Source organism: Maylandia zebra, linkage group LG6, assembly GCF_041146795.1.
Source record: "Maylandia zebra isolate NMK-2024a linkage group LG6, Mzebra_GT3a, whole genome shotgun sequence".
Taxonomy (NCBI): domain Eukaryota; kingdom Metazoa; phylum Chordata; class Actinopteri; order Cichliformes; family Cichlidae; genus Maylandia; species Maylandia zebra.
Window position 1 is genome coordinate 711,843 of NC_135172.1, and position 72,089 is coordinate 783,931.

Below are 72,089 nucleotides of genomic sequence, written 5' to 3' on the forward strand. Positions count from 1 at the left end.
AAATGAAAACTTTGCATATCAAGAGGATTCACTCTAAAGATTTGCTTTATTTTATTTAATTTACTGATTTTTTTAAATGAATATTTCTTTGAACTGAAAGAAGTTGTACAAAAGGTTTTAATGTGTGTGATATATGGTTTTTACCCATGTAAAAATGTGGTGATAAATATCCTTACATTGAATTTAAAGTTTGTACTACCATTTATCTTGCAGACAATGAGGTTGATGGTGACACAGTTGACTGCGGTCTTACTGAGACTATGGTTGCATACCTTTTCCAAGGATCCTTCAAAATGCAGGTTAAATTCAACCAATTTGTGTCAAGGATGAAGGAATCTTCAGTGACGCTGACTCTACAGACTGTCTCTCCAGAAGACTGGCAACCATCTACTTCGTCAACTTCAATAAGATATTTTCTTATTTATAATGAAGTTAGTATGTCTGAAACATACATGTTGGCCGTTATGCACTTTTAGGATTTAGTTAATATGATCATTGTTTCTACAATATGTATTGTTACTGTAGTGTTTTATACTTCAATTCATGCAATAAAAACAAACGCTTAACTGTTTTCACAGCAATGAAAATACTTTGAGACTACCTGCCTCTTTTGAAATTCCAAGATTTCCCAAAAATCTCCAACTAAAACTGGACAACAAAGAACCGTGCCATAAAAATCCAAGGGACAGACACACAATAATCAGAGTTCTATATGAAGCTGTGGCACAGTATACTATGTAAGTTAATCAGGGTAATGTTAGCTTGTTGCTTTAGAAAAAGCTGAATCTGTCATATTGAAAATAAACGCTACATTACTAAGAAACAATAACTGACACTTGATAAAGTTTGTTTGTCAGCAGTTGCTCTAACACTTATGTTTCTTCTGATATTACAGGTATCCCACAAATTCTGAATATGTGCAAGCTGTGAAGACGCTGGTAATGAAGTATCCTTTCCTCAAGGATCGTGAGGGAAATGGTTATGTAAGTTAAATTTAAAATTTGCATAAGGTTCCTTCAAGATTACAAAGTAAAAGTGAAGCTTTTTTCAATCTTGTTTTGTTAGTAAGACAATCTGTAGCCTCTCAGTAGGTTTGTATGAAGTATGTTTACTGATTCTTTGTTGGGTGTATTTTGTGTAGATTGTTTTTACAGTAACTTATGTTTCTGTTCAACAAGCACACATGGCATATGTCTTTGAGACGTAAATTCAAATCAGAGCGGGCACCACTAGTCGACAGTGAGGCAGTGAGGCGTTGTAAGGAGAAGTTTGGTTCTACGAGGAGAGGGCAGCCTAATAAATGTCAATGAACAAGTCAGAGAAATGTTTGTCAGGTTGGTGTGAGGGACATCTTGAGCTATAAAATGTTCTTGCCTCTGTTATTACATCTAAAACTAAGGATTAGGGATGCAACTGTACCCCTTTTTTTTCAAACCGAAACAATACCAATACTTGGATTAGAGCACTTGCTAATACAAAGTACCAGTGCTAATACTTCTACCTCACAAAATATTATTAATTAGAAGGCGCTAAAAGAGGGTGAACTAGATTTTTTTTAAAAAAACATTTTAAATATGACTCCAAAACTAAAATTTCAAGTTAACAATTAAGATTTTATGTGAAATTATTTCAGAGTTTCCATATTTTAAATATTGGTTCATGGTATCGGTTAACTTTAACCGATACGAGTTCTTTGTGATGCACAGATCGTGTCAGCTCTAATTGTATATTTAGTCTTATGTTGGGTTTCTAACTAGCATCCCCAGGCTTCTACCTTTCTACCTATAAAACCCGAGAGCAGTCAAATGGTGGAAGTGGAAGCTAAATTGGCTAGTCATTCATATGTATATTAGGTCGTTACCTAGGAATTCTGGAGGGAGGGGAGTGGGGGTGAGTGATTGAGGGGGTGGGGGAGTGGAGTGTTTCAGTTTGCCATCTTAGGGAGAAATCAACACATGTCCTTTGTATGTCCTTTGTTGCTGACATTTATTGATGAAAACAGTACAAAAAACCAACCATTTGTACACATATTTACAAATAATGATAAAAAGTGAGTGAGTGAGTACATTTCAACATTTTCAGCAATCACTCACAATCCTGGCACTGCCACGGTATCTGTCGTCTGCATTTACCACATGTGTACCTGTAGCAGTGAACACATCGCACAGTGGCCTGATTTTTTTTGCATCTGTGTACTTGGATTTTAGGTCGCAAGCCACCCAAAACTTGCTCCATGCACCACTCAGCAGGCCATTTGTAAATATGTGTACAAATGGTTGGTTTTTTGTACTGTTTTTATCAATAAATGTCAGCAACAAAGGACATACACCCATGTGTGTTGATTTCTCCCTAAGATGGCAAACTGAAACACTCCAAGTTGGTGACTTTTGGAGATTTGTTTCCCTGGATGATTGAGAATGCATCAAGATGAAACACAAAAGGAAGCTCACCGCTTTTGTTGCTGCCATAAATGCCATTAGTTCAGGGAGGTCCATGAACCAATGAACATGCTCCATGCACCACTCAGCAGGCCATTTGTAAATATGTGTACAAATGGTTGGTTTTTTGTACTGTTTTTATCAATAAATGTCAGCAACAAAGGACATACAAAGGACATGTGTTGATTTCTCCCTAAGATGGCAAACTGAAACACTCCACTCCCCCACCCCCTCAATCACTCACCCCCACTCCCCTCCCTCCAGAATTCCTAGGTAACGACCTAATATACATATGAATGACTCCAGCATTTGACTGACTGCTCTCTGGCTTTTAAAGGTAGAAACGCAAAATGATGACTCCGCAGGGGTCTAAGGTACAAAACCAAAATGACTGCTCTCCGGGGGGTCTAAGTCTGTTTTGACTTTCTCTTCTCACTCTTGCTTTCTTTCAAGGGACCATGCGTCCAAGGAGAGGATTTATTATCCATAGACGCCCACTTAAAGGTCTTACAGTGCCAATATCAGAAGATGCAACCAGATACCATGGTGGTTCATAACCGTGTGCAGTAAACGTTTGCTTGGCGGCAGAAAGAAATTGCAAATGGTATGCCTGTGGAGGATGTGTTGAAGAAGTACCCCTTCTTAGGGATGCCTACTGGTGTAAGTCAGAAAGCTGAATTGAACTTGGAAATAGCTGTCACATTTAACATGTTTATAGTAGTAAATTTTATTTGCCCTTGACCTTGTTTTCTTCATCTGTCCCTCTTTCCTTTTTTTGTATGTTCATGTAACTTCTTACAGTATTGTTGTTAAATTCTATAAAAAAAAAAAAATTATGCAGCACCATACATAATTAATATCAACTTTAGATTATTTCATTTTCATACACTGTTATTTTGTACTGAAAATTAATTTTTTACTTGTAGCTGTGCAACGAACTCGGGTGGATCCAACCAACAACGGGTAATGTAAGCCAGCGATTTCGTGAAGGGCTCTCATGTGTTGCAGCAAAGGTGATTGACCTTACACAAGGGAAAACCCCACTCTACCAGCTCTACCTTGATGCAAGAGAGGAGGCTCTCACTGATGACCTACCGGGTATTTGCTTTTTTTTTTTTTTTTTTAACTTCAAGGCTTCCATTTTATATAATTTTTATAGGTAACTGGAAATGCCAGATAAAATGCATGGGTGATCTTGTGTTTTGTTGTTTTTTTGGCAGATCTTGACACAAGGGCTGCACTTTTATTCCTGCCATACGTCTTCAAGGAGAAACTGGATCTCTTTGTCATACTTGGAGAGGTGTGTGTATTAAAATATTTAGTCTATATAAAAGGAAAACAAATGTATCTTTTGTTAAGAGACTAATATACTGCTTTCCTCTACCTTCTCTTTTGACTTCAAAGGTTCATCCTAAAACCCCCTATCCAACTGTTCAGCTACTTCATGAAGACTGGAAACCAGTGTTCTCCAGAAGCGCTCCAAACATTGTGAAGTTGGATGGCAGTGAAGTGTGCAGAAGCTCGTGTATTTTTGAAGGAATCATCTCTTCTTTCTGCTTGTATTTTGTCTTCAACCTTGCTTATCCAAAACATCTGAAGAACACCCTGATTTTTCTCCAAAAGTACATTGTGAAAATAGATGAGGGTGAGGACCAGCCTCTGCCAATCACAGTCACCAGACAAATAAATCCACCATGTATTGACCACCATGCCTCAGCCATATCAGTGCTCCAAATGTGGCAGAAGAACCTTTAGTTTGACAAAGCTTATGCAGCACATAGGACTTATTCATTCCCATGATGCCAATTTTGATATAACCTGTGGACTCAGTGACTGCTGTTCTTCCTTCAAAAAATATGAATCTTTCAGACGACATGTGTATAGGAAACACAGAGAACAGGTGTTGTGTTAATATTGACACAATGTGGGTCTTTTGTGGAAAAATTCTCATTCCTCTGTTATATGACAACCATTTTCATTCATACAGTGTTAGAGTTGATAGTGAATGGACGTTGCTAAAACCTGGACAGGAAATTGATGTTGCAGCTTATGACACATACTCTGTTGATAACAGTTTGTATGTAACAGTTAAGCAATGTATTTAAGAAGGTAATAAATGTGACAAGTATTTTTGACTTTGTATCTTCAATTTTTCAAATCTTGAGAGGAAAAATATAGGAAATCTGTGTGTAGATACTGAACCTTTAGAAAGACATTTTTGTACTCCTTTTAAGGGTTCTTTTTTGTACTTTATACTAAGGGTACAATTTTGCCCTTTAACGTACAGGTTTGACGTGTAAAAGGTACAAATTACAAGGGTACAAATCAGTACCCACAGTTTAGGGTACAGAACGGTACCTTAGAGGGTACCACCCCAGTGACAAGCCATTGTACCCCTATAGGTACATTTCTGTACTTTAATTTCTGAGTGTGCAGGCAGGAGGCTGAGGAGCATTAAATGCAAAACCACCAGACTGAGAAACAGCTTCACTCCAGAAGCTGTTAGACTTCTTAGTGCATAATGTACAAGAACTCTTATTGTAGCACCTTAATCACTACTGACACTTACTGACACCATCACTTTATCAATGCTGGTCATCATGCCCTTTGCTGCTAAAGTATTTATTTACACCTACAGTGGGGCAAAAAAGTATTTAGTCAGCCACCGATTGTGCAAGTTCCCCCACCTAAAATGATGACAGAGGTCAGTAATTTGCACCAGAGGTACACTTCAACTGTGAGAGACAGAATGTGAAAAAAAAATCCATGAATCCACATGGTAGGATTTGTAAAGAATTTATTCGTAAATTAGGGTGGAAAATAAGTATTTGGTCACCTCAAACAAGGAAAATCTCTGGCTCTCACATACCTGTAACGTCTTCTGTAAGAAGCTTTTCTGTCCCCCACTCGTTACCTGTATGAATGGCACCTGTTTGAACTCATCATCTGTATAAAAGACACCTGTCCACAGCCTCAAACAGTCAGACTCCAAACTCCGCCATGGCCAAGACCAAAGAGCTTTGGAAGGACACCAGGAAAAGTATTGTAGACCTGCACCAGACTGGGAAGAGTGAATCTACAATAGGCAAGCAGCTTGGTGTGAAAAAATCAACTGTGGGAGCAATCATCAGAAAATGGAAGACATACAAGACCACTGATAATCTCCCTCGATCTGGGGCTCCACGCAAGATCTCATCCCGTGGGGTCAAAATGATCATGAGAACGGTGAGCAAAGATCCCAGAACCACACGGGGGAACCTGGTGAATGACCTGCAGAGAGCTGGGACCAAAGTAACAAAGGTCACCATCAGTAACACACTACAACGGCAGGGAATCAAATCCCGCAGTGCCAGACGTGTTCCGCTGCTGAAGCCAGTGCATGTCCAGGCCCGTCTGAAGTTTGCCAGAGAGCACATGGATGATACAGCAGAGGATTGGGAGAATGTCATGTGGTCAGATGAAACCAAAGTAGAACTTTTTGGTATAAACTCAACTCGTCGTGTTTGGAGGAAGAAGAATACTGAGTTGCATCCCAAGAACACCATACCTACTGTGAAGCATGGGGGTGGAAACATCATGCTATGGGGCTGTTTTTCTGCCAAGGGGACAGGACGACTGAGCCGTGTTAAGGACAGAATGAATGGGGCCATGTATGGTGAGATTTTGAGCCAAAACCTCCTTCCATCAGTGAGAACTTTGAAGATGAAACGAGGCTGGGTCTTCCAACATGACAATGATCCAAAACACACCGCCCGGGCAACAAAGGAGTGGCTCCGTAAGAAGCATTTGAAAGTCCTGGAGTGGCCTAGCCAGTCTCCAGACCTCAACCCCATAGAAAATCTGTGGCGGGAGTTGAAAGTCCGTGTTGCTCGGCGACAGCCCCAAAACATCACTGCTCTCGAGAAGATCTGCATGGAGGAATGGGCCAAAATACCAGCTACTGTGTGTGCAAACCTGGTAAAGACCTATAGTAAACGTTTGACCTCTGTTATTGCCAACAAAGGTTATGTTACAAAGTATTGAGTTGTATTTTTGTTATTGACCAAATACTTATTTTCCACCCTGATTTACGAATAAATTCTTTACAAATCCTACCATGTGGATTCATGGATTTTTTTTTTCACATTCTGTCTCTCACAGTTGAAGTGTACCTCTGGTGCAAATTACTGACCTCTGTCATCATTTTAGGTGGGGGAACTTGCACAATCGGTGGCTGACTAAATACTTTTTTGCCCCACTGTACATTTATACCCACACTCTATACTGGTACTCAGGTTGTTGCACTCTAGTTATAGTATTATTTATTGTATTGTCTTATTACTTGTCATTTCTGTTTGTTAAAAAAAACCCAACACAACAACAACAAGAAACCCAATCATTTATTTATTACTTAAAAAAAAATTCTGTTTCTTCATCATTTTTGTTTCTTTTCACTCCGGACCGTGTGTACATAATTTTGTTCCACCTCATGTTAACATGTGATACGAATGACAAATAAAGCTCCTTGAATCCTTGAATGATGTGGTTCTGATGGCTTAATCAGCTGATGGCCTCCAGCTGGCACTGGAATGGTTCGCAGCCGAGTGTGAAGCAGTGTGAACTCGTTCCTCACTCAGGGTGAGGAACGAGTTCCTGCCCCAGGTGGAGGAGTATAAATATCCTGAGTGACGGGAGATCGACAGACTGATTGCAGTGATGTGGACGCCATCGTGGTGAAGAGAGAGCTGAGTGTAAAAGCAAAGTTCTCAATTTACCGGTCAATCCATGTCCCTACCCTCACCTATGGCCACGAGCTGTGGGTAGTGACTGAAAGAACGAGATCGCGAATACAAGCAGCAGAAATGGGCTTCCTCTGAAGGGTGGCTGGCCTCTCCCTTAGAGATTGGGTGGGAAGTTCAGCCATTTGGGAGGGGCTCAGCATACAGCCGCTGCTCCTCCACATCAAAAGGAGCCAGCTGAGGTGGTTCAGGCATCTGACAAGGATGCCTCCTGGGCGCCTCCTGGGTGAGGTGTTCCGGGCATGTCCCACCTGGAGGAGGCACCCGAGCTGGTCCAGTCCAAAAAGGCTAGGCAGCGCCTGTACCACCTCCGACAACTGAGGAAGTTCAGGGTCTCTCCAGTGTTCCTTAGGACTTGCTATACAGGAGCTGTGGAGAGCATCCTCGCACTGAACATCACATCCTGGTATGGAAACAGCTGTGTCAAGGACAAAAAAGCTCTTCAGAGAGTGATCTGTACAGCAGAACACAGCTACAGGCTGCTCTCCACTCCCTTCAGGACATTTACACCAGGAGATGCTGGACTAGAGCAGCTTAGATATTGAAAGACTCGTCCCATCCCAGCAATAAACTGTTCCAACTTCTGCAATCAGGCAGAAGGTCCCCCGTCCTGCCAATCAACCATAACTGACTGAGACAGGACTCATTGTTATCACATTCTTATATCATGCCTGATCCTCTGGCTTCACTGCGGCCCAAGACCCCACTCACACAATGTGCATTCTCAGATTTCAAACTGCAAATTTCCAGATTGCTTTATTTGATTTTATATATTTTTCTTAATGTATATAATTCACTCACTTGCTGCACATAATGTCGTCTTTGTATATATTTACTTACTTACCGTGTAAAATGTTTTCTCTCTTTTGCAACCTCGAGGGGTATATCAGGTCACCTTTCAGTGTGTGTTTTAATTGTATAACTATGCACGTGACAAACAAAAGATCTTGAATCTTGAATCTTGCTTGAGAGATTATATCTCTCGGCTGGCCTGGGAATGCAGGAGGAGGAGGTGGCTGGGGAGAGGGAGGTTCGGGCTTCTCTGTTTGGGCTGCTGACCCCACAACCCGGCTCCAGATAAGTGGAAGAAGGTGGATGGATGGAACTTCACTGCAATGGTCTGAATCATATCTGTCTAACAGAGTTTTCTTCACACTGGGACCATACTTTTACTTTATACATGCTTCCCTCGGGCAGTATTATTGCATACATTTCATTACTACCCACCTTTAGTTATCCACCCTACAAGATGATACAAATCAACTAGACCAGGGGTGTCAAACTTATGGCCCAATGATATCAGACATAACAATTATATTGTTACATAACTGTCAATGGCCTGCGGCTATGTGGAAGCCAAATCTCCAGCCTTGATGAAAATGCAGGCAGGGCCAAACACATACAGAGACAGACTAGGACTGTACCATTATGTGACAGAAAGAAAGGGGGGCAGACGTGGAAAAGACACAAGTGTAGTGGTATAGGTGAGCTACACAGAGAGATGGGAGAGACAGATCTGAACAAAAGCCTGTTGGAAACATGAAGAAATGAGTGAAAAACTTCAATGAGCAGGATCTGCCTGCATTTCAGTGATAGTTAAGACTCACAAGATAAACTGTATGTGCACACGCAAATGTGTGACAAATGACTTCAAGCACATAAACATCTGAACTGCACTGGTATTGTTTCTGCCACGTGAGGACATTTGGGAACTAAGCAGCAGTTCCTTAGCAGTGGACCAAATGACAAAAACAGAGCTGAGGGTTGTGAGAGTGGAAAAAGCCTGAAATCTGAAAAAGTGAAGGTCTGGGGATTTGTGTGCTAGACATCATAAAACTGTTTCCTGTAGGATAGTTGTTTTTTTACGAGCTTGTCTTTCCAAAATGAAACAGACAAGTGTTTGTAATAACATATCCAGACACAGACTAAGTTTCATTGTCTTTTCAAATGTGTAGGTAGAGCAGGCAGGCTACTGCACAGCCTACATGAGCAATCTAAACTACTGTATGTGTATGGGTAGTAATGAACACACCCAGAGAGTATTTAAAGAGGGATGAAAGAAAATGCTTTTGTTTCAGTGCAGTTTGTTCACATACAAATTATATTTGGATGTTAAGTGATAAAAATCCACAGTAGTCGTGACACAGCCCTGACTAGAATCTAAAAGAAGTCAACTGAAGAATGAAGGTTCATTTCCTTGCAAAGCCTGGCAAACTACTGTAGCCTTTAGGTCAACAGGTTGGCATGCTATCTCGCCACCGGCAGGTAGGAGCAGCTCAGCACAATATTCTAGCAAGTCAATGGCTCAGTCACACTAGAGGAAAAACAGGATGGGACCCTTTAGGTAACCAGAAAAATAAAATTGGTTTTCCAGTGATTACACTGACAACCAACCACTTTCAATCTCAAAGCAGATGCACAGTTGTTATATTCCAACAGAAAAGAAAAGTTCCTGAGCCGCTGTGTTACTTAGAAGGTAAATCACAACTATGTCACTATTTGTGGAGGACTTGTGTTGCAGATCTATGAGGTTCTGGCTGGACTGTGAATCTAAGAAGGTAGTGTTAATTTAATGTGTATGCAGTCAGCAATACAAAACAAATTTCACCAAGTTATCACTGTATTACCATAAACAGGTCTGAAGTAATTCTCAATTTGATCCTATTCAATCACACAGTGAAAACAGAAGGACTCTGTCTGACTGCGAGTGGATGCAGACGTAAAACTTGCTGCATAATGAATCTTTGGTAATAAAGCTTTCCAGATCATTTTTAATAGCACGTTAAAGCTAATGTATTTTAATTTAAAATATTTTTGGTGTCTGCATTACATTTTACATCATAAAGAAGTCACTTGGATGAGTAACAAAACGTTTCTCCCACTGAAAACGTCCAGATGAACAGAATTAACCTTTGGGATTTACTTACCTGGATGACTGAGCATGCATCAAGATGACCCAGTGTTTTCTGAGTTAGTTGTGGACTCATGTTCCTTTCTGTTTATTTAGGAGATGGCTTGAGTGTTACTTCTTTATAGTTTACCTTTCTGTAGTGCATCTGAGTTGATTTCTAGCTTCTGGCTTTTGTTATTTGTTCAGTTTATCCCCTGTGTCACGTCTGAGTCTCCGTGTGTTAGTCTCCTGTTTCATGTGTATTAGTTTTGCCTCCCCTGTCTCGTCAGTTAGGTTAGTGTCAGCTGTGTTCCCATCTGTGGCATGTTCCTTTGTTATCCTCTGTGTGTATATGCTTGTTTTGTCTGAGCTCCAACCAGCAGATTCCACGGTGCCTGGATCAGGGAGCGAGCCAAAGGGTTCCTGTCGGCCTGAACTTGAGGAGCAACCATAACCTCCTGTGTGCCCTGCACAGCCCCAGCCTGGCCTTTCCCACGCAGAGGAAAAACTGCAGTCTGCTCTGGTCCTCTTGGTGGCACTGAGAAGAGTCCATTGTTGGGATGGGAGAGGTCCATCATAATCTTCCTGGCTTTGGCCTTGCACCGCTTGGTGTAGATGGACAGCAGTTCAGGAAGCTCTGATCATTTGAAAGTCTGATGCTTAATCTTATCCACCCCAGCTGTGAAACTTTAACAGTGTTTCCTGAAAACCCTCTGCTGTCTGATCATTTCCTGATAAAATTTACATTTACAATAATTGATTGCACAGCAGTGGAGAGTAGACTTTATCACAGTAGATGTCTTTCTGAAATTGCTGTAACTAATTTTAAGAATATAATCCACCCACTGTTATCATCTTCAATGCCCTGTACAGGGGAGCAGCTACCTGAACGCTACCCCAACAGAGGTCGATTATCTTGTTAATAATTTTACCTCCTCACTACGTACGACTCTGGATACTGTAGCTCCTGTGAAAACTAAGGTCTCTAATCAGAAGTACCTGACTCCGTGGTATAATTCTCAAACACGTACCCTAAAGCAGATGACTCGTAAGCTGGAGAGGAAATGGCGTGTCACAAATTTAGAAGATCATCATTTAGCCTGGAGAAATAGTTTGCTGCTTTATAAGAAAGCCCTCCGCAAAGCCAGAACATCTTAATATTCATCACTGATTGAAGAAAATAAGAACAACCCCAGGTTTCTCTTCAGCTCTGTAGCCAGGCTGACAAACAGTCAGAGCTCTGTTGAGCCAACCATCCCTTTAATGCTAACTAGTAATGACTTCATGAACTTCTTCACAAATACAATTTTAACCGTTAGTGAAAAAATGACCAATAATCATCCCACAGACGTAACATTATCTACAGCTACTTTCAGTACCATTGCTATTGATTTAGACTCTTTTTCTCCAATTGATCTTTCTGAGTTAACTTCACGTGTCTTGTAGACCCCATTCCTACAAAACTGCTCAAAGAAGTCCTGCCATTAATTAATGCTTCAATCTTAAATATGATCAACCTATCTCTAATAATCAGCTATGTACCACAGGCCTTCAAGCTGGCTGTAGTTAAACCTTTACTCAAAAAGCATCTCTAGACCCAGCAGTCTTAGCTAATTATCCGATCGTTCAGTCTGACGTCACTAGCCGTGTCAGGGCCTAAACTCCGCTGCAGGTCCATATATCAAACGATCACTGTGGCATTTCTGAGAGTTGAAAAACTGTCTAAAGTATTTCATCTTTAATAAAATGATCAGCGTTCTGCTCTACCAGGTGTAACAACTGAGTTTAACATCCAGGCATCCATGAAAACGGAATTTATGACATTTAACAGAGTTAGAAGTTAGCAGGAAGTTAGCTCGCTAGCTTCCATCTAAATACAATATAGCATGTCCTGACTGCGGGGTTTGGGAAACAAATTAAAACGTACAGCTCTGCTATCACTTCCAACATAAATGAAGACAGAAAACTAAACAGCAGTGACGTTTGTAGGGTTACTGAAGTTTGGCTAGCTGGTATATAATGATGTGCTACGTGACCGCTAGCGACACAGCTATGTTAGCATAATATAAACAAGCTAACTTTTTTTCCACTCGATAAAAGTTAACGTGAGGGTTCTCAGTGGTCAGGAACAAATGTAATCGCATGGTAGGATGCTGTAAAAGGACCAAACTTCAGCCAGGAGAACAACTGAGATAATCCATCCACAATACGAGGTTAGTCATTCATATACTGCTGCATGGGCTGGGCTGTAGTTACAGCCTAAGGTTTTAAAAACTGAGCTTAAATAAATAATTAGCGGTAATAAAAGCCGAGGGAGGTCAGCAGTGATCACTGACTTTTTTTTAGGAGCTTTTTGAGATTAAATAGAAGAAAATACAAAACATTAATTATGTTAACAACACAAAAGCCATATTAAACGCAGACTGCTTTAGACCCGGAAGTAGGATTCGTCACGTCATCACTTAATAATCGGATAGGCCAATCTCCAACCTTCCTTTCATATGAAACATCCTTGAAAGAGTAGTTGTCAAACAGCTAACAGTTCATCTGCAGAGGAATGGCTTATTTGAAGAGTTTCAGTCAGGTTTCAGAGCTCATCACAGCACAGAAACAGCTTTAGTGAAGGTTACAAATGATCTTCTTATGGCCTCTGACAGTGGACTCATCTCTGTGCTTGTCCTGCTAGACCTCAGTGCAGCGTTCGATACTGTCGACCATAATATCCTATTAGAGCGATTAGAACATGCTGTAGGTGTTACAGGTACTGTGCTGCAGTGGTTTGTATCATATCTATCTAATAGACTCCAATTTGTGCATGTAAATGGAGAGTCCTCTTCACACACTGAGGTTAATTATGGAGTTCCACAGGGTTCAGTGCTAGGACCAATTCTGTTTTTATTATACATGCTTCCCCTAGGGAGCATGTATAAACAGCCATACAAACAGCCAAGATGCAAACCGCGTTTTTGGAGATAAAATACGTCCACACATGACTCTGTTTACGCTCAGCCATTGTTGTGAATGTGTACGCCAAGGGGCTGCGACACATTTATACAGCCGTGTTTCGCATATGACTATGAAAGCCGTAAGAGGAAGTATTTCCTTCAAATTTAGAAGATCTGAATGATATAGTTTCTTTCTTAACTGTGTTCCTGTTAATGATAAACTACAAATTTAGCCCAAAGTACTAAAATATCGATATTTTAATATGAGAATCGATTCTAGAACATAAATTACTGGTATCAGAAGAATCGATATTTCAGTATCGATCCGCACACCACTACTGTGAGGAACCTTGGAGTCAATTAAAGTGTGGCCAGAGGGGACAGATGCAGTGCTCCAGGACAGATTTAAAAACACAGACTGGAATATGTTCACCCACACAGACCTGGACCACTACGCCTCATCTGTACTGGATTACATCTCCAAAACCACAGACAGTGTCACCACCCAGAAAAGGATCACCATGTACCCCAACCAGAAACCTTGGATGACCCGGGATGTTCGTCTCCTCCTGAAGGCCCGCAACACTGCCTTTAGGTCAGGAGATGCACACGCCTACAGTACAGCCAGGGCTAATCTAAAGAAGGGCATCAAAAAAGCCAAACACCATTACAAAAAGAAGGTAGAAGAACACTTCTCCAACTCCAACCCCCGACGCATGTGGCAAGGACTCCAGACCATTACAGACTACAGGACCACCAAACCCTCCCCCGCATCCTCTGATGTCTCCTTCCTCAACGAGCTCAACAACTTTTATGCTCGTTTTGAGCGAGGGAACCCCACAACCACAACCAAAGCAGACGTGACGCCAGACCACCAACCTCTGACTCTCTCCCCCACCAATGTAGGAGTGGTGCTGAGCAGGATCAATGTCCACAAGGCTGCAGGTCCTGATGGCATCCCCGGGCGTGTTCTCAGAGCGTGTTCTGGGGAGCTTGCAGGAGTGCTGACAGACATATTCAACCTGTCCTTGGCCCATGCTGTGGTACCGGCCTGCTTCAAATCCACCTCCATCGTCCCGATACCCCAAAAACTCCAACCCATCTAGCCTCAATGACTACCGCCCAGTAGCACTCACCCCCATCATCACTAAGTGCTTAGAGCAGCTGGTCCTAGCACACTTCAAATCCTGTCTCCCCCCCACCCTGGACCCCCACCAATTCGCATACCGCCAGAACAGGAGCACAGAGGATGCAGTCTCCATCGCACTGCACTCTGTCCTCTCACACCTGGACAACAACAACAACTTCAGTTCAGCATTCAATACAATCCACCCCTCACAACTCATCAGGAAACTGACAGACCTGGGCATCAGTTCCAACATCTGCAAATGGTTACTGGACTTCCTGACCAACCGCCCCCAACATGTCCGGCTGGATAACCACTGCTCATCTACAATCACGATGAACACCGGTGTACCACAAGGCTGTGTGATGAGCCCTTTCCTCTACTCCCTCTTCACCCACGACTGCAGACCTGCTGGTGGTTCTAACACCATCATTAAGTTTGCAGATGACACCACGGTGATTGGCCTCATCAGTGACAACGATGAGGCCGCCTACAGGGAGGAGGTGGATCGTCTGGCTGAGTGGTGCGACAGAAACAACCTGCTGCTTAACACCGAGAAGACCAAGGAGCTCATCGTGGACTACAGGAGGAATGCTGACCCACATCCACCCATCCACATTAAGGGGACGGCTGTGGAGCGTGTGAGCAGCTTCAAGTTCCTGGGAGTCCACATCTCCGAGGATCTCACCTGGACGACCAACTGCTCCAAGCTGGTCAAGAAGGCTCACCAGCGCCTCTTCTTCTTGAGGACTCTGAGGAAGAACCACCTATCCTCAGACATCCTGGTGAACTTCTATCGCTGCACCATCGAGAGTATCCTGACCAACTGTATAACAGTCTGGTACGGGAACTGCTCTGCCTCGGACCGGAAGGCGTTGCAGAGGGTCGTGAAAACTGCCCAGCGCATCGCCGGAGCACCACTTCCTGCCATAAAAGACATCTACAGGAAGCGGTGTCTGAAGAGGGCTGGGAAAATCATCAAAGACCCCAGTCACCCATCACATGGACTCTTCACCCTCCTGCCCTCTGGGAGGCGCTACAGGAGCCTCCGGACTAAGACCACCAGGTACCGGAACAGCTTCTTCCCCACAGCTGTCAGACTCCTGAACTCTGCCTCCTGACATCTGACCCACGTTAACACATGGACTGAACACACACACACCCACAATGGACAACTGTACCCTCAAACACACAACAATAACATGGACTGAACCACCACTCACAACCACTAGCACTTTATATAGACTCTTAACTGCACTATTGTATAGTTCTGTGTAAATAATCATACGATAATTTTTAATTCTACAACTGTTTACAACTTGCATAGTTCCCATTTCTGTATAGCTGTATATCTCAGATTTCTGTAAAGTTCTTTATTTCATATTCTGTATAGTTTTTTTTTCATATTTATATCCTGTTCATATCCTGTACATAGCTTGTACTCACTACAGCCTGTACATACTTATAGTTATAGAATATTCACAACATACTTCATACCGTGTACATTATAACATACCATAATAGACCCATTTCTGTAATATACTTACATATCTATATTATTGCTAATATATATTGTAATATATCTATATCATGGCTAAAGCACTTCTGGATGGATGCAAACTGCATTTCGTTGCCCTGTACCTGTGACATGTGCAATGACAATAAAGTTGAATTCTATTCTATTCTATATAAAACGCCTTGAGGCAACTGTTGTTGTGATTTGGCGCTATATAAATAAAATTGAATAAAAAAAAAATAGAGGTCTGCGCGTCATCTGGTCCCGTGGTTTCTGCACACCGCCGTCTGCCCCCATGTCGCCTCTACCGGAGCCAGAGGTCCTGCTCCATTCAAACAAGAGGTTCCCACACCATCTGGTTCAGTTGCACCAGAGCCTATACCCAAACCAGGGCTATCTGAGCTAGAACCTGTGTGCCTCCTCAGCTTTTGCCTGCCTCCTGTTGCACCACCTGAAATGTCCCATCACCTTCAGCCCCAGCCCCTGACTAGCCTCCAGAGGTCTTCCGTCACCTCTTCTGCCAATGTGGCTCTCTGGTTTGCCCCGTTGTCATTGACGCCAGCCTCCAGTCCTGTCGGCATCCCAATCGGCCTCCAGTCCTGCCCAGCCTTTGTTATCAGCATCCTGGTCAGCCTCCAGATCTGCTTAGTCTCCAACTATGACTTCCCAGTCAACCTACGGAGCTTCGTTGTCTACTTTGCTGGGCACGCAGCTATGTTCCCACCTGTTCCCTCATTATTCTCCTCGTGCATATATTCTCTGCATTTCCCTCTGTTCTCTGTTGACAACATTAATCTTTCAGACTGTTGAGGGGTATGTCAACCTGGCAACCAAGAAACATATTTTATGATACCTATTACCGGTGTTATAACCTAGTCCTTATTTTTATTCCTTTACTTCTTTTAACCAGTGAGTGTGGTTTTGCACCTCTGGCTGCACCTTGGTTTTGGTCCGATTAGGTTTTAAGCTCATTTCACTGCTGAATTAAATGAACAAATTAAATATCAGTAAATCAAGCTTTACAATAGTAATGAACATTTTTGTTGCACTTGGAATTTTTAGATGAGTCCACTAAAACAAAAACAGGCCTCTTAATCTGCTACTTTAAATAATGTTTAGTTTCTTACAAAAACCCAAGAGAACTCTTTTTAGTCTTCTAACATCTGCCATTCAGCTAACACTTGGCGCATTTGAACTTGTGGCGAGCCTAGTGTTTGATGTCAGCAGCCTGGCATAAGCCTAAACCTTTGGTTTGGTAGTGGTTTGTCGGGACATTACGTAACCCATCATTATTTGCAGTCTCTTGCTTTGGGGGGTTTCGGTTACATCAGGGTTGAACTTTGTCGTGTGGTGCTGATGTTATTTTTGGCAAAGCAGCATTCTACACCTGAATAAAAAAGCCTTGGCGCTGCAATCAGGAAGTTTAAAAAGAATAGTGGGGGAGAGTGAGCTGAGGTTGTTAAAGAAGTTAAACTCTTGTTGGGTTTAGCAGTGTGCCCTGTGGATGTTGTTGGAAAGAGTGAGCGTAAAAGTAAAGACTTCCCAGCATGGAGAGAATCTCCCTCAGTGCTGTTATGGCTGCTTTACAGATTATGATATTATTTGGGACTGAAAAAAATGCAGACTTGATCTTCTGCTTGTTAAATTGTTTGTGGTCTGAAAATACTTTCCTGACAGCAGACTTTGGCAAGACTCAGAGCTGCTGGCTGCTTGGCGACTCGATTCTGCCATCATCATCATCATGTCATCTTTGGCTGATTCTAGGCACAAATCTCTTCCCATCTGCTTTTCAAGCTTCCTTTCTTATTTGTTTTTTTTTTTTAAATATTTCCTTTTTTTCCAGAGAAATTCCGATCATTTCCCCTGTGGAGAAATGGGCTGTTTCACATTTACTTGGAAAGGTTATAGTCAAAGGCTGCATTGAACCCCTATTGCTATTCAAAAACTGGCACCCCCCCAGTAATACACACACACACACACATAAATATTACCATCGTAGCTGCAGATGTGGCACATCTGGCTGCAGAAATTAGTCATTATTCCTGGCAGGCTCTGATGCTCCGCTACTCCTTCGCTCTCTGTCACTATGGCAACTGATGACTGGTTGGCAGGAGGCCGCTGGCATGAGCTGGGGCGAACAAGTACGAGCTATGGAGCCTGGGGGATGGGGGTTTGGGGCAAAAGTCTGTATGGCTGTGTGACAGAACAAGAAACCAAGAGTTAAAGTGTAAAAACAAAAGAGGCGGAGGGTGAGATGGAGGCTGGGGAGATGACATGTGGGCAGGACTTCAGGCTGGCAATGGTCCAGCCTGACCATGAAGATCTGAGTCTGAATCAAAGCTTCTGGCAGCACAAAGCTGTGTGTGACACCACCGCTCCCACTTGGCAGGCATCGTATTTTCCCAGCAATCCTTGACTTGGCAGCTGGCCGACCTTTCCCTGCAGGCCTGCAAAGAGGATTAGGATTGAAGGGGGGCAGGAGAGGGGGAGAAACTTGGGAGACGAAGAGAAAAAGAGAGCCTTGTTGTTTTTCTCTTGCCTGCTTACTTGCCCCCAATGACATCATTGCTGCACTCATTCCAGATGCAAGGCGTCCAAAAGTGTTTTTCCCAATTTTTATTTGACTTGGCTGTCCATTTTCTAATCGCTGCCATCCGTGCTGTATCCTGGGGGGATGGGGCAAGTGCCCAAAATGGCGCCTCCTGCAATCTGCAGTGTCAACAAAGACGTCTAAGTCTTCCCCTAATGAAAAGTACAGATGAGGCCGTTTGTGCTTTAAATTGTGGTACAGGTGTCAGGTAGAAGTCTGCATCGGTGATGGTAACTTCACCACCCTAGCACTGAGCCGTCAGCCTGTGTTTTACAGATATGAAAAAAGTGCTTTCTTCATGTGACTTAGAGTGTGCATTTTATTTATCACCTTACTTCAAAGAATTTATATTCCGAGAAATCATTACTTGACCCCAGTGTCTCTGTCTGATCTCACCACCCTCAGTATTTATTTCGTTTGTTTCTAGGTGGGCTCACAGACATTTTTAGGAGATTGTATAAGGCAAGGCAAGGCAAGGCAAGTTTATTTGTATAGCACAATTCAACAACAAGGTGATTCAAAGTGCTTTACAGAGACATTAGAAACAAGAACAAATAAAAAGCATGATTTAAAATTGATTAAAACAAGCAAATAAACTAACTAACTAATTAACAAACAAACAAACAAACAAACAAACAAACAAACAAACAAAACAGTATATAAAATCAAAACAGATAAAATCAGAACAGTAGATAAAATCAGTAGTTAAATGTAAGTTTTGAAATTTAAGCTTAAAGTGTGGATTTGGTGCTTTATTCAAATGCAGCTGAGAACAGGTGAGTCTTCAACCTGGATTTAAATAAACTGAGTGTTTCAGCTGATCTGAGGCTTTCTGGGAGTTTGTTCCAGATATAAGGAGCATAAAAGCTGAATGCAGCTTCTCCGTGTCTGGTTCTGACTCTGGGAACTGATAAAAGACCGGATCCAGATGACCTGAGGGATAATGTGACATAATGCATGCTTACACTTGCACTTGTACCGTTCAAGTTGTAATTACACTGATTACATACCGGTTTCAGTGGAGACAACTGTTTGTACTCTTTACAACTGTACAGGGTGGAGAATGTGGACCCGTCCTGCTGTCATGTTTAGTCATTTTCATGAAATCCCAAAACCAGCAATTGAGCAGTTAAATAACACAAGAATAAAAAAAGAACGTCTTTGAAAAGCTACGAGCTAGCTATTTCTTTTCACAAGGAATTAGTCCACATAACCCAGCCAACATGTATATATGGGCCCCACCTGGTTTTTGCTCGGGCTGGATGGGTACCATGTGGGCATGGGCTCAAACTGGGCTTTTTGTATGGGGCCTACTTGGGTTCTTCACATTAAACCCATATGGGCCATCCCAAGTGAGCACTTTTAGTAGGTCCTAGCTGGGTCAAACATGGGAAACACTTAACTTGGTCCAAAATGGGAAACACATGTAGGACCCACTTGGGTTTTCCACCTGGGATAGACATGGGCAAACACAGTCATTTAAGGATAGGCTGTTGTTGTGTGCCCCAGGTGGGGCAAAGTTAGGTAATCAATATATGTTTTAGTATCGATGACACAGGTGGGCCCCACCTGGTCAAACTAAATGGGTCGCACATGGGCAAATGCAAGTCAGACCCTGAAAACATGTCTATGTGGGCCCCAGGTGGGGCAAAGTGAGGTAATCAATATATTTTTTTAGCACTGATGACATAGGTGGGGCCCACCTGGTCAAACTATATGGGTCGCACATGGGCAAATGCAAGTCAGACCCTGAAACATGTCTATGTGGGCCCCAGGTGGGGCAAAGTGAGGTAATCAATATATTTTTTTAGCACTGATGACATAGGTGGGGCCCACCTGGTCAAACTATATGGGTCGCACATGGGCAAATGCAAGTCAGACCCTGAAACATGTCTATGTGTGCCCCAGGTGGGGCAAAGTTAGGTAATCAATATATTTTTTTAGCACTGATGACATAGGTGGGGCCCACCTGGTCAAACTATATGGGTCACACATGGGCAAATGCAAGTTAGACCCTGAAAACATGTCTATGTAGGCCCCATATGGGTTATGTTAAGTTAATATGGGCATATATTTTATGTGGGCTCAAGATTGTTTAGTATATATGGGACCCACTTGGGTTTCTCACATGAAAGCCATATGGGCAAAACCAAGTGGGAACATATAGTAGGTCCTGGCTGGGTCAAACATGGGAAACACTTCACTTGTTTCAAAATGGGAAACACACGTAGGACCCACTTGGGTTTTTCACCTGGGTTAGACATGGGCAAACACAGTCATTTAAAGAAAAGCGTTTGCTGTGTGCCCCAGGTGGGGCAAAGTTAGGTAATCAGTATATATTTTTTAGTACTGATGACACAGGTGGGGCCTACCTGGCCAAACTATATGGGTCACACATGGGCAAATGCAAGTCAGACCCTGAAAACATGTCTATGTGGGCCCCATATGGGTTATGTTAAGTTAATATGGGCATATATTTTATGTGGGCTCAAGATTGTTTAGTATATATGGGACCCACTTAGGTTTCTCACATTAAAGCCATATGGGCAAAACCGAGTGGAAACATATAGTAGGTCCTGGCTGGGTCAAACATGGGAAACACTTCACTTGTTTCAAAATGGGAAACACACGTAGGACCCACTTGGGTTTTTCACCTGGGTTAGACATGGGCAAACACAGTCATTTAAAGAAAAGCATTTGCTGTGTGCCCCAGGTGGGGCAAAGTGAGGTAATCGGTATATATTTTTTGGTACTGATGACATAGGTGGGGCCCACCTGGTCAAACTATATGTGTCACACATGGGCAAATGCAAGTCAGACCCTGAAAACATGTCTATGTGGGCCCCAAATGGGTTGTGTTAAATTAATATGGGCATATATTTTACATGGGCTCAAGATTGTTTAGTATATATGGGACCCACTTGCGTTTCTAACATCAAATCCATATGGGTGGGCATCCAATGTAGGTCCTAGTTGGGTTAGTGATGGTAAATGTGTACATTGGTTCAAAATGGTAGCACATGCTTATGTGAGGATTCTTCTTCTGTGAAGAGCCTGAGAAAGTGTTATTTGAATAAAGGAGGATTTATTCCAAACAAGCCCATCACAGATTGCGCACAACCCAGGGAGTTCTGAAAGTCAAATTGTAAAAATAATCTCAAAAGAAAGTATGAACATAACTCTCTTTTATAACCTGCAGACGGCACCCATGTGGTACCATTCTCTAAGAAATCACCCTAACTTTAACATATTTGGCACAACCTCAGTCTATCACTTTTGCTACCCTTACGTACAGTCAGATGTTCTTGACCCTTCATTTTTGACCCTCTCAGTATTTAGCCTTGGCTAGCAAATGTACTCAAAGTCCACATTGAGACCTCAAGATGTTATGTGTTATCAGACACTACAACCCAGCTGTCAAGTGAGACTATAGGAACTTTGGTGTTTTTGAACATTCAATGTTACTCAAAACACTCTGCACACTATTCCAAATAACTGGTTTGAAACTGGTTACTTTTTAATTTTAGATTTCATTTTATGTACTTAATGTGAACTCTGCATGGTAGGCTGCATGGTGAGGCTCAGATAAGATAAAATAAGGACTTCATGATTCTTCTTAGGTAAATTCACTTGTCACAGCAGCAATAATAAGTGATTAAAACGGACACAAGAGTAGAAAAAAAGAAAAGCAAAAAATACGAATAAAAAACCTAAGATAAAAGTGAATTACACAGACAAAATCCAGATTTGGCATTTGCAAATTAAGGATTACTGGTTGTTCAAACAATTAAGACTATTTACTTGAGCAAACATGCAGCTGAGGATTTTTAGTAGATCAGACACACTCTACTGTATTAGAGAAAAGACAGTTAGTTACATGGAAGATGGAAGTTTTGGTTAATCAGATCCAGTAAAGCTCCTGAAGTATATTACCGATCTGTTAAAATGTTACTCTTCAAACTTGTGCCCTCAAATTATATAACCAGAAATAATTTATATTTTCTTTGAACTAGTGGAAAGGAGAGGGAATGGGGTCTTTCAAGCAGTCACACTTCAACTGTGAAACTCCCTTGTCCTTATGGTGTATTGACACTATTGAAACTTTTCAAAAGCAGTCTAATGTTAGAAGAGCTTTTAGGTAAACTGTTATTCTTCTTCTTATCATAATTATATTTTTATTAATTATATTTTTATTATGATGTTGATTTGGGTGACACTTTTTGATAAATATTATATATTACTTTTTAAAACATATTAACCATCCCTATGCTTAAAAAACTTTTAAAAATAAAATTGTTCTTTTAAACTTGTGCATTGTTTGACTTTTAAAATTTTTGTATCAGGTGTAAAACGACTTTTTAAATAAAGTTGTTTTTAATGTGAGCAGCTCCTATTGGCTCGTTTAAAAAGAGGGAGGAGCAGATTGCACCGCCTAGCGTCTAGTCTTCGCGGTCTTTCGTCTGTTGCGCCTTTTCTCTCCCTGGTGTTTAAGAACGTGGAGGACAAAAGGATACCAAAGAATCGAAAACTATGACAAAGGTAAATACTTAAAGTTTGATACGTTTTCATCAATGGTTATTTTAGTAACTTTCTATAGTCGTCCTAAACGGTATAAGGGGGAGAAGCATAACATCTTTAGCTAGCAGGTAGAACTGGGTTAATTTGCTGCATTGTCTTTGGCAAACATAATTTAAAGTTAATTACAAAACTCTTACTGCCTATATTCTACTCAATAAAGTTCATCTTATCTTATTCTGTTTTCATTGCACCATTCTCTCTATACAGTTTTTGAATTTACACACTATAACGTACACGGCAGTTTTTTTCTGTGCTTCTGCAACTGTTTCTTGGGTTTTCCTATAAGGTTTTTGTAATTAATTAAAAAAATTTATATTATTTTTTTGGCTTTAGTGGATTCCTGCTCAGCTAACTCGGCCATTATGCACTACCCAGTAAACAAAATGGCTGAACAGTATCTTAAATGTCTGAACATGAGCTAGTCATACCATGTTACGTAATATTCATGTGCAGTGTAGCAAGGTGATTGTTTAAATTACAGGAGTAGATGCCTGCAGCTGAAACGGTTTTCTGATCTGAATACGGTAATGTTACCAGATATGCATTGTACTATGGGAAAACGGTGGTGGATCAGTGTGTAAAAAGCCCCCAAAAGAAACACACAGCGTCTTTAGCTCAAACACTGTCTGATCACTCTCTTAGATACTGTGCTGTTCCATCTAGTTATTGGTTACTGAGAAATGTTAGGTCATTAATTAATTAAGAGAGTGCAGCTGTTCAGATCAGATGGTGAAGTAGGAAAATGCAGAACATGTTATTATAGCTGAATGCTGTGTAAAATACTAGTAATAAATCTAACTCCCATTTATGGCTTTTACTACTGTGGGGCTAAATAAAAAATTACAGACATAATGAAATCTGCTACAATTACAAAGCTTAAGTTTAAAACAATTATTATATATTAAGCATTTTTTTGCTCTTTTTTTTTTAAAATTCTTTTTGCTAATAATGGACTCAATTTTATTATCAACTTCAAAGACCTATTAAACTTTTAAACCACTAAATCCAGGAAATTAGATGCCCGTAAATGTACGAGACCCTCTTTATGTCTAGTATCCCCAAATATTTAATAATCCTTTCTAAAAGTACACAAATTTTGTTCTTTTCAATTAAATATTGCATGTTCAATGTATTCTTGAGCAGGTAAAAATTCCACTAAATTAGTTTTTGCATATTTTTAAGTATAATCAAATTTTTATAGTTTGCGAGTACTTTTAATTTGGAGATTTTTCCACTTGATTTGAAGTTTGGATAGTGCTTTATAGTAATTTGTAAATGTTTTGAACTCATCTGGCTTCTTAATAATTTAATAAAAAATTAACAAGCCATGTAATAATTTGAAAACCACTAGGGACCACTTATAAAAAAGTAATTCCTTTTTTTTACTTAAAGGAATTTAGGATTTATGTCTGTCAAGTCATTTGTTCTGGCATAAGTCACCATTTTGATATATCTTCCTGTGACTTTAAAGTCTGTCAGCTAGTTAGATACATTTTTGCACTGCTAGTGTTTGCTGCTTGAATTAGTCAGTTTATCATATAAACACATGCAGTGCCTTTCAAACTTTTAATTACACTGTTCATTTTGTGCATTAGTAAGAGAATCTTTTATATTGAATTATCCTGGGAAAAAACAAAAATGTTTGTATTTTCTCATGCACTTTCTTTCATTTCCTTATCACGTTTAGATTCTTCAAGATCACAAGCACCATCTTTGACATGTAAGTAACTTTCATATTATTTGTATTACTTATTATTATTATTATTATTATTTTTGAAAAGTGATGGTCTTTGGGGCATCCTTTTTTTTTTATTGGTATTAAGTATATATATTTATTTAGGCACAGGAGGCAATGATCTATTTTAAAATTTAACATTTATTTAATTTTCATCTTTTATGCTAACAATAATGCCAACAGTGTTCTCTTCACTTGACCCACAACTCTGACAGTTTTGGTCCTCTGCTCTCCTCACAATTGGCTGATTTCCATCTGAGCTGCTACTGTCAACTGCATTAAACTGATTTTACATTGCCTTGTTATTCTAATCTTTATCTGCGTTTTGGACTCCAAACATTCACACCTGCTGTTAGTAACCAGAGCTCACAAGAGTGTAAGGCGTGTAGTTCAATAAAGTGATCGATGTGTTCACTAGCTGATTTCAATAAACCGGTAACTTATCAAATCCATATTTTATAGGAAGTACATTACTGATAAAAGTGGTAATAAACACGGTAACCAATAAAAATTAAAATTTCCTGTTATAAAAAAAAATACTGCTGTGAGCTCGGTTTTCTAACACCAGGTGTGAACATCTACAGTCTTTAAGCGCTGGTAAAGATTTAAAAATAAAAGCATTCAATAACATAACATTAAACAATAAATTAGTTTGATGGTGTTGACTGCAGCAGCTCAATGTTAATCAGCTGATGGTGATGGAAGCAGATGAGCGTTTTTCATCATGGTTGTTAGTGATGTGTTGGTCAAAACGAAACGGCTCTTTGAAGTGAACGACACAAGCGTGTTTTTTCTCTCTCTCTCACCCTCTCTCTCGCACTTTTTTCCGCTTCACTCTGCACGCGAGCCTTGTGCTTTGCGCTGGGAAGAGGGGGGAGGGGCGGTTGTTACACACGCAGTAGCACAGTAACAGAGCAGGAGGGAGAGAGAGAGAAAGAGAGCCAGGGACAACAACGTCACATTAAAAAGGTATAGTAATCATCCACAACTATTTTCAGTTGCGGATGATAAAGGATTCAGAAAGTTTATTCATGCAGGCCCATATGACAGAGAATGTGCATCTTCTGTTTGTTTTCATATTATAATTTATATTTAATTGTGTTGTGGTTTGCAGTGTTTTGTGTTGTTTCACTTTAAATTTGTTTAAAAGGAAAAAGCTGAAAATTTAAATAGTTAAAAGTTGAAATGTAAATAGTTGTTTTTTTTGTATTATATGATTTATTTATTACATTTTATGTGGAGAGAATAAATAAAAGTATATTTACGGTGGCTGCTAGAGACAAAGCACGTACAAACCCCAAAACACGTAAAAACTCCATAGCACGTACAAACTCCAAAGCACGTACAAAACACAACAGAAGTGCTCCAGGATGCTAGGCACAGTGTTGAGATTTTGTTACCTAGTGGCTACACAAGCCAGCAAGTACCAACGACCGGATTTGGTGTGTGGTAGTAACAGGTAAATGAACAGCTTTTGGAATTTTTTATGAATATATATGAGTGCTTGTGTATAAATACACAAAAAATACACATATGATTTCAATTGTGTAAATTAAGTGATCTAGATAGCTCTGTTTTGGAAGTTCAGTTGACGCTAGAAATGGGTTTTGGAGTTTGTACATGCTTTGTCTCTAGGGGCCACCATATATATTTATATATAAACATATATAAATAAAACCACGTTTCTTTTTTTACATTAGTAATTCCTTTTGTTCATAATTTTATATTGTTGTTAATAATAAATTAATTAAAGCAACAAAACAACCTGAAGAGCCGGTTGGGAGCCGAAAGAGCCGGCTTTCTAAAAAGAGACGAAAATCCCATCACTAGTTGTGTAATATGCTGGTATTGATATGATCAAAAATGAACTGAGTTGTTTCGTATTCTATAGAAATTGTACATCTAATTAATAACAAGGCTTTCTGCTGATGTTATTAATTAAAAAATTATTGTTTTATTTTTAAGCAACAACTTTTTAGCATGCAATCAGTCCATGCTGTACAGGACAGATTTGTAAACTGTGCATACAAAAATAGACTATTTTACAAAATTGCTCTTTCAACAAATGTAAATCACAGCAGATTTTTTTTGTTGTAGGTGCACTGTCACAACTAGAAATGTGGGGGGAAGTCCTCAAAGTTGAAGGCAGAACAGGAAAATACATGGAAAAATGGCCTGCATTTTTATAGCGCTTTTCTAGTCCCTAAGGACCCCAAAGCGCTTCACACTACATTCAGTCATTCACCCATTCACACACACAATCACACACTGGCGATGGCAAGCTACATTGTAGCCACAGCTGCCCTGGGGCGCACTGACAGAGCACATCAGTAAAGGTCGATCTGGATACTTGATAACTGTTGGTATAGGTATGACATGAATTTGAATCTCCATTATCACAGGTTTTAATTGGGAGGGAACATGCAGATATACAGGAGGACTATAAACAGCAATTCCTATTGCATACAACTGTTTTAGAAAATACCAACAACACTGTTAATTTATCACTTGCTGGTCTATAGACTTTACAGTGTGGATGGATGGAAAATCCATCTGGCTCCACTCTGGCTGAATTGGTGCTACAAACAACTCTGCGCTCGGCTTTCCTGGCTGTGTGTGGATTTATACTTACACATCCAAATTTTGACCCTATTTTTCTTCCTTTCAGCTGATTGGTCAATTTCATGTCAATCACCAATTAAACAATCCAATCAGAGAACATCTCCAGAAGTTGATTCTGTTCATCTGGACGTAGCATTTTCAGTGGGAGAAAATGCTGCAAGCGCTACGTCCAGATGAACAGAATCAACTTTTGGAGATTTACTTACCTGGATGATTGAGCATGCATCAAGACAATCAGAGAACAGATAGGTTTGGCTGTTGGAGGGCTGCATTACGGAGCTTCAGGTCCTGGAAGAATAAATTCCCTTTTACATACCAGACCAGCATTTTTCTTCATTAGCACGAAGGAAAACAGTCTGTGCGTGTCAGAGTTCTGTGGGTTTTGTGTCACAGGGCTTATAATATGTGTAAAAATCTGGCCAGGGACCATCACATCACACTGCTATCATATTTTTCTGTTGCTATCATGTTTCTTTTCTGAGATGTTGTTACTTTTATGACAGATGTAACGAGAAATCTTCCAGAAAGTTAAATTTTTTATTCTAATCAAATATTTGATTCTGATAACAGATAAAGATTTTTTTTTTTACTTTTGTTCTGCTATTTCATAGTTTATACAAATTTTGGCCAATTCCTATTTATTTTAACCCTTTAGCCCCCAAAAAGTCGCCAGTGACAGGTTTTTCCAAACCTGTCTCGTCAAATCTGAGCTCTGCCAGGGGCCCAACACGCCTGGACTTTTAGAAGAAAAGAGATGTCCGAAAATAAACCACAGGGTCAAATACTTAATTTTGTTCAGTGTTTTAGAGTTATTAATTTGAATTGACTAATTTAAATATTTTATTCATGTACATTTTGATTGCCTTTAGTAAAAATGGCAAAATTTCAATTTCTTTTTTCTTTCTGTTATTAATCCTTGATTACATTCATATAGTATACAGTAGAGGAAAAAACCTACCAGACCTACCAGTTATCCTGCGTAACATTATTGGGGATAAAGGGTTAAGGAAGCGCAATTAATTTTTTTAGTTTAGCTTGTGTTTACTACCATTTTTTTTTATCACCACACAGTAAACATTAAGTAATATGTAAAGTGTCCATTTATCCTCCATTCCGGTCCATTATCTTAAGCTTAGGCTGCTGCCCCTCGACCCAATCCGGTACTAAGTAGAGAGGCCCAGACTTCGCTCTCTCCAGGCACTTGGCCCAGCTCTTCCGGGGGAATCCCAAGGCATTCCCAGGCCAGCCGAAAAACATAGTCCCTCCAGCATGTCCTGGGTGTTCTGGGTCTCTTCCTGGTGGGACGTGCCCAAAACACCTCACCAGGGAGGCATCCTAACCAGATGCCAGTATCTAATCTGTCCTTTTTGTATGTTCCCCTCAGGTTGCCATGGTAGCAGATACGGGGGAAACAAGTGTAGACGATGCCACAAGAAGGATGATGAAATTCCTCATATCACCTGAGCTGGCTGTGGAGTACAACATGCTTGGCCGACATGGGGAAAAAAAGTTCAGAGATTTGCGTCTTTTTAATGTTGTGTATGGTAAGTTAGTTTCACTTGAGACATTTGAACTTTAGAAAACTAAACTTTTTTAATAAAGTGTTTGAAAGTGTAACTGAGATTGGTTATCATGCAATTTGTATATATTTTTTGAGGCAATAAAGTGAAATAAACATTGTTCTTTGAAAATCATCACCAAATGAAGTAAGCTAAGATTAACTTTACTTTGGCTTGCCCGTTTTTCTTCTTCTTCATTTGCAGAGGCACTGAAGAATTATTTAACATCAAAAGTCAACTTGCAAGAAGCAGAGAAGGCTCTGTCCAAGTGGTTCAGTGGAACTAAAGACAGAGGAGGACCGAGGGCTGCAAGGGTACAAAATAGACTTACGGCTCTGTAAAAAAACAAACCCTGCTGATTCAAGATAAGCTTTTGAGTTTTCCATCTGACTTTTTCCCCATGTTGCTACAGTTCCAAATATCTAAGGAATTTTGCTGTAGTTTGACATTTCTAGTTTTTAAACGTTTACGCACTTTGGAATACAGTTACGTAAAATCACAGTTGTTGGACAAAATAAATGTGAAAAATGTTGTTTTGTGTACCCTCGTGATTTTTGAAATGGTTTTATTTACAAACTAGATTTTGTTTGCGGTCAGCTTTAATATATTTGGGGTCTTTGTGTCACAGAACCCGTATTAGCCGTCTGAAAAATTGATTTTGTGACTGTTTTACTACATGGGGCCCACTCAGTGCCAGAACTTAGTCAATTCAAACTAGAAATAAGATGCAAATACAGAACCCACTGCTAATGCCATTCCAACTTTTTAGCTCATGTTTTCCTCATGTTGTACCCACTAAGAACTTGAAAAATGGGGCCTAGGTGGGTTTCAGTGTACTTTGCCCAGTTGGGGTCCATTTAGTTCCCAGATTTTACCTATATAACACCGAGATGGGCTTATAAAATGGGGCCATTATGGAACCCGCGGACAATCCCACTTAAAACCCACTTTTTAGCCTATGTGGTACTCACATGGTACCCACAAAACAACTTGAAAGGTGGGGCCTGGGTGGGTTTCTTTGTACTTTGCCCAGTTGGGGTCCATTTAGTTCCCAGATTATACCAATATAACACCGAGATGGGCTTACAAAATGGGGCCATTATGGAACCCGCGGACAATCCCACTTAAAACCCACTTTTTAGCCTATGTGGTACTCACATGGTACCCACAAAACAACTTGAAAGGTGGGGCCCGGGTGGGTTTCTGTGTACTTTGCCCAGTTGGGGCCCATTTAGTTCCCAGATTTTACCAATATAACACCGAGATGGGCTTATAAAATGGGGCCATTACGGAACCCGCGGACAATCCCACTTAAAACCCACTTTTTAGCCTATGTGGTGCCCACATGGTACCCACAAAAACTTGAAAGATGGGGCCCGGGTGGGTTTCTGTGTACTTTGCCCAGTTGGGGTCCATCTAGTTCCCAGATTTTACCAATATAATACCGAGATGGGCTTATTAAATGGGGCCATTATGGAACCCGCGGACAATCCCACTTAAAACCCACTTTTTAGCCTATGTGGTGCCCACATGGTACCCACAAAAAACTTGAAAGATGGGGCCCAGGTGGGTTTCTGTGTACTTTGCCCAGTTGGGGCACATTTAGTTCCCAGATTTTACCAATATAACACCGAGATGGGCTTCCAATCAGCACTGGTTGCTGATTGGAAGTTTACTTCCCTGAATTTTCCATTCTAAATGCTGACATGTCCTCAGGAAGATAGTAATCTCTTTAATCGTCCTCTAATTTGTGTATGACCATGAGCCCAGTGGCTGATTTGAATCCTAAGAAGTAACCTGTATAAGTAGACAGTCGCATTGGAAGCATTCTCTTAGTCTTTATATTGTGGTTATGACTGTTATTTGGTATATTGAGGCAAAGGTTATTACCTTTCACTGATCCACTGACATAAAAAAGTAGAAATGCATGTGAAAAATCAATGTACTGAACAGGCTAGTCGGGCTCTTGTGGCAGGCTGCATCATTGCAATGTGTGGTTACATTTCTAGAAAGGTACATATCAGGTAAGAGAACAGGTTACAGTCCGGGGTTTCAAAAGATTTTGTGGTAACAGCATTTTTAACACATAAGTATATGTGCTTTGTAAAACCTTCTCCATACTGGGAGGGATTAAGGGATTAAGTCATTAGCTGGTGACTTGTGGATATTATTGTCTCAGTTGGCTAACCTTTGCTAAATAGCCCTCTGATGTGTTTACTAGCAGATCATATGTAAATCAGGGCGTAGCAGCCGCTGGCAATGTTAGAAAAATACAGCCACTTACTTCACTACATCAGTCTACGCATGTCTCTATGTTTCTGTTGTCATTGCTCATGCAGATAGTAAACATAAAAAAAAAAAAATCCTTTTTGAATCTTACATAAAGGTGAGATTCCCCAGCTGGTTTCCTACTAACAGAAATGACAATAATAAGGAAAAAGCATGATCTGACCTGAATTACTGAAAAAAGTCTGGTGGTAATCCAGACATCTTAAACCATACTTGACTCACACTGATCGTGGCTCAAGAGTTGGGAGTTTGCCTTATAATCGGAAGGTTGCCGGTTCGAGCCCCGGCTTGGACAGTCTCGGTCGTTGTGTCCTTGGGCAAGACACTTCACCTGTTGCCTGCTGGTGGTGGTCAGAGGGCCCGGTGGCGCCAGTGTCGGGCAGCCTCGCCTCTGTCAGTGCGCCCCAGGGTGGCTGTGGCTACATGTAGCTGCCATCACCGGTATGTGAATGGGTGGATGACTGAATGTGTAAAGCACTTTGGGGTCCTTAGGGACTGGGGCTATACAAATACAGGCCATTTACCATTTAACCTTGGTTTCCTGTGCTTCAGATTTCCTGGACCTCCTTTGCCATCACCTTCAACCGCAGCTCACCTCGGATTTTCTTCGCATTCGGGAAGAATACAAGGACTCTCACTTGCCTGCCCTCCTGCCCTCGGACACAGCGGAACTCAGGTCTGCCAGCCTTTTCCACTACTCCCCTGGATTATCACCGCCTCTCCCTCAAAGCAAGGTTCATGCCGATCACCGGAACCATATTCCGGTGAGCCGGGTCGTTATGGAACATTCTTGTTAAAGTGTGGTCTTGCTTTCACTCACTCACCTCACGCGTTCACCTCAGACTCGGTCAGGTTAGCATACCTGGTAGCTAAGCTTCAGGGCAAAGCATTGTCATGGGCCGAGGCGTACCTGTCCATCCATCCTCTTTCAACCTGCTGATACAATGAATTTCTGGGTGAGTTTAAAAAGACCTTTGCTCAACTGGTAGCCGAAGGCAGCACGGAGGAGAGGTTGTTAAGACTCCAACAGGAAAACCAAAGCGTTGCTGAATTTATCATTGATTTTTGCACGTCAGCAGCCGAGGTTAACTGGCCGGATTGGGCTCTGCAAAGCATTTTTCGTTGTGCGTTAAGTGAGGAATTAAAAGATCAGTTAGCCTCCCGCGATGACCCAAGAACATTTGAGGATTTGATTTCCCTCTCCTTAAGGACTGATAATCGTTTAAGGGAGAGGGAAGCGGAGAAAACACCCTCTGTGCGCAAGCCGGCATTTAGCCCACAGTCGCTTCCGTCTCCGCCACTTCTGGCGACAACATCCGCCGCTGGCAGCGCAAGCATGGATGCCACAGCAGAGCCCATGCAAATCGGCCGCTCGCATCTCACTGCTGAGGAAAGATAGTGACACCGCCGCTCCGGGGCGTGCTTTTACTGCGGTGCGCTTGATCACATATAAGCTCAGGTGTAGAATGCGGCCAAAAGGTTCCGCCCGCTGGTAGATTCGGGGATACGGGTGGGCGGATCCCTGTGCAGTGCGAAGACCCGTTTATTGTTGCCAGTCACGTTATGTTTTGGCCACGTTTCTCACCCCCTTCAGGTAGAGTTGGATGTCTCGAGACCGGTCTTGGTCTCGACACTTTTACGTGGTCTTGGTCTCATCTTGGTCTCGACGGACTTTGGTCTCGGTCTTGTCTTGGTCTCGCTGTCTCGGTCTTGCTTTCTCAGATCAACATAGTGTTCGGGAGATTTGGAGTCAACCATTGGCGGAGCGGGGGGTGGCTTACTGGGCTTAAGCCCGGGTAATTTTATCAGAAGCTCGGGGTCTTTTGGAGTGTAATTTGTTTCATAGTTGCCTGACTGATAACTGTATAAAACAAAAACTACACACAATATTCGAAGCACATAGCGCAGACGTAAATCCCCCCTAATTTTGGTATGATCCGAGCCCAGGCACTAGGCGACTTACACATGTGAGCGAGGGGGGAGAAGCTGCTGCCTGCGAGTTTACTGCAGACAGAGGAGAGATAAAGTTTGAGCAGGTACCAAAGCAAATCATTCGTACTGTACAAATAATGTAAATATGACGGTGAATCACAAAAGATTGATATCAAACTGATCACTTGACCCATATTACGTTACTTGCTCTTGGAGTGAATGTGTGTTTATTTTATATTTTCAGTTGTTACCCTCCACAGCTAAACAAAGCACTCTAATCCGGTTTCAGTTATGTACTGATGAACACAACATGGACATAAGTGGCTTCTTTCAAAGAAAAAACTCAGGTAGATGTTACATATTATGCTTTAAGAGATTTACATACACTTTAGTGAGAAACAAGAACATTTCTTGTTACTGTACAACATCAATTTAGAGTAAACTTGTTTTGCTTTAGATAAATAAATATTGAAATGTCTTTTGAATTAGTTAAATGTCAGAATAAAGAGAGACAGAGCTTCTATTTTTATCACTTTCATCAAATTTAGGAGTACATATACACTAAGTTTATTGTTAATTAATAAGAAAACTGCAGACGATTCCATTCTGAGCTTAAGAAGCTTCTGATAGGTTAGTAGAGTCCATGTGAGTAAATTGGTGGCACAGCTGTGGATGCATATAAGGCAAAACACAGAGCCTGTTTCTTTGGCATGGAAAAATCAAGAGATATCAACCAAAACACCAGGAAAATAATTGTGAAGCTCCATAAGTGTAGCTCAATTTTGAATAGAATTTTGTGCCATTTGCAATTAAGAAATACACATAGTTTCTCTTTTTACTCTTAAATCACTACAGAGGGTGGTGAAGGCAGCAGAGCACATCACTGGCATGAGGCTTCCTGCCATTCAGGACATTGATCTTCAGCGATGCCTCCGTAAAGCACACAGCATCATCAAGAACCACAGCCACCCAGCACATAAGCTCTTCTCCTTGTTACCATCTGGCAGATGTTACAGGAGTCTGTCTGCTCGGACTACAAGTCTTAAAAACAGTTTCTACCATCAAGCCATACGACACCTCAACCACAACACTTAAACACACACACACAGGACGCACTCAGAAGCTACCCTGCAGCTTCACAAGTACTCTGTATAATCCGCACTGGTCACTCCATAAGATAAGATAAGATAAGATAACCTTTATTAGTCCCACACGTGGGAAATTTGTTTTGTCACAGCAGGAAGTGGACAGTGCAAAAGTTATGAGGCAAAAATTAGAATACAATAAGAATAAATACAGTACACAACTGTACAGAATAGAATAAAATAAAATACTATATACAGTAGAATAAAATAAAATAAATATACAATAAGATAAAAATAGAATACAAATACAAATACTATATACAACTGAGTAAAAATTTTATTTTATTGATATTTATATTTTTTTAAAAAGTGCAGTACTGTAACAACTGCCACAAAAACAAAAACTTTTGTACTGTTTAGTTTGTACTGCTGCTCATTCCTGTGCAATATCCCATCTGCCCCCCCACCCCCTCACATTCCTATTTAAGATTTTCTTTATTTAATCACTAGTGTGTACATATATATATATATATATATATATATATATATATATATATATATATATATATATATATATATATATATATATTTAGTCAGTTAACTGAAAATCTCTTTTTTCTTTTACTACATCTTATTAATATTTTGCTCTTTCTATTTTTCTATTTATTTTTTATTTTATTTGGGTTTTTTTTCTACTGTACCATTCTGCTGAGTGACTGTCTTCTGCTCGTCAAATACATTTCATTGCGATGTTGACCCTGCGCTAACTTGCACATGACAAATAAAACTGAAACTGAACTGAACTGAAACTAAATTTAACAAATATGTTTTTTATATTTATCAATCTAAAAAATAAACGTTTAGTCTGATTTGATGTTACAATTAAAAAGTGTTTTTGTTTTTATCTGAAGACTATGTAAATATCTGGTTTCAACTGTATATTTGATGGTGTTGGTGTTTGGCTTGATTATCAGCACAAAGAGAAAGAGAGAGGGGAAAATGAGGACAGAACAGAGCTGGAACAAGAGCAGGTGAGACACACATGTTAGTCAAATGGTTGTTTGCCAAAACTCATCAGAACATCTATTTAGTACCTAGTGTATCTTTTTAGATACCATTTGTTACTTTTCAAATATTGTCGTTTCATCCCTGCGGCTGCCCACTCAGCAGTGATCAGGTGGGCCCACGCTTCTTGTTCCTCCTGCCACCCTGGAGAGGCCACAACATTAGTCTCCTTAAGCGCCATTTTTAGTGGAGGATTTTGGAACGGGATGTAAGGGAATATGTTGCTGTGTGTCAGATCTGTGCCCGAAGCAAGACCCGGACTCAGCGGCCTTCCGGACTCCTACAACCTCTTGCCATACCTTCATTAACTTCATTGCTCTGAACAAACTCCCCACCGCCACAGAAACTGCTACGCTAATGGTTGATCATGTTTTCCAGCTCCATGGAATCCCTGCAGAAATCACAAAAGACAGAGGACCCCAGTTCACCTCTCAGGTCTGGGGATCTTTTTGCTCTGCCAGGTGCTCAAGTCAATTTCAGCTCTGGTTACCACCTGCAAATCAATGGTCAAACAGAGAGACTCAACCAAGAATTGGAGGCAGCCTTTCGATGTGTCACCAACCATATCCCGGCTACCTGGTCTGCACACCTACCATGGGTCAAGTATGCACACAATTCTCATGTCTCAGCTTCAACGGGTCTTTCCCCTTTCGAGGCTTCCCTAGGTTACCAACTTCCATTGTTTCCTACTGAAGAGGCTGATTTGACTGTACCCTCGGTCCAACACCATCTCCAGCGTTGCCCGAATGTGTGGACCCGAACACACGAAGCCTTGAAAGAAGCAGCCGCCCACCATCGCCAATACGCGGACCGCCGTCGAATTCCAGCACCCAGATATGCCCCGGGGCAGAAGGTATGGTTGGCAGCTAAGGACATTGCTCTCAAAGTTTTATTCCGTAAACTGGCACCTCGGTTCATAGGACCGTACACCATTCACTCCATTGTTTCTCCCAGTGCAGTCAAACTGTTGGCATTCATCAGACCAGGAAAATAGAACTGATGGACTGGTCAAGGCAGTCAACGGGGCAGCTACTGTTGAAAAGTTCTTACAGAACCGGAGATAATATCCGGCCATTCCAAGAAAACAACACAGCTTCCTTCTTGTAGAAGAAACTGGAAAGGTTGGAATGGCATGGATCTTTGCATCCACTGGGCATACCTTTCCTCTGCCAACTTGTTGGCCTAGATAGAGAATGGTGCTTTTACCAAACTCACACTTTGCAAGATTCAGAGTCAGCGAGGCAGCTGAGAGGCGTTCAAAAACTGCTAACAAAGTAGCAAGATGATTTGCCCATTCACTGGAATACACAATAACGTCATCCAGATACACCCGGCAGTTTGGAACATCACCCAATACTTTGTTCACTAGCCTCTGAAATGTAGCTGGCGCATTACATAACTCAAATGGCAGGATTGGTAAGAACAATGTCATGGGATATCAAACTCGTCTGGGTAGGAACATCCCCAAACATACACTGGAAGGACACAGTCAGGTTCTGAATGTCTTCAGCCTGATTAAGTGACTAATTTCAGCCACGTACTCAGGAATGCTCTTCAGTGTTTTAGTTGGAATAACTAGCTGTTCTTTAAGGATATGCAACGGTCCTCTGAATTCATATCCAAATACAAGCTCTGCAGGACTAAAGCCTAGGGACTCTGGCACTGCTTCACGAGCAGCGAACAATAAGAATGGGATACCCTCATCCCAGTTCTTTCATGCCTCTAGACAGTATTTGCGGAGCATGGACTTTAATGTCTGGTGAAATCTTTCAAGTGCTCCCTGACTTTCAAGATTTTAGGAGCTTGATGTAATGTGCTCCACTCCTAATGCTTTTAATGCCTGAGCAAAGGTCCTAGACTTAAGGTTGGTTCCCTGATCAGTCTGGACTACCTTTGGAAGACTAAACACTGAGAAGAACCCTACCAGAGCTTTACTGATGACAGGAGAGGTGATCCTTGGCAGGAGCACTACTTCAGGAAACCTAGTAGAAACACATATCATGGTTAGAATGTATTGGTGCCCTGACTTTGATTTTGGTAAAGGTCCTACACAGTCAACAATAACTCTGCTAAATGGTTCACCCATCACTGGAATTGGCGACAGGGGTCAAGGTGGGACAACTTGATTTGTCTTGCCCACAATTTGGCAAACATGGCAGGTATGACAGTACAACATCAGACTTGAGTCCTGGCCAAAAAAAATGTTTGAGGACCTTATTATATGTTTTATTTATGCCAAGGTGTCCGGAAAGTGGGTGATCATGTGCTAATGCTAGGACTTGCAAGCAGAAAACCTTTGGCACAACAACTTGATAAACTGTATGCCAGTCATCTAAGTTTTCACCAGCCCAGCGACGTAGAAGGAGGCCCTCATCAACAATGTACGCCACCTTCTTTACCTTAACTTCCTCCTGGGTAAGTACAGAAGTACGGCATTTCAGAAGGGAGTCATCTTTATACTGTGCAACAATAAATTCCTCTCTAGAAGCGGGCAGTTTTATGTCTACATTAGAAAGAGAAACATCTTTCTAGACTCATCATTAACCTTCCTGCCTTCTTGGGACCTTTTTGTGCCACTGCTATGTGTTAAATGGCTGCCATTTCCACTGGGTTCAGTGGAATATAACCAAACTTGCCACAGGATAGTTTTTACCTGTCAATGTTAATATTCCAGTGTGAATCCCTTAAATCAGCCTAAAATGGCTGAGCAGCAGAAATCCCCAGACCCATCACCCTGGGGACCATTTTCTGCCCATTGACTTCCATTATAAACGCTATTTTTCAACCCCAAATTATCATCATATGATTTTATTTTTTCTTCTTTTCTTGGATGTCAATGAAGACTCAGGGCCTTGAAGTTTTAATTTTTAAGTTGCAAAAAAAATGCAAAAAAAATAATGGCAGGTCAAAATGTATGTTGGTGCCAATCTTTGGTCCATCTAAAGGCCTACTTATAATGACAATCACATATTACTTCAACTGGTTTTTTGTGGAAATATTTAGTTTCGTTTTTTGGTTTTTGGGGCTTATAACACAGGGCGCTCATGTAATAACACTGGGATTTGAAGGGTTAAAACAACGAAAATATAATTAAAACTTTACATGAATATTTCAGGGAGAAGTAGTTTTACAAGGTTGGCTAATTTAAAGTGGAATAAAATATGGATATATGGTCTTTTTATGGCGTGGCTGAGAATGGTCCCTAGGGTGATGGGTGTGAGTTTTTTAAAGGATGGCAGGAGGGTTAAGCTTAGCTTCTGGTCTAACACTATCAGGTGCTTCTTTCATAACGAGGAAAGAGTCAGAGAAATCGAAGTCATTCTTCTTGGGTTGAGATCTAGTTACCTCACAAGCAGGAAAAATGTTAGCATACTCCTGCTGTTTAACTTCTAAGCTTGTTTCAGGCTTATCCAGCATCTCAGGCACAGGCAGCACTTTTCCACCAGCTAAATCATTTCCAAGGATGAAATCAACCCCTTTTATGGGCAGCGAGGGGAGGACAGCGACCTTACCAACTCCACTGAAAACAGAGGAAGTAATATGATCATTGTGCAAAGGTGCAGACACAAAAGTCATTCCGATACCCTGGACCACAACACTTGACTGACAGGATGACTAAACAGACAAAGGTAAAATACCCTCTCGAATGATAGACTGCGAACCACCCATGTCTCTCAGTATTGTTACAGACTGGTTGTCAACAGTATCACCTGTTAAAGAAACACATCCCTGTGTGATAAAAGGTTTGAAACAAGGATCTATGTCACTCTGAGATGTTTGGGTTCTGGGAGGTGACACGTTTTTAATCAAACCCATGTCCTTGGGTTGTGGCGGTGTAGTCTTATTTTTTAGTGCAAGGCAATCAGCAATGACATGACCTTTTTTGTGGCAATAGAAGCAGTCACATACCTCATGGGAAAGAAATGGTTGCTTAGCTCTGGCTTCAGGCTGACCACGATCAGGCTTTGGTCAGCATGTGATCAACACTTTATCTGAACAAGGGGATGAGGCAAACACATTTTTGTGGGTTAAAATGAACTCATCAGCAAAAACGGCTGCTTTTGACAGTGAGGCAACCTTTTGCTCATTTAAAAACATTACAAGCTTCTCTGGTAACAGATTCTTAAAATCTTCCAACAAGATTAACTGAGGAAGAGCTTCAATGTCTCTCACTTCACTTGCTGTGCACCACTTGTCAAAAAGAACTGCCTTCTCTACATATGTTTGACCATTAGACTTCTTGTGATTTCTGAACTTTTGTCGGTAGGCCTCAGGTACAAGCTCATAAGCACGAAAGATGGACTCTTTCAGTACATCGTATTTCATGCTATTTGCGATAGAGAGAGATGACACAACCTCCTGTGCTTTGCCCACTAGCTTACATTGCAGTAGCACAGCCCACATTTCTTTTGGCCATTCTAATGCTGTTGTTGCAATCCTTTCAAAAGCATTAAAATAGGAATCAACTTCTGCCTCTCTAAACGTTGGCACCAAAGCAATATTTTTGCTCACATCAAACCTACAGGTGTTGCCAGATGAATGTGAAGGATCTGAAGTAACCGGTTAGCTTCCACCTTTAGCTGTTTTAACATTACCTCCTTCTCAGCTTCAATTTATAGCTGACGTATCTGAAGTTTGAGGTTAAACTCGGCCTTATGTGCTTGCTCCCTTTCCTGCGCCTCCAGCTGAAGGCAAGCTGGACGCACCTTAAGTCTAGCATGTCCATTTGACCCACTGAAGTCTGGGGACACAGGATCGAAACAAGGTAGAGTGGGAGGTTCCTTAGGCTCCAACTGGACTTTTGGGTGAGTTGCTATAGCACCAACATCCTCCTTCAAAGGTTGGACATGTGGCTCAACAGAAGGAACATTACCATCACAAACGTCAGAACCAGTCAAGATTTTCAACTCAACTAAATGTTGTAAGATAATACTCTTAATTTCTTTTTTCGCACTATATTTCTTTACTGGAATATCAAAGTGTGCTGCAATACTCAACAAGTCATCTTTATGACATAACTCAAACTTCTCAGAACTCGGAGCACGAATGAAATCTTGTAAGTCAAAATCCATACTTAAATACAAGGCAATAACATTGTAACATTGTGCGCTGGCATTATACCGATGGCAACGTCCTGTTTTTCTGACTCAGGGGGTGCCCATGGGTCCCGTGCAGTTCCAGAAGGTGGTCACTACAGACACGAGCCTGTCCAGTCGGGGCGGTGTTTACGAAGTGTGATCTGTGAGAGGCCTCTGGAGCAATTATTAATTATCTGGAGATCCTGGCCATTTCTACGCAGACATCAAGTTCTTGTGAGGACGGACAACACCACCAAGTTGGGTTATATCAATCATCAGGGAGAGCTATGTTCACGCCACTTGCACACACTGACATGCAGACTGATCCTATGGAGCAGCGAACATTTCCTCTCTTTGAGAGTGACATGTTCTGGGCTGAGAATCAGGGAGCGGATTTGCGATCCAGAGGCGCTCCGTTATATGGCGACTGGGCTCTGCATCCAGCCATTGTAGAGCTGTGGCGGCGCTACAGCCAGGCTGCAGTGGATCTACACCGCGTTCCAAATTATTATGCAAATGATATTTTTCTCTGTTTTTCCTAAATAGTCGATTCAAATGACAGTCGGCATAATTTTCGAGTCATCAACCATTAGAGTATAATTCAAATGTTACTGAACAAAACTCCCAATGAAAACAGTGTTTTTCAAAAGTAAAAAACTTAAAATGCTTTGTTCCAAATTATTATGCACACAGAGTTTCAAAAGATTTTATAGGTTGTAGAGAATTGAAAATGGTCATTTGTTGAATTTGCAGCATTAGTAGATCAATTTCACTGACATCAAAAGTTATTTCAATCAAAAACATCTTAACAGGTCAAGTCACACAATAACACAGGACCCCGTATTTGTTAGCAGTTTTACAATCCTTGCATCCATGGAACTTGTTTTTGGAAAGTTTCTGCTTGAATGTCTTTGCAGGATGTCAGAATAGCCTCTCAGAGCTGCTGTTTGGATGTGAACAGCCTCCCACCCTCATATTCTTTTACCTGAGGATGCTCCAAAGGTTCTCAATAAGATTGAGGTCAGGGAAGAATGGGTTCCTCTCCTTTTATGCCGATAGCAGCCAAAGATGCAGAGGTGTTCCTCGTAGCATGAGATGGTGCATTGTCTTGCATGAAGATGGTTGTGTTGCAGAAGGAACAGTTCTTCTTTTTGTACCAGGAAGAAAGTGGTCAGTCTGAAACTCCACATACTTTGCAGAGGTCGTTTCCACTCCTTCAGGGACCCTAAAAGGGCCGTCCAGCTCTTTCCCCGTGATTCCAGCTCAAAAACGACTCCACTACCTTTTAGCTGACAACGCAGCCAGCCATCCACCTCTGCATCCATCTGGACCATCCAGGGTGGCGCTGCACTCATCAGTGACCAAGACTGTTTGAAAATTAGTCTTCATTTGGTTCTGGGCCCACTGCAGCCGTTTCTGCTTGTGAGTGTAACCCAGATCATTGTTTGAGTATGGGATTTCTGATTATTTGGTAGTCACTGAACGCACCACTGTGCAGTGCGCATAGCCACTCTCTACTCCAGCTACAGAGTTTTTCCTTCCATTGGTCCGATGAGGCGCATGCTGCTCTCGTGCCCTCTACGAGCTGGAAATTCGGGTACAGTAGACATTTGAGTTGCTGTAAATAGTTTTAAAAACCTTTATATGTGAAGCTAATGATTTAATATGTTGTTAGGAAAAAGAGTCTTGTAGCAGTTACGAACGTGAAGCTGAGCTGAATCCGACAGCCATTCGCCATTACACGAACCCCTCTGGTGAGTTAGCGTGCAGCTCATGTTCGTATGAAATGTTTTGTGCCTTATTATACTGCAGCGAGGTATCAAATCTACTGCTGTCATGTTTCTTAAGAAAGAGGCTAAATATTGTATAACGTGTGTTATTGGCTGACTGTTAGCAAGCTAGCCGTTAAATGAGCCTGGCTAATGTCCTGAAATGGCGGCCGACACGAGGTCAGTTACAGTGTTATTATGTTATGCCTAAGAGAACAGCATTAATAAGCATTGTTAACAGCATTTATGTTCTGTTCTGTTTTTATTTTGACAAACCTGTATTATTATAATGGTAAGTCTGTTAAATAAGCCGTTAGTGATATGGACACTAAGTCAGTGGTACTGAGGCTTATGAATATTTTTGTTAATTCTTCTGCACACTTGTGTGTAGGCTGGTTTGTTTGCCCTTTTGGTGCCCTGGATCCTACTGGATGAACTGCCTTGTGGAAGTCCTCATCTGATGACTCTGTCGAACCGTCCTGGCAAATAGATGGTCGTTGCTGTGGGTGGATGCTTCTGCTTGCTGGATGCTATTATTGGATGCTACACCGTTCCAACAGAGCGGTAGGAACAATTCAAAGGGCCCCAACGATGCACTTTATTTTTCCCTGAGCTCAGGTGATTTTCTTTTGGCCAAAGGACCTTAAAGGATACATATTTGGTTTTATTTATTTATTTTATTGTTCTTGTGACACTGAGTGGAAAGACACTACAAAAGAAGGGTTTATTATTTAAAATTGTGTCTAATAAATGTATTTATGTTAAGTAAGTGTGGTGTCCATTGTGTGCTGGAAGCCTTATTGTTCCTGTGGTGGAGCAGCTACTACCAATCTCCTTTACGAAACTAGCTTCTGACAGGATATAGATATTTGGGATACATTTGATTTCTTGTAACCTATTTTTAGAGAAACTGTGATTCTGGGTTAAACATCGGGGTGAAATTGATGACACCGACACCTAGTGAACTGCCCAAGGTCAACAGTCCTGATTTCCACACATTAAAGGTTTGGCGTAAGTACAGATTGCGTTACATGAGCATTGGTTAGGGGTGGCTGAATAGAAGGTTTATGCACAGCTGCTGGTCTCTGGAGGATCCTACAGCTTGACGTTCGCAGGGCTCCAGAGGCACCAGCAGCTTGAAATGTCTGTTTGCAGCTTTGTAATGGCCTTTTAGCAGCTGCTCTCTGGCAGAAACCTTCATAATTGTGCCTTTATCTGCACGAACCCATGTGTGCTCTGACTCAGCCACAAATCTCTTAACATTATGGTGATCACACGTAAATTTTCGTGAAAGAGGTTTTCATTACGTGTCCAAGGCGGTCAACTATTTCACGCTTTTCAGCAGAGATCATTTTTCCTTCCTAAATTGCTTGAAAATGGAGGCCTGCTTAATAATGTGGAACATCCTCCTTTAGTAGTTTTTCCTTTAATTGGGCTCACCTTGCAAACAACTGATCACAGGTGTCCGAGATTGATTTCAGTGATACAAAGAGTCCTGAGACACAATCCCATCCACGGGTTTAATTGAAAAACAACTTATTTAATCTTTATAACACTTAAACACTATTTGCATAATAATTTGGAACGCGGTGTATTCGCTTCCAGGAAAAATGCGGATTTTCTCCTTTTCTCCTTGTTGGGCAACGCACAGGTGTGGACACCCAGCTTTGTGGCCCTCTACAGGGAGTGCAGAATTATTAGGCAAATGAGTATTTCGTCCACATCATCCTCTTCATGCATGTTGTCTTACTCCAAGCTGTATAGGCTCGAAAGCCTACTACCAGTTAAGCATATTAGGTGATGTGCATCTCTGTAATGAGAAGGGGTGTGGTCTAATGACATCAACACCCTATATCAGGTGTGCATAATTATTAGGCAACGTCCTTTCCTTTGGCAAAATGGGTCAAAAGAAGGACTTGACAGGCTCAGAAAAGTCAAAAATAGTGAGATATCTTGCAGAGGGATGCAGCAGTCTCAAAATTGCAAAGCTTCTGAAGCGTGATCATCGAACAATCAAGCGTTTCATTCAAAATAGTCAACAGGGTCACAAGAAGCGTGTGGAAAAACCAAGGCGCAAAATAACTGCCCATGAACTGAGAAAAGTCAAGCGTGCAGCTGCCAAGATGCCACTTGCCACCAGTTTGGCCATATTTCAGAGCTGCAACATCACTGGAGTGCCCAAAAGCACAAGGTGTGCAATACTCAGAGACATGGCCAAGGTAAGAAAGGCTGAAAGACGACCACCACTGAACAAGACACACAAGCTGAAACGTCAAGACTGGGCCAAGAAATATCTCAAGACTGGTTTTTCTAAGGTTTTATGGACTGATGAAATGAGAGTGAGTCTTGATGGGCCAGATGGATGGGCCCGTGGCTGGATTGGTAAAGGGCAGAGAGCTCCAGTCCCACTCAGACGCCAGCAAGGTGGAGGTGGGGTACTGGTTTGGGCTGGTATCATCAAAGATGAGCTTGTGGGGCCTTTTCGGGTTGAGGATGGAGTCAAGCTCAACTCCCAGTCCTACTGCCAGTTTCTGGAAGACGCCTTCTTCAAGCAGTGGTACAGGTAGAAGTCTGCATCCTTCAAGAAAAACATGATTTTCATGCAGGACAATGCTCCATCACACGCGTCCAAGTACTCCACAGCGTGGCTGGCAAGAAAGGGTATAAAAGAAGAAAAACTAATGACATGGCCTCCTTGTTCACCTGATCTGAACCCCATTGAGAACCTGTGGTCCATCATCAAATGTGAGATTTACAAGGAGGGAAAACAGTACACCTCTCTGAACAGTGTCTGGGAGGCTGTGGTTGCTGCTGCACGCAATGTTGATGGTGAACAGATCAAAACACTGACAGAATCCATGGATGGCAGGCTTTTGAGTGTCCTTGCAAAGAAAGGTGGCTATATTGGTCGCTGATTTGTTTTTGTTTTTGAATGTCAGAAATGTATATTTGTGAATGTGGAGATGTTATATTGGTGTCACTGGTAAAAATAAATAATTGAAATGGGTATATATTTGGGGCAGCACGGTGGTTAGCACTGTTGCCGCACAGCAAGAAGGTCCTGAGTTCAATTCCACCATCTTTCTGTGTGGAGTTTGCATGTTCTCCCCGTGTTTGCGTGGGTTCCCTCTGGGTATTCCGGCTTCCTCCCACCATCTAAAGACATGCAGCTTGTGGGGATAGGTTAATTGGATAATCCAAATTGCCACTAGGTGTGAATGTGCGAGTGAATGTGAGTGCGAATGGTTGTCTGTCTCTGTGTGTTGGCCCTGCGACAGACTGGCGACCTGTCCAGGGTGTACCCCGCCTTTCGCCCTGTGACAGCTGGGATAGGCTCCAGCGCCCCCCGCGACCCTCAAAAGGATAAGTGGAAGCAAATGGATGGATGGATGGATGGGTATATATTTGTTTTTTGTTAAGTTGCCTAATAATTATGCACAGTAATAGTCACCTGCACACACAGATATCCCCCTAAAATAGCTAAAACTAAAAACAAACTAAAAACTACTTCCAAAAACATTCAGCTTTGATATTAATGAGTTTTTTGGGTTCATTGAGAACATGGTTGTTGTTCAATAATAAAATTATTCCTCAAAAATACAACTTGCCTAATAATTCTGCACTCCCTGTATTTGAACCTCTGCAGGAGGCTGATTTAAAGCATCTGTCTTTGAAGACAGCATTACTGCTAGCCTTACGGTGTGTTCACACGACGGACGCGAATAGAGCGTCAGGTTTACATGTAAAGTCAATGGAAAGGCGCGAAGACACGCGATTGCGGGTCCCGCGAAAATTCGGAAGCAGATTTGCGTCGCGAAAACGCCCAAACACGTGAAACGCGCGTCAGTGTAGCGCGTCTGGCGCGTTTGACGCGCGAATAAAACCACGCGCGTCAGTTTTTGTGTTGCATTTTGTGCATACGTGCGTTACGCGTCTACCGCTCGAGTTGGAAAAATCTGAACTCCAGCGTCAAATCGCGCCGCAACAACCAATCAGGAGCCTGGTGACGTGGCTGTTTCCTAGGTCAAAGGGGCAGGTCCAGTCAAAGCCTTTCATACTTCAATGGAGGAGAAGGCTAATCAATGCGGTAGCAAACAACTCGGAGCTGTACGACACCAGCTGCTTTCTGTACCGAGACAGGAATATAAAGGACCGAGCTTGGAGGAAGATATGTGAAGAGATCGGGCAACCTGGTAAGTTCATTCATTTCTCTTTTGAAAGTTTTCACTGACCCGGGGAAGCCGCACAAAAGCTAGCAAGCCACCGCTATTTTCCCACTGACGTACAAATATCGTTCTGCTTTTATGCATGTTGTCATTTAGGAATATATTTTATTGTTTATCAATAAACAGCACACAGTGGTCCCGCTCATCCGTCACTGCTTCGCTTTTTCACAGATTTTTTATTGCTCCGTACAGCATTGCATTCCGCAGCCTGATTGACAAATCTCCTGCGCTTGCCAAATTTATCACGTTTGGTTTTGATAACCATCACGTCCAATAGAAAAAACAGCACAAAAACACCCATAACTTTGAGCCTCATTCGGAAATAGACACCTGCACCGCGAGGGGAAAAGGCGCACGAAAGTAGCGGGCAGATGAAGACAAACCGCGGCATAATAATACTTTTACGTTTTGCAATCTACAAAGGTTTGCACTTTGAGAATCAATTGTGAGAACTGTGACCAATGTTCATGTGTGTGTGTGGAAAAAAGTGTATAAAGTGCGTGGCCAGGGGCTAGTTATTCTGAGAACCCCTGCTGCAATAAATGAGGGACCACTGTCTACTCTATGATTATTATATTCAACCTGTTAACATTTAATACTGTATTGATAGAACCACCTGATTCTGCAGCAGAGCATCCCCCGTTGCTTCTCCTGGCTCCCCAGTCCCTGAGCTCCTGCTGCTGCACCCACAGGTATGTACAGCAAGCACTGATACCTTTTTAGTCGGTGGGATTCCCTTGTGATCACCTTTACTAAATATCTACAACCAATCTGATTATATCCTGTTATTGTTTTTTTTTTTTTCAATGTTGAAATTAAAATCTAGTAGCAGCCTTCTCATTTCTTTGTGTTTTGTGCTGTTTTAAAGGCCCACAGAGGAGGACGGCTCCGAGGCAGATGAGGGACGGGTCCCAGGACGGTCCATCGGTGGTGGAGCTGGCCACCCTGGTGTCCCTGAAGAGTCCACACCAGTCTCCAATGGAGCATTTCCTCCTCAGCCTTGTTCCTGCTCTGGAGAGCAGCTGGTCCTTTTTATTCCTGTCTCTCTGTAAATACTTATATATTTATGTTTAATGTTTTTCTGTGTGAGAATTCTAATATTATTTCAAATAAATGTTTATAATGACTAATGTCTCAGTTCTACTACACAGCAAATGTTGGCACACGACTTGACACATGTAGAATTTATTTCATATTATACTAATGACAAAATATACTGATACAGTGGGATGCAAAAGTTTGGGCAACCTTGTTAATAGACATCATTTTCCTGTATAAATCATTGTTACAATAAAAAATGTCAGTTAAATATCATACAGGAGACACACACAGTGATATTTGAGAAGTGAAAAGAAGTTTACTGGATTTACAGAAAGTGTGCAATAATTGTTTAAACAAAATCAAGTAGGTGCATAAATTTGGGCACCACAAAAAATAAATGAAATAAATATTTAGTGTATATCAATGTGTGTGTCTCCTATATGATATATGGGGTGCCTTTGTCTGGACGTGCTTCCCATCCAGAGCTGCACAGCACAGAGGAAAGTTCCAGCGCTCCTGGAGTCCCTCTGTGATGGACCGCCAGTCTCCAGGTGAAGGCACAGCCATGAAGTCGTCCACTAGATGGTCCCAGGTGGCCGTCGCTGCCTGGGGGTTGATCTGGCTCACCGTGGACACACCGACTCTGTAACTGAACGCTTGGTGCTGAAGGAGTCCGCGGTGACAAGGAACCTGGACAAAATTGTTCAAAATCAGTATTATGTGTACTGCAGTTACAAAATACATTATTCAAATTCCAAAATACTTTTGTGATGTCAGATTTAAATCACAAAACTTAAATCTTACATAAAACATTTTGTAATTATAAGGATAATTACAAAATGTATATTAGATAATATCTAAAACAGTTGTTTTATTTTAACTTTAACATATCATAATTTGATTGGTAGCAACTTTCACAACTACAGTGTGCCAATCACTCATAATTCCTAAACATGTCAATCAGGTAGGAATGAAGTGAGACATTAATAGAAATAAAGAGTTGTGTGTTGACATGTAGCCCTTTCCTTGCTTAAATCATTAATATTTTTGAAAAATTAATCTGTGATAAGACATAGCTTATCAAGATAGAACCATGTAACTAAAGATGAGCCAAACTGTTCAGTTTTATCTAACTCTGTTTTAATAAAGGCTGGTGACGCCTGCTATAGAGTCTGACAGCTGCAGGGATTATATACAAATATTCAACTATCCCAGAATCAAACCAGGTCTAAATAAAAAGGAGTGAGTATCACTACAAAGGTTAACTCAGTGGTCCTAATGCTACAGTTTGATATCAGCAAACACCGAGCGCATACATTGATAGGACACCACAGCCATGCTATCATCGCAAACACTGATAACAGCATAAATCGAATTAATGATGAGACCTTCTGAGTATCACTAGAAATATTATAAACAGTCGTCTCTGTACCACAGTTTGCTTTCAGTAAACACCGACAGCATTCACTGTTAGCATAGCACATCCATGTTAGCAGTGTATAAATGGATGGTTTAGCATATATTAGCACAGGTATCAATAAAGGACTACCGTATTAAATACTTTTACTAACCTCAGGCAGACGGACAGCCGCTCTGCAGGTGGGATTGAGCGCCTGTAGTTGGTGTCTAGGCGGGCGATGCTGGGACCGACGAGGGAAAGCAGGTCCTCAAACTGGCCGACGGTGATAGCGCTGGAATCGGCCGTCATCCAGGCGCAGCTCCTGGAGCAAATGGTGAAACTCACCAAACTGCTCACGCCTCTGAAGGACCTGATGGACCCAGGTACGGCGAGGACGTCTTTTACGCCGCTGCTCTGCTCTCCACAGTACATAGAGAAGGGAGACTCTCTTCAAGCGCTAGCTCGACAGCTGCCATCTTGCAAAGATACCGGTCTGGCACAACTTCCTCCCACATTCCTCTCCCACATTTCCGGTTCACGCTCGTTAAAATATGATATTTTGGGGCGCGATGGATTTTTCTTGGACACGCGTGGAGACGCGAATGTGCACGCGTCAAATTAGGGGCGTTTGGGGCGTTTTGTTCGCGTCCATCGCGTTCGGTGTGAACACACCGTTAGCCTCCGCGAAACGTGTCAGTGACATTCGCGAACTTTCAGTGCACCCATCATCGGTTTACCCTGGGGCAGACCAGGGTGTCACTGAAGCCCAACCCGGCCTATGTGCTTAAGGCAGTTGGGGCACGTGTGGTTATTGTCCTGTCAGTATTCTCCCCACCCCCTTCCTGTTCAAATTTTGTATGCATACTTGGACAGGACTAAGGAGTTTCAGAAAAATGACCAGGTTTTCCTTTCATGGGCAGGCCCTTATAAGGTCAGGCCTATAAGTAAGCAACATCTCTCACTTTGGATTGTGGAGGCGATTGCTCTTTGGTATAGGAGTATGGGGCAGCAGGGACCAGACGGCCTGTGGGCTCACGCCGCTCGAGGTCTGGCAGTGTCCTAGGTCCTTTTCAGAGGGCTGTCAATCCAGCAACACAACATTAGATTTTTTTGCATTGTCTCACTGTCTGACCTTTTTCATTTTTTTTCTCATTAATTTTACAATTGCAACAAGAAGTCATGTATATATTTTAGGGGTGCAACGATACTCGTATCGATATTGAACCGTTCGATACAGTGCTTTCGGTTCGGTGCACATATGTATCGAACAATACAACATTTTTAATTTATTTTATCAACTTTCCTTCTGACGATGCTGTCTGTGTTGAGAGCTCAGTGGATCTGTGTTCGACTACTCCGCCTAGGCTGCACTGTCGAGCGCAGATCCACTGAGAGCAGCGCAAGCTAGCGAGACAGAAGTTAAGCTCGTTGCAACATGGCACATTGAACCTCCCCCACCATCATTCAGATCTGGCGTTTGGAACTATTTTGGTCTTCATGTGACGTATGACCCTGAAGGTAAGCGCGTCATGGACAAAAGTAAAACAGTATGTCGGATGTGCCACACAATGCTCAATTACATGGGTGGGAACTAGTGTGTTAGCGCAGTTAGGTCGTTAACGTGTTGGCTGTCCAGCCCCACGCACGGGGCTGGTAGCGTGTAGCTCGTTAACGGAGATTTGCCGTATTGTGGCGTTAACGTCATTTCAGATTAACGCTGACAGCACTAGTGGGAACACAACGAATATGACTGCACATTTACGCCGACATCATCCTAGTGCAAAGACAAGTGGAAGCAGACAAAAACAACAAGCAGCATGCTACAAACTTTACCCGAGTCATTTAGACAGCCGTTAGCACATGACTCTCCTTATGGATGTCATGGTCCTGGGTAGGTGACCCAGCTCTTTAAGTTTATTATTAGCATTTTCCAATTTATTATCATGATTATTATTATTGTTTGAGTTCTACGTGTTATATTCGGTCTGTGTCTGTATCTGTCTGTCTATGGTGTCACCCCGTCTGTTTGTGAATCTGTCTGTTTAGTTCAATGTCTTGTCTGGTTCCATGTGTCTGAGTTTCCTGTTTTATTGTGAAGGTCTGTGTCGTATGTGAGTGTGCTCAGTTTACGTTTCCCCTGTCTCGTCAGCTGTGATTTCTCCCAGGTGTGTTCCCCTCCTGTCTCTTATCCCTTGATTACTGCCATCTGTGTATTTAAGCCCTGTGTTTCTCTGTGTCAGTGTCGCGTCGTACCCTCAGATTATGCCTGTGTGTTTCTGTTCTCCATATTCCGTGTTCACTTCAGGTTTTGTTTTTGTACCAGCAATAAAGCTGAGGTTTTGAGTTTCACGTTTGTGTCTGAGTCCTGTGTTTGGATCCTCCTCTCCGCCTGCCCGCACACAGAGCCCTGACAATGGGGACCTGATATGTTTAATATGCTGCTGAGAATATAGCCCAGAAGAAGCGTATAGTAGAGCTTTTATTTTGGAAAGAGCCATTTCTCTGTAATAAACTCTCTTTTCCAAAGATGAGTGATTTCTCAATCAGATTTATTTTTTTTATTACTTTGTTGTTTCAGCAACATTAAATTTAAAAACTGTACTTTCGAGTTAAAATATATATTTATAATTTTAATAAATGACAAATTAAAAAGGCATGAACATTTTTTGTATCGAAAAAAATCGAACCGTGACACCAAAGTATCGAACCGAACCGAACCGTGAATTTTGTATATTGTTGCACCCCTAATATATTTGTATGTGTGTGTCCCAAATAAAGGAATTTCATGTACATTAATGGTTGTCTTTACCCATGGGACATGATAAATTTCTGTATCATTTTTGTAATTGCAACTATATTCACATGAACAAAATCCCAACTAATCATGTAACTCATATATGTACTGTGAATGTCTACTCCAGTGTTTCTTTACATTTCTTTAGGATTTTTTGGACCGATGGCTAGAGATCCAGAGCAAAACATGGAAAACTTGTGCTTATGTATTGAAGTGTTGAGTGAATGATGTGGGAAATGTCAGGCATGCTGTCGCTTGATGTTTGTGTTTTCATGTAGGAAGAAGGATCACATGCAGAGGTTCCCCTTGCCTTTGATCTGCAGAGAGTCAAAGGTCACTGGGAAAAAGGCTTTCAAGTAAACTGAGACAAAATTAGCTATGATGTAATCCTGATTAGGACACTCCAGCGCTATATATCAAATAGATAAAAACAAAAAACAGGACTTCGCTAACTCACAGGAAACCCTCGTAGAGCAGCTGTCTTCCTTTAATACTCTACCTGCCTGCAGTCAGCTGAGACTGAAGAAGTCACTTGGATGAGTGACAAAATGTTTCTCCCACAAAACGCTACGTCCAGATGAACAGAATCCACTTTTGGAGACTACCTCAGGTGAGTTTCTGGAATAGCCTACATCTGAGGTTATCAAACCATGTGAAAAACTACATGACACAATAAATACATATTTCAGTATATACAAATATACATATATACAAAATCCCTATGAACAGCACACATACTTTAATCAGTTACATATATAACAACACACCATGACAAAACTCTACTAACCCTGTCACAGAGGCTCTTAAAGAGGTGACTGAGCTACTGCAGCCATCTATCACAACCAGCTGGGAATAAAGGGAGGAGGCAAACTGGGCATTTGACTGGTCAGTTAACTGGAGTTTTCCACTTCACCTCAGTTCATCTGTAATTAGCTCAGAAAAAGTGAATGCACTTCATATTATTATTTATAATTTTTTGCATGGGTTGAACTTGCACAATGAACAACAATAAACTACACATTTAAAATAACAGGTGACTGGTGAGGAAATTATACTGTGAGATAGAGCAGGAATTTATATATATACAACAGTGATAAAAAACAAACAAACCCCAAAGACAATTAAAATGAATTTAGTTAAAAACAGTGAAAGTAAGACTGACGTTGTGTATCAGAGAAGTGCAAATTGCTTTAATAAATAATCTGTACACTATAGATGTAAGATAAACGGCTGCATGAAGCTATAATAAACAATATGTTTGGCATCTTTTGCCTGACAGGCGTGTAAACCTGTCCCAGAATGAAGTTATTGTACAGCTTTATAGAGAGAGGTTTTCTAAAGTGTTCTTTATGGCAGCGAGGCTGAATCACTCTGCTGCCTCAGAGGTGTGGAGTGGGTGTGATGGGCTGTCTGTGATGGAGAGGGTAGGTTCAGTGACCTCCTGGCCCAAATTCTGACCAATGATTCTTCCGGCCTCGCAGAGTAGTTTGTTCATCCTGCTGGCATTTCTGGCACTGACGCTGCCCCCCAGCAGACAGCAGCAAACTAGATGGTACTCACTACCACAGAAGAAGATCTCCATCATCAAAGGATATGAGCTTCATTAGAAAGTACAGTCATTCTTGATCTGTTTAAAAAATGTTCTCTCAAGTTTTGGCAATGAGAGTAGGAATAATCAGGGATAGCTCAGTAGGTAGAGTGGTGGCCCCATGATCGGAAGGTCGGGGGTTCGACTCCACTGAACGGCTACCCTGAGGTACCCCTGAGCAAGGTACCGTCCCTACACACTGCTCCCCGGGTGCTGCATTGGTGGCTGCCCACTGCTTCACTGGGTGAATGGGTTAAATGCAGAGGAACTATTTCCCTATGGGGACTAACAAACACATACACATTATCATTCCTACATGCCTGAGTCTACTGTCTACCATGTATAGTCCAGTTTGGAGATCCTTCCCAGATGCCTTAACCCCCCCCCCCCCCCCCTCCCATCTTGGGTCAATTGTTCTCAGTAAATCACATGACAGGGTGGGGCAAGGTCTCACAGTGGGTTCACCTGAAGCCTTGGCTGATTGTGACCCACACCCGTTTTCACACCTTGGCTCGTGTGATTAGGCAGAGGATCAATAGGGGGTCCATGACCCTCTTTGAGACACTCCCGATAGGGCTTAAAAATCAGGGACTCTTAAAACTAAAGAAGCTTCTTGGATAAGAGGTGAAACAGCTTCAACAAACTTAAAGACGTCCAGAGACTTTTCTTTCCAAGCTCCTCAAACAATGCCTGAGTCTAAATTGTCTCCAAAAAGTCCTTTTTGCTTGTCACTGAATTACAGGTTTGGCATTGGGGTAGTTGCTGATGATAACTTAAGAGGGATGGTCGTTTTGCATTAAATTTTTTATTGGAACCCATTAACAGCAAAGCCTTCTTAAACCCTAAACCTTAATCTGACCTCCACCTACCCATTACAAATGTAACTACATGTTGTGTTGACACAGTCCTCTCATCCATTTCTGGCCACTCAGCAGTTTTTTAATTGACTGGAAGGAAACAGAGAGGTAAACTCCACCAACAGTTAGTGTTTTGGCAGAAAACTGCAGTGCAACAAAGAAACACCACACACAAGTAGAAATGCTGCCAATGGTGTCGGCCACTTGTGTAGGCTCTATGGATTCGACACTGAAGTTAAAGTCTCAAATGAGATCTCGGTGTTAATGAGCACATTCATTTCTTTGTATAGGTTTCCCATCATTCAGATCATGGCAGACTTAAGCACTTGAGTTGAAGGCAACTGGACTTCTTTTTTAGGTTCTTAGGGATGTTTCCCCTACTCCTCTAAAGTGTTTGATGAAGTAGCCTTTTGGATGAGAGGTTACACCTCATGTAACCTTACTGCATTTCAGATCTCCAATTGTCTACCTCTCCCACTGAAGATTTGACTAAATGCAGCTCATGTTGACTGTTGTCCAGAATGCAAAGAGTTCTGTGCTCCTAAATATTTGCCTACAGCGGCCAGTCATACACTGGCAAAACAGGATACATTGTTCTGCTTTTTCCCTCTTACTTCCTTTACCTCATTGCCTCCATCATCTGACTGAGCAAATGAGGCACATCATGATGTCTTGAAGCCTGACTGGAGAAATGATGACTGTAGGGTCTCTACCTTACTATGTAGAGGCAACTATAGTTGTGATTTGCCACTAGATAAATAAACTGAATTGCGTGAGCATTGCCCAACAATTCTTGCTTTTGGTACCAAGGTCACCTCTCTAATTGTTTCTCTCTTTCATAATTGAATGTACAGAACTTCTAGGCTCACCCAAGTAGGGGCTGACTCTGGTGGCTTATCTCTGCTACGTCTCTGCTTTTTGCAGATGATATGGTTCCTTTGGCCTCCTCGGGCTGTGATCTTCAGCTCACACTGGGATAGTTTGCAGTCAAATAGAGCTAAAATGGAAAAAAATAAGCTGTTGAATGACTGGTCAATTGTTTATGTTCCTATGTTGTATCAGTCTGTGTTTCTACCCTGAACTATGGCCATGAGCTGTGGATGGTGTCCAGGACATGCTGGCTGATTTGTGGTGTCCACCCAGTAGATCTGGAGATGATGACCAGGAAGAATGAGATCTGGGTGTCTCTGTAGAAAATAGATGGATAAATGGACATCTATATGATGGCTCACGGGTGTTTTTAGCACCAGTTTTCTACACTGTACTTATTTCTAATCAATTATGCTGATTATTCTGTGCCTTTGGGCTTTACCTGCATTTAATAAACTTGAAAATACATGCTAATTTTAATGCAACTGGGTATATTATCACTTTAAATTTAATGGCTTTCTATTACTATCATTTTTAAATACTTTCCATTTCTATAATATTTTACTTCAAAAAGTAGGTTTTGGTTGAATTACTGCCAGTTGTGTTATTGCTTTCTATTGCTATAACTATTCATACCAGTGAGAGGAAAATGATCATTTCAGCTCAGCAGAAGTCTGAATAGAAGGGAGGGAGGTCTACAGTTTGCCTGGTAACAGCAGCTTAATTCTGGGATTGGCTTCTGCAGTGTTGATGTCAGATGTGCCTGGCAACGAGACTGGAATGCAACAGAAGGATTTAACACCCACTCAGCGTCACACCGATCTCCTAAACAGAACTGCTTTAACACTTGTTGCCTTGACACTGCAGAGTTGATTATTTAAATCCGACGATTATTTTTTCACTGTCTGCATCTTTGGTATTTAGAAAAACACTTGGAGCCCTGCAGACAAAGATAAGAATTGAATGAAAAGAGGTCCCACTCTGCTTCAAACTCCACGCATCCCTTTTCAAACCAAGTATAATATGTCGTGAAGCAGGTCGGTGCCGGTGTCATAAAAACTGCATTTGGAACCAGACACAGCCTTGTTTGTCATGTTATTGTCTTTTTACATGTGTAGTGTCATTATAATAAATTTAAATTACACACACAGTGACTGTATTTAACTGGTTGTTGCGATTTTAATGTTGTTGTTTATATTTTTCAGGTTATAAGATAAGATAAGATAACCTTTATTAGTCCCACACGTGGAAAATTTGTTTTATACTGTTGTATCTCTAATGTTTTGCTATTTTACCACCAATAGAGAAAGAGTTAAATTTGCATATTAGTACAACAGAACAAAGTAAACATGGCACCTCCGTGTTGGCTTCATCTTTCAGCTCTGGACGTTCCTGCTTTGTAAAAACACTCTGTAAGGTCTGAGGGGTGTCTTACAAAGGAAGTTCAACACAGCCGGGCTTTCTTTGTGTTAACTGGTTTAACAAAATCTCTCAGGTCACATGGCTCAAGGAACACCTTTCAGAAAAATATCCTTTGAATGCTGCTCACTCCATCGAAGACATTATCAGATGATGATAAATTGAAATCTTTAAAGAACATTAAAAATTAACAGTAAAAAGAATCAGTGTTGCAATGAAGATAAGAAATTGGTCTGTTTTCCTTCTCTCAACCGGTCGCAGCAGATGGCCCCGCCCCTCCCTGAGCCTGGTATATATATACATATATATATATATATATATATATACATTCTGTATGTATTATTGTAGGGTCTACCTTACATTATAAAGTGCCTTAAAGCAACTGTTGTTGTGAATTGTATAAATAAAATTGAATTGAACTGAAATTAATGCTGGAGAAAATCTTTATTCTAGTGCTGTGAAACTTTAAATTGGATCATTTAAATATGAAAGCTTACAGTCCCACAGGCTGGCAATGTGGAAATGACTTCAGTTTGACACAGATCAAAGTGAAATGATTTTTCTTAATTGAACAGGTGTTTTTGGTGTGTTTTAGGAGCCGCAATTCCTGCCGAGTGAAAGAGACCCAGCAGCAGATTAGATTATAATCAAGTATACACACTTTCTGCATGTAATGTGACTATGTGTGTTGCTTTTCAACATGCTGTAAATAACGGGGATTTTTTATATGATGAAAAGCAAAGTGAGCCTGGAGTCAAATTCCTTGTTTGTGTGCACAAACTAAAAAATAAAGATAATTCTGGCTCTACGATCGCTGCCGTGTTTTATTACACTCCCAATAAAACACAGAGCGGTCCCTCTTCGCGGGTATACAATATCTTCAAACGTAAACGCTCCGGACAAAGGGTCCCGCATGCGCGTCGTCGAAGAATCCAGTAAATAGAACCCAGGAGCACGAGCAGTGTCTGTGCTGACGTCACGGCCGTACGTTGAGAGCTGGAGCGGAGTTGTAAGCGCGAGCTCAGACGGAGGCGCGCCGAGGGAACAGCTACAGCTATGGTGCTCTGTTCTTCTTCGTGAGGACGAAATCAGCCAATTTTATTCTCGTTGACGTCTTTTTCTCCGTCTTCTCCGCGACGTAAACAAGCCGTCGGACATTTTGAAATCGCTTCGGGGATACAATATGTCTTCCACGGTGGTCGCTGCCTCCAGAAGGCAGTCCTGCTATTTATGCGATCTGCCCCGCATGCCGTGGGCGATGATCTGGGATTTTACCGAACCCGTCTGCCGTGGTTGTGTGAACTACGAAGGTGCCGACCGGATTGAATTCGTTATCGAGACTGCCAGGCAGCTAAAGAGAGCACACGGCTTTCAGGAGGGCCGCTCTCCCGGCCCGGGGAAGCCCCAGCACGCCGGGAAAGAGATCAATCACTCGGTTGGGGACCTGGGCTCTCGTCCCCCTCAACCTCTGGATCGTTATCCGCTGTCAGACAGGCCGCCGCGGCTGGGCCCGGAGTACCAGGCGGGCAGGCAGGCGAACGGCCTCCCGATGCCCAACGGATTTCCCAAACCCGACGAGCCCCCTGAGCTAAACCGCCAAAGCCCCAACCCCCGCAGGACTAGCACGGTTCCTCCTAACTTGGTGCCTTTGGTAAACGGCGCGATACCTGCCATACATCCACTCAGCGGCCGCCAGACACAGATCTGTCTGCCCGGCGCTCTGATCGCGCCTGTCCCCGGGGAGCACGGCAAGCGCCCAGAGGAGCTGAAAGACAAGCACCGGGCGGACAGCATGTCGGACATGTCGGACAGCCACAAGGACTGGATAAACAAAGGCAAAACTGTCAGGGACCTGATGCTGCACACGTTCGACGGCAGGGTAAAGAAGGACCACACCGCCATGCAGCGGGTCATGGCGTACGAAATGAGTGGCACTTCCTCAAAAACAGGTAGGCTGTTTGTTTTGTGTCTGCACTAGAATGTGGTGAGCTGGCACGCGCCATGAAAACGGGAACTAAACAGCAGGGAACTAATGTGTCAGCACTTCACACACGGTGTGTCGTGGATTTACGCCATCGTGACGGGTCCGCCCAGCCACGCTGCTGGCATGCACCCGTTCACCTCTTGTGTGAGACAGCAGTACGGGAGCAGGTGTGTGTGTGTGTGTGTGTGTGTGTGTGTGGTTGTTGGGGGAAGGGTGTTTAGAAATTTCCTGCCTCGTAGTCTGCACAGGCCGGGATGTTAGTGTGGCTGTTAACCCTGCTGCTTTTCCTTTGCACAGACAGAGGGAAGCACCCTCGGCCTGGGAAGAGGAAGGCCTCCCCTGAGCCAGACTGTGAGAGCAGTGTCCCCAAGATGAACGGCAGTGAGGGCCAGCCATGGCTCCCCTCACCCTCTGAAGTCCTGAAGATGCCCCCAGCTGCCCTGCCAGGCTTCTCTGCAGCGCCTCCATCAACCATCTCCCCCCACTCCCGCACCACACCACCTGAGGCTGCCACAGCGCAGAATGGCCAGTCTCCCATGACAGCACTCATCCTCGCCACCGATAACGCAGGCAGCACGGGCTCACCTAAGGACGGCAGCCAGGTACATTCCACCGTGGCGGGGGCACGACGGAACAGCGGGAGCCCCCTGTCACCCTCACAGAGGAGGTTGGCCCAGAGAGAGGGGCCTGTGAGTGCCAACCCCTCTGCTCCGCATGGTCCCGGCAGTATGGAGCCACCGCCACAGAGCATTCCGGATTCCTCTGTGCCGCCGGGCAGCGTGCCGCTGTGCTGCACTCTGTGCCATGAGCGGCTAGAGGACACTCATTTTGTCCAGTGCCCTTCAGTGCCCTCTCACAAGTTCTGTTTCCCCTGCTCCCGGGAGAGCATCAAGCAGCAGGGGGCCACCGGCGAGGTGTACTGTCCCAGTGGTGAAAGGTGCCCGCTGGTTGGCTCCAATGTACCCTGGGCCTTCATGCAGGGGGAAATAACCACCATATTGGCCGGAGATATAAAGGTAAAAAAGGAGCGGGACCCTTAAAAAGTTCTCCGACTGCTTCTCGTGAACTTGTTTCCCTCTTGTAACCCAAGTATGGCAACAACAGCAGGACATAAAGTAACAGACACAGCTCACCCAGCAAGCCTCAGAGGAGCTGGCAGACATGTACATAGTGAACACAGGGGAGTGTATACTTCATAAATGTGGCTGTAAAATTTGACTTCTTTCTTTAATACATTGTGTTTCTTACTGTGTTTCCAGTAAGACTTTTCCTTTTTCCCACCACAGCTGTTTCTTCTCAGTCTGTCGTTGTACTTTAGGTCTGCAGACAGTCCCTGTCGAGCATAGAATGTGACTAATTTGAGCACTTGGCAAAATCCTTTAATAAATGAAACAAAAAATGCTTCTAGCTGTACATGTATGCACTTGCCAAATACAGTTTCAGAACTTGTAATAATACCCCCAGTGTCTCTGTGGTTTGCTTATTTTCCATTATCCTGGAGTTGGTCGGAGAGTCATGGCCTGATTGTGAATCAGTCATGATGCAATCCCTCCCAGCAGGAACAAATTGGCTTCCAGGGAACAGTGGGTGGAAGGGAAAAGTCAGGGAGCGAGGGAGATGGAGGAGGGGGGATGAAGGCCGCAGTAGAAGTGCGTTGCATAAATGCTGTGTACTGTAAATCGCACGTGGGTGAGCCGAGGCTGCTCAGCGCTGAGGCCTCGTGCCCCATGAGTGCGGGGGGAGATAAGGAGGGCCTAAAAATAGTCACCGTGGCTTCAAAGTGACGCCCGCTCCGGCGTTTGTTGATGTCAAAACAACTGCCTCACATATCCTGTTTGGGCACTTTGTCTGGATCTAGAGGTTTTCTCTTTGCTTCTCCTCCATGCACCCAAATCAGCCTGACATCTCGTCAGATGCTGGCAGCAGATCAGAGCTGTTGCTGACTGAACACACCCTGATTCCAATGAAAGCACATGGGAGACGTGAGGTCATGAGCGGCGGAGGCCCACTGGGACTGTTAGCGCAGGAACTGAGCGATCAACCCTTTGCTTTCCTCCTCCTTTCCCTTCTCTCTCCTCACGTTACACCCTCTGTCACGCTGTCAGGATGACGGAAATACCTCAGGGCTCTCTTTTCTGTTTCAGACAGGCTTCGTTCTCCACAACAAAGCGGCTTCATCAGACAAAATGGCTGCTGTCAGAGCGGATTTGGACGAACCTTAAATCCCCCCACGCTCTCGCCCCCGTGTCAGCGACGTTTATTTGTCTTATTTGCTTTGCTTTCACTTAAACGTGTATATCGAAGCGTCATCTGTGGATACTCTCTCGCTGTCACGTTTGACTGCTTTGACTTCAGGAAGAAAATAAGGAGGGGGCCCTGCTTCAGAGTAGGGGGGTGGGAGTAAATGCCTTGCTCAGGGGTCACGTGCTCCTTAGTGGAATTCCTGAGTCACTGTCCTCCCTCCCTCCTCTTCTAATGTCTCCTCCCCCCTACTGCAGTAACTTTTCAAGGCTGCTGAGCGCACAGACAGATGAATGGGGGCCTGTATGTGTTTATGCCAGGACACCGTGCAGGGAGGAAAACGTTAACCCTTCCCCAGCTTTCTCCCTCCACAGACAGCGTGTTTAGTTTTATCCTGCAGCACATTTAAAAGGAATGCAGTTTCCTTCCTGGTAGAGCTGTATCTGTGCTGGAGGGTAGACTGTTCTTTCAAACTTTCCTGATTGTCAAACTTTCATTTTTAAATCAAGATTTTCAGAAAATTTTATACCACAAACATCTATAACTTGTTTTTGAATGTCTTAAATGGGCTTAAAGAGGTTTTATAATAATTGCGTGCTGACCTGAACTGCGATTAAATCAGTCCAGGTCAGCAGACTAGTAGGTCAGTGGTGGGTTTGGTTATGCAATGGCTCTTTTTCTTTAATGAAATTCCTCTTACTTTGTAATCAGCAGTAGACAGGCTTTTACACTCCTGTCAGTCTGTCACTGGGACTCGCAGACAGCGTCTTAGGTCTAACAGAGTTCATATGAGTCACAGTTATTTGATACTTAGTGGTAATAAGGAACATCACGCTTCTGCATCACTCCCGCGTGTAGTGGGGAAACCTGAAGTAACATTTAATGCCTTGCATTAATATCATGGCCAAAGTAACCTCAGGATTCACTGATGTGCTTCTCATTGCACCTTTAACATTTTACAAGTTTGTCATCAAAGTATAGTTCAATAAATGCAAGTACTTAAAAAAGAGGTCAAGTAAAGACTGATAATTTCAAATTGTGTTCCAGTACAGTAGTACAGGTTTCATCCTGTCAGCGGGGAGAATATTGCTTTTTTAAAATCAGAAACACTTGGAGATGTGCAGCGACAGTTACCCAAAACCCAGTTTTTGTTCTGTCAGACGGACAAGTTCACAGACTGATAACAAAGCAACACTGATGTCAGTTTGTAATGATTTGTTTTCTTAAATTTAATATATTATTCATGTTAAGATTGGTGTCAGGTCTGCCACTTCACTCTGTGATTTGGCTGCTGAATATGGAAGCTGCTGTTTGACTTCAGTAGTGAATGAAACCCAACAACCCCCCCAAAATAGAGACTTGTTAAAGTTTTTTGCAGATAATGACGCTTCCCTTTTCACAGTCCTGAAACCAAACAGTAGCCTTTGAGTTAAAACTACTCGGACTTCCTCCAAGTTCTGGAGAGTCTGGATTATTCTTCAGTGCTTCGTGCAACACTTTCACTTGAATGCATTTTTGGTGTTTCTTTAGTAACAATTGTTCCTATTTTTGTTGGCCTGTAAGGTTGTGATAACATGCCAGTTAAGACCATAATGAAATGTTTACAATTAACTTTCAGCTTTGTGAAACTGAGTCGTATCTGTAAATGCTTAAAAATAAACTTCAACCTGACCACACCAGGTGAGGTTCAGCTCAGACCTCAGGCCTGTGCTACGAAGAAACAAATCTAGAGTAAGTGATTATTAACTCATTGTGAGGTCATACCGTGCAAAGGTTTATTATACTTCTGAGAATTTCACACTTTAAGTTGCAAAAAGTTGATTACTGTGAACTTGAAAAAGTTCTAACGGAACAATCCTGAATCGGAGCAGTCTTTGGTTTGTCCTCCATCTTCAAAATAACACCAAACCTTTCAAGGTACTTTTAAGGATTTTAAACTTGCCACAGCTCTTCTGTAAACTCAGGCAGTATCAGTGCCTCCTGTCTCTTCATGATGCTGGACTATTATCTCTATGGGGATCTTCCTCTTCTTGTGACTGAAGTTCATCTTTTCCAGGCTCTGCCTGTTTACGCTCATTGTTTTATGTACAAATTAATTTGGGAACATCTACAGTATCTGAAAGTTTAGTCACAGTGCTGAAATATTTAAAGAAAACTTCCACACAGTGCTACTTGTTAGCTCCTTGTGTTATTGTCAGTTATGCCAGCCTTATGTTGCAGAAAAAATCTACTTGCAGAGTGGGAGCCCTGCCTCGATACAAAGGCCCTTCAGCCTACGGATCCTTTTGATGTCTTTCAGCCAATCAGATGACCATATCAAAATAGATCCAAAACTCCGCCCTCTCTCTCAGGATGGTTCATTTTTGGCACGAGGTCGGCCTCAGATTCCAGTCGAACCAGCCGCGTTTTTTTTCATCTGTCACAGAAACTCAACACCCCAAGGGCCCGAAGAGCCAACGGCCCCAGATTAATGGGTTTGCTCAAATTACGTGGCGCACACAGGAGAAAAACTCTGGGTTTCTCTCTCCTCCTGTCTCCCTCTCTACACTCTGTTTGTTCAGCTGTTCCTCACCCAAAGCTCAACCCCCTCCAGCACCAAACCGCCTCCTCTTTCCTGACTCTGAAGTCCAGGATAAGGCTGTTGTCTTGATTTTACATCTGCAGAACAGCAAACACACCGAGAGCAGGAACAACAAACCTCAGCTCTTCACACCTCCGTGAACACTGCCAGTGACAGTAGCTTGGATAAAAAACACTGTGCCATGCAGCTATTTTTAATAGGTAGGAAACTCTACCTGCAGGGCAAATAAAGAGACTTATGATGCTTGGAAACTAGGTCATAATCGAGTGAAAAAGACAGCTCTGTGATCTTATATATAAAACATATGAAAGCTGTTTTTAACTTTGAAGCTTTGTGGTCTGTCCAAGCTGGAGTCAAACTGTGAAGTATAGTATACAAAATAACATGGCAGTGAGCTTTTACTGGATTCACATTAACATTACAAATGACTTAAGAAAGTCATTTACACAACAATGATTCATTTTATGTTATTTAGAGGCAATCATTATGATTTAAACTGGTCAATAGTAGTTGTTGGTGGTGGACGGCTGTTTACATCCACTTATTATTGGTCGTAAAGGTCAGGAACATTTTTTTTAATGGTTTTCTTAAACTGTTGTTTTCCAGGGTGAAATGATTGTACAGCATTCATGTTTAATGACTTCAAAAAACATGAGTCATGGTGAAAAGCTTTTAGCATAATTTTTGCTGGATATTTGACCACTCCTCTCGACGGAGTTGTTAGAGTTCATTTAAAGTGGTTGGTTTCTTGGTTCGAGCCGGCTCAGCCCTACTTTCAACAGGGTTGAGGTCAAGATTTTGGGAATTCCATTCCAGAAGCTTAATGTTAGCCTGCTTTATCCTTTCCAAAACCATCTTTAATGTGTATTTGGTATCATTGTCCCGTTGGAACTTCTCATTGTATCCCAAGTCTCAAACTGCACATTTAAGGTGAAGCTGAAGAATTCGAAGGTAACCTTCCAGTATTCCATCTACTTTGTGCAGCATACCAGTGCCACTGGCAGCAGTACATACCCCAAGCATGATGCTGCCACCACCATCCTTGACAGTTTATAAAGTGTTCTTGGGTTTCAAAGCTTCAACTTTACTCCTCCAAACTTATCTCTTGTCATTGTGGCCAAACAGTTCCATCTTTGTCCGTAAGGTAGTTAGCTTGTCTATGTGGGCAACGGCAAATATTAGTGTAGTTTGAAGGAGCGGAGCTTCGTTCCTGGTCCCTACGCCCTCGGTCCTGACTTCACTGTGAACAGTGCTGCTGGTGTTCCGGCAGGCTTGAGGCTTGATAGTTTCTGAACAACCTAACCAATTTCTTCTCATTTGAGGGTAGCCATGTGGGTCTTGATCCGCTGACTCTTATGTTAAAATGACCAATTTTACTTTAAAAAAGCATGTACACACTGCTACAAAAGGCTTCTTGGGGCTCCACAGATAGCTTACCCCTTCATAGCAACTGAATGTTATTTCATAACGTATCTACTGGGATACAGTTGAAGCTTATAGAGAGGGGGGTATCTGCTTCAAGCGACAGTGTTTCTGTCTACTAGGCCTCACCACTTGTTGGATTTTTCACTGTAGTGGATCTCTTAATTGTATTTTTTGCTGCTGGTGAACTTTTTGAAGCGTTTTTAAAGTAATTATCTTGCAAGAAGTTTGTGCTTCAGTTTTGGTGAGTATAATTCCAGTATGATATTATTCCGTTACCCACCAATTAACCAATACGTCTGTCTGTGAGACAGTTTGCCTCAGCCCAAGGCCGAGAGAGGAAAGCAGCATTTCTAAATGTCATGTGTATAATAGCTTGCATTTGTATTCACTCACACAGGTGAAATAATAAAATGAACAAAAGTAGTTTTGTAGTAATTCTGTGGAGCAGCAACTGAAAATAATTTTTAAAAACTTTAATTTTAAACGTCCAGTTCTCTGAGAACTCGGTCCTTGCTAGTTGCCTAATTTTGTCAACTAGCAGCTAAATATTAGCAGTAAGTGTTGACATCAACCCCATGCTGATGTGCTGTGCTGGCTTTAGGGTGAGCTTGGGTTAACCATGTGCTCCAGGGTCATTGTGTCCAAATGAGTTGTTTGTACATCCAGGGCTGGGGCCTCTCTTCATTTAGACTGTGTCCAGATCCTAATGCTGTTCAAAAGGTCAATCAGTCCCCGCGTGAAAAATGACCCGAGCTTAGACCAACATGCTGCTGTCACACAATTCGTTGGTCAGGCCCCCACCGCGTCAGCACTTTCCTGTGTACCCTGGGGCATTACAGACCACCCCCACATCCTTACCTCGTGGCACACACATACATTGTGTTCTGTCAAAATAAAGGCCTGAATTCTTCTGTTTCTTTCTTCTGCTGTGCTGCGTTTTTCCAGCCCAGGCTGCCATTTCAGGTAAACCTTTTCTTCATCTTTGGTATTAGTGGAAAAACATGCATGAAAACAAACATTTAGATTAAGAAAATAAGAATACATATAAATACTAAAGGTAAAACAGAAATGCTAATGTAAGACGTAAGAAACTAATGACACAAATAAAAGTTAGAATAAAGGTCAGAAGAAATGTGACGTCAATTTGTAGAATCAGCAAAAACATCTGAAGACATTTGTGTCAGAAAAGACAGTTTTGTTGTAGTTTTTCCACAAGTCAAACTTTTGTCTTTGTTTTTCTTTTTTTTTTTAGTTGGTGTTTGGTGATTTTTACTTGGTAAAATTTAGGAAAAGCAAACAAGTAATAATTAGCAATGCACTAAACCACTGCAGCTCAATCACCATGCAAAAGCAAACATACTTCACAACCTCTTCCCCATCATTCCAGAGAAAGGTTGGTCACCAAACTTCTAAACAACACAGTGTTTAGAAGTTTGACTTCGTTTTTCTTGGTTATTAATGTGTTTTGCAAGTTTTTCCAAGTCCATGCACTGATATCCACTAGAGAAGATCACAGCCTTTCAGAAATGGTTTCTGGTCGTATTTCTTGCATACAAACATGTCTTGTTACTAGCTTGTCAACATTAGCCTGTAGCTAAAGTTGTCCACCCACACAAAAAATGAACACAGTTGTGATTAGTTGCCTGAAAAGGATCAACAATGAAGACAACATCATCTTTCTGAGAAGATAGATGTGAATCAATAGTAAAGCTCAACATTAAAACTTATAGACCTCTCTGGTGAAACGTTTTCTACCCTCACTAAATTTGACATAGATTTACTAATTCATATTTGTATACAGTTTAGTCCACATAGATTGCAGGGTAATACAGGTTACGGATAATGAAGTAATAACACCAAGTGCATCAGCTGGGTTATAAAATGTGCCACGTGTTAGTTTGTAGCCAAGTGAAAGTATATAGCTAAAAAAAAACTAAAGAAGACCGAGAATAGAGCTTTGAAGTACTCCAGTGCTTACAGCAGACTTTCACTTCCCAAGAAATACATGTAAGTAGAATCAGTTCTGTATGTTTTTCAATAGTTGAATGATTATTACTGCTGCATGATATTTGCATACAAGTAACTACATGCACATGGGATCAGCTGTCTAGTTAAAAATTTCACTTTGCTAGAACTTTATCTTTAGATAATCAAGTGTGTTAGAAACCAACAATAGATTTAAACTCCCAAAGTTTAACATAGCATCTGTAAAACCTGTCAAAATCATAAAAGGGGTGGAATGTGTGTGCTCAGGTTTTTTCAGGTGGAGTTTTTTCTGTGGAAACACAAATGGAAAGTGACCAGTCTCACTCAGCATCCAAAGTGCTTTTACAGCTCATTCACTCAGGCAACTGTCAGTGTAAATAGTTGGCACTATATGAAGAGAATTGAGTTGTTTACATGGCACTGCAAGAGCTTTGTCCATCTTACTAACACACCCACAGCTAGTTTAAGAATCATCAATTAACTTAACAATTAGCAGTTTTCTAAAATACTTTGTTTTTGCTGACAGTCATCGTTTGGATCGATGTAACTCTAAATAAATAAGCTTGTTAGTGCCACAACAGTTACTTTTCTTTGGTTTCACTTCATTTGAATCTTGCAGCCCCAAAATCCCCAAAAGTTTCTACTACACAGCAGAAAAAGAAGATAGCGAGAGAGATGAAGATGTGAAAGGTGTGTGATGTTTCCTGAGGTTGCAGATAGACACTGCCATCTAATTTTAGAGAGTGCAGCTGCTGTTTGATCCACCAAAGGATCCTGTGCCTTTAATCAGCAAACACCCAGCAGTGAGCACCAAGAAAGGAACACAGTGTTATGTTGACTCTGTATCTGGAAAAGAGGTTTACAGAGCAAAGCCCAAATATAGCAGCTAGTTCTCAGAGCCGCAACCCTGTTGCCTGGATATCCCTGCTGGAAAGTAAACAGAGGGGATGTTGGATTTGCCACGTCAATGAACTGGCAGGAAGTAAAGGCCACACTGAGGGGGGAGGGGGAGGCAATCTCTTTTATTAATGCTGAAACTTTATAACCTGGGAACAGCAGGCTGGACTGTTTCCTGGCTGGAGAGGGAGTTTTACAGTAGAGCTGTGTTTAGAGGCAGTACGCACCTTATCTGGCACTTTTATTACAAAGCACAGGGAGCCAACCAAATGTGATATTGATGACATCACCCTGCAGAGATACAGAAAAGTCTCTGCAGGTTGAAAACACACACAAATTAAAGGACAAAGGAGAGCTGTGTCATTCAGAGGAGACTTGTGAGTTTCTGTAAGTAGAATGGGAGGCAGAGCCAGCTCCCAGTTTGGATACGGGTTAAAACTTTCCTTTTCAAATAAGGCTTGAAGACTTCCCATGATGAACTCTGTATCTGTTTATACACTGCTAATGCAGCTCATTAAATTATGTCTTCTCTGTCCCACAGTTGTCTTTTGTCCGTCTCCCTGTGCTCCCGCTTTATTCTTCTCTCCTCTCCCAAACTGGTCGCAGCTGATGGCCCCGCCCCTCCCTGAACCTGGTTCTGCCGGAGGTTTCTTCCTGTTAAAAGGGAGTTTTTCCTTCCCACTGTCGCCAGGTGACAGATTTTGATTTTCGAGGTTTCCTCTAACATTATTAAGATAAGATAAGATAAGATAAGATAACCTTTATTAGTCCCACACGTGGGAAATTTGTTTTGTCACAGCAGGAAGTGGACAGTGCAAAAGTTATGAGGCAAAAATTAGAATACAATAAGAATAAATACAGTACACAACTGTACAGAATATTACTGTTACCTTTCAGTACTAAGCACCTTAACCCTCCTGTTATGTTGCGGGTCAGATTGACCCAGAACAGAAGAGATGTCACATGTCATCTGCATCACTACAGAAAATGAAAAAAATCAAAATTATAAAAGAAAATTGTAAAATAATCAATGCCAGTGTTTCTGACACTTTTGGATGAGTAAATTTGCCCCGGGTCAAATTAACCCAGGAGCATAATTGGTGTTCCTGGAAACCAACATAACAGGAGGGTTAAGGCAACTTGTATGATATATAAATAAAATCTAAAGAAATATTACTCACTCACCGCTGGTGCTGTGCTGTACCTGCTGTTTCAACACCTCTGCCACCTTATTATCCACCATTTAATGTTAATTTATTGAAGTATTTAAGTTCCCAATTTTATTTACAACATATTTTTGGAGAGTGACAAGCTCACTGTTAATTGTTAATTGCCCCTTGGGGATAAATAAAGTCTTTCTGCCTCGATACAAACCTCATTAATTATAGTTAAACATTTCAAAGACATTACAAAGACATAATAATTAATAAAGTCTGGTTAACTATATCATCCTGGGTTAGGTCATCCATGTTGCTAATCATGTTTAAACATTAATTTTGATCATAAGCTTTCACAAAGAGAAAATCACACTTTCCCTGATCCAAGGAGCATCCCATTTTTCTTTTGTCAAATTTACCCTTCCTTGTTTTTTAATCTGCTTTTGGGCTAATGTCTCGGAGATGTGCTTTTTAAAGGGGAACACTCCCATCCTTCCAGCTCTCTGTTTAGCCTTAGCTTTGAGCATTAACTTTTAAGTACACTGTGGTTTGTGCTGTGCAGGGCGGAGCTGGGCTCTTGGCTGTGTTTGGAAGGCCTGGATCTTCTTCCTCAGATCTGCTTTGTAATTAAATATCCCCCACAGCAGCATAGGGCCACTTAAAGAAGGGGAAGAGCCGCTTCCCTGCCAGCCTTCCTCTGTTAAATGTGTAACAGCTGCTCAGCACTTTCATCCTTGCTTGCTTAATATTTAGTTTGTTTTTAAAATCAGAGCCGACCTTTGATCCTCCACCCTCGCCTCCAGGCAGTTCTATATTTGATCTGCTAACGTCAGCATGCTTCCTCTTATCTACACTTTCACAAGTAACGCTAAAATCTGTTTATGTCATTTGTGTATTGAGGAGTCACGGGGTTTTCCTGAGGCTTCTTTTAGACTGCTCTCCACACGGCTGAATGAATAAGATGTTTTGTATTGTAACCTGATTTAGATCCTATGTGCAAAATAAAATTATGAAGATGACTTTCAAAGGAGACTAAGAAAAAGATATTTTGAAATTTAAGCAAAATATGTTAATTCCATAGCAAACTTATGCCATGCCCTACTTTAAAGCAGGAAAAATCCCTGCGAGACAAACTGGAATAATTAGGGCACTAAAAGTGTGGAGGATCCATTGTATCCGTGTAATAATAATTACTCGAATTAATCACGCTAAACATGCTCAAAAAGTCTTGAAACGTTGCACACACATGTGTAAATGTATGTGTTTCATTGGTTTTGGACATGGATGTTTTAAAACGGCTCTAGAGCGCCACCCTATGCATTGATTTTGATGGATTTTATAATTAATCAGTGTAAACTACAGTTTGTATCGTGGGGCGTTTCCATGGCGCCACAGTGAAATTCAATGATAAATTATAATTTTCTGTCAATCACACATACATCGTCCAATCCGGACCAAACTTTTCACATGTGATAATGACTGGCTTTTACATTTCAATACAACATTTGAAAATGGGCACAGCGCCACCTGGTGGAAAAACATAAAATTACATGTTTTACACTTTGAGGTACAGCAAGTGAATGACCCAAGAAATCTCAAATTTGGTGAGGAAGCCTGAAAAAGTTGGTCGTATGTTACATTGAAAACTGTAAGTTTTCGCAAATGACCGTGAACCTGGTGGCAAGGCAAATTTCAATGTTTTGCCATGAAGAATGAAAGTACTCTTGTTTAATGTGCCCAAACTTCACAGATTGATGAAAGCCCAGCCCTGAACAGACCTTGATGACATGCCAGTGCTAAACTTGAGTTATCACTATCGGGTACGTACAGGAGCAGCCGCATCCAGCTGCATCCAGGAGGCTTCATGGTGCTTCCCTAACTGGGCCAGCGGCCATTTTCTGTATCTAATCCCTTTTTTTGCCTGTGTTTTCTTTTCTGGTCCTGGTGGCTATGGACACTTTGCCCCACTCACTGGGAGCCACATGAATGTTGGGGCAGTAGTGCTGGAGGCGTGGGTGCCTAGGTCAGCTGTTCAGTGTCACCGGCTCATCCTATTGGCTATGGTGGACTCCATCCAACCCTGGTTCAGCTGGGGGCTTTTTTTGGAAGTTAAATGAGTGGGAATCAGATGTGTGCCAGGGGATATTCACAAATATCCCATTGTTCCAGTGGAAGACAGCTGGGAGGTCTGGGCAGCTGCTGTACTCTTAGGCATCCCTTTCTTCAGCTCTGATCGTTGGCTTTCTTCAAAGATGTAGTCCACCTGTGTGTACCTCCCTCCACTCTTATACATCATCCTGTGTATAAAACTTACATCTGTTCGTACGATGGTCTTTCGTTCTACACGGTGCATTTCAAGGTCCTGCACCCATCCGTCGGTAAACTGTTCCTGGGCTTGTTGCAGTGACCTGAAGTTACTAAACTTCACGAGTGTATGCACTCACTCCAAGAACCGTATGATTATAAATCTGAGCGTGGTGAAAGTTGGGCAGCACGCTGACGTCTTTTGTCCACTCTGTGTGCTCGTAAGGGTCTGACCCTTTCACTCCTTTGATTTTTTTCCTCGTATCTTTTCTTTGTCTTTTCGTCGAGTCTGTCTTTGTACGGACCGGCATTGTTCTCCTTTTGTTTTGTACATTCCTTTTTTGTGCGGCAAAGAAAAAACAAGAAGGTATTGGAACCGGAGAATGAACGTTTTGCGGTGCTGCAAATGCTTGTATTTGATGCGGTACTTGGATCGTTTTGCCACGAGTTCCCGGCATGCAATGCGCGAAAATCAGGTGATTGCTAAACAAGGGGGCGGGTGCATCCGGCCTCCTCGGCTGTAATTGGTCCAGCCCAGAGTTGATCATGACCAATTGGCCAATCCAACACCTTTCATTATATATACCCTTCCTAAAAAAATTTTTTAAAAAATCCACCGGCCCATAAAAACAAAAAATCGCCAGTGGCCCACCGGGCAAATGCCCGGTATGCCCGATGGCCAGTCCAGCTATGATGGGTGGTGACCATGGTGGCCATTTAGAAGTCGGCCATCTTGGATACAACTTTTGTTTTTTCAATAGGAAGAGGGCCATGTGACACATCAAACTTATTGGTAATGTCACAAGAAAAACAATGGTGTGCTTGGTTTCAATGTAACTTTATTCTTTCATGAGTTATTTACAAGTTTCTCTTTGTTCACAGCCATTGACATGTCGAAGAGGTTAACACGTGAGGAGCGGATCGAAATTGTGTTGATATGTGGTGAACGCAGTAACCGGGTCATTGCAGCAGATTTCAATGCAAGACACCCTACGAGACCACCCATCTCCCATGCTACAGTCAGCAAACTGCTTGCTAAGAAACTGGTTCAGTGTTGGATTTGCCAAAATGTGGACGCAAGAAAACTGTCACTAAATCAAATCAAATCAAATCACTTTTATTGTCACATCACATGTGCAGGTACATTGGTACAGCACATGTGAGTGAAATTCTTGTGTGCGAGCTTCACAAGCAACAGAGTTGTGCAAAATACAATAACATAAACAGGCAAAATACAAGAATGGCTACATCTGAAACTAATAAATATATGTACAATATATAATAGTATATGCATTTCTGGATGTGTATACTAAATATTTTTCTAC

General features: G+C 42.0%; 3 protein-coding genes across 5 annotated transcripts in view; all 3 read left to right on the top strand.

The window, feature by feature from the left end:
• Window positions 1-4,573, top strand: part of LOC106675177 (uncharacterized) — a 6,378-nt gene extending 1,805 nt beyond the window's left edge. The window contains exons 2-8 of one of the 3 annotated variants that reach the window (XR_013098800.1): window positions 214-431; window positions 579-737; window positions 896-983; window positions 1,179-1,334; window positions 3,365-3,536; window positions 3,659-3,738; window positions 3,843-4,573. Coding sequence is in view for 1 of the 3 variants with exons in the window: in XM_076884490.1 (XP_076740605.1) it covers window positions 427-431; window positions 579-737; window positions 896-983; window positions 3,365-3,536; window positions 3,659-3,738; window positions 3,843-4,193 (855 nt within the window). In the remaining 2 variants the exon portion in view is untranslated. Of the gene's footprint in view, window positions 1-213; window positions 432-578; window positions 738-895; window positions 1,335-3,364; window positions 3,537-3,658; window positions 3,739-3,842 lie in introns of all 3 variants that reach the window. The other 2 variants (XR_013098799.1, XM_076884490.1) reach the window with 2 other exon arrangements.
• An 18,148-nt stretch (window positions 4,574-22,721) lies between these two features.
• LOC143419117 (uncharacterized) lies at window positions 22,722-34,078 on the top strand. Its single transcript, XM_076885444.1, has 6 exons — window positions 22,722-22,822; window positions 24,549-24,581; window positions 28,603-28,762; window positions 28,982-29,091; window positions 31,619-31,830; window positions 33,854-34,078. The coding sequence occupies exons 3-6, from the start codon at window positions 28,609-28,611 to the stop codon at window positions 33,861-33,863; spliced, it is 486 nt and encodes a 161-aa protein (XP_076741559.1). The 5' UTR covers window positions 22,722-22,822; window positions 24,549-24,581; window positions 28,603-28,608; the 3' UTR covers window positions 33,864-34,078.
• Window positions 34,079-57,118: 23,040 nt separating this feature from the next.
• irf2bp2b (interferon regulatory factor 2 binding protein 2b) lies at window positions 57,119-59,630 on the top strand. Its single transcript, XM_004572338.3, has 2 exons — window positions 57,119-58,138; window positions 58,471-59,630. Exons 1-2 carry the CDS (start codon window positions 57,373-57,375, stop codon window positions 59,211-59,213), a joined length of 1,509 nt encoding a protein of 502 aa, XP_004572395.1. The 5' UTR covers window positions 57,119-57,372; the 3' UTR covers window positions 59,214-59,630.
• Window positions 59,631-72,089: the final 12,459 nt, after the last annotated feature.

Bases quoted from the DNA above. Each gene is read 5' to 3' on its own strand.
- LOC143419117 (XM_076885444.1), top strand. From the start codon at position 28,609: ATGGTAGCAGATACGGGGGAAACAAGTGTAGACGATGCCACAAGAAGG. The intron at 28,763-28,981 runs GTAAGTTAGTTT...CTTCATTTGCAG, and splicing joins TCTTTTTAATGTTGTGTATG to AGGCACTGAAGAATTATTTA. The intron at 29,092-31,618 runs GTACAAAATAGA...CCTGTGCTTCAG, and splicing joins GAGGACCGAGGGCTGCAAGG to ATTTCCTGGACCTCCTTTGC.
- irf2bp2b (XM_004572338.3), top strand. From the start codon at position 57,373: ATGTCTTCCACGGTGGTCGCTGCCTCCAGAAGGCAGTCCTGCTATTTA. The intron at 58,139-58,470 runs GTAGGCTGTTTG...TCCTTTGCACAG, and splicing joins TGGCACTTCCTCAAAAACAG to ACAGAGGGAAGCACCCTCGG.